The 72,089-nt window shown below is 32.4% G+C and overlaps 1 protein-coding gene across 7 annotated transcripts; it reads right to left on the reverse strand.

The window, feature by feature from the left end:
* Positions 1-16,884: 16,884 nt before the first annotated feature.
* Positions 16,885-48,805, reverse strand: LOC123541184 (uncharacterized). Of its 7 annotated transcripts, none has more exons than XR_008367902.1 (7): positions 36,811-36,825; positions 30,712-30,868; positions 23,627-23,726; positions 22,730-22,930; positions 18,870-18,941; positions 17,643-17,690; positions 16,885-17,469 (listed from the first exon to the last, which is right to left on the reverse strand). XR_008367902.1 is itself a non-coding variant. In XM_053527177.1 (7 exons), the coding sequence occupies exons 3-7, from the start codon at positions 23,622-23,624 to the stop codon at positions 17,377-17,379; spliced, it is 462 nt and encodes a 153-aa protein (XP_053383152.1). In that variant the 5' UTR covers positions 23,625-23,726; positions 30,712-30,868; positions 48,657-48,775; the 3' UTR covers positions 16,885-17,376. The 7 variants fall into 7 exon arrangements, 6 of the variants coding, with proteins under 6 accessions (XP_053383152.1, XP_053383153.1, XP_053383154.1 ...); XM_053527177.1 differs by lacking the exon at positions 36,811-36,825 and adding an exon at positions 48,657-48,775 and having other exon boundaries at positions 23,577-23,726; XM_053527178.1 differs by lacking the exon at positions 36,811-36,825 and adding an exon at positions 48,657-48,767.
* Positions 48,806-72,089: the final 23,284 nt, after the last annotated feature.

The following is a 72,089-nucleotide window of genomic DNA, read 5'->3' on the forward strand; positions in this document are numbered from 1 at the left end:
TTTTATGGTAAGACTGACTTAAATAAATAACACAACAGTTTTTGTGACGTCCTTGAATAAAGTATTTTGTTATTTCATTTTGAACTTTTTTATCTTCACATACAGAATCATCAAATATTACTACTTTTTGTTTTTCTGATTCAAGATTCTCACAAGGTTCAATTTGGTTGGAATCAGCTGAATATTCAAGTATTTCATTTGGATCTACTTTAATTTTTTTTGCAATTTGACTTAATTGGTTAATTAAATCTTGATAGTTAGATTGTTCTAGGTTTTTAGCATATAAGTATAATTTATCATAATATATAAGAGGTTTTCGAAGTATATGCATTAATGTATTTGTTTTTCCAGATCCAGAAGATCCACATATTAACATTCTAAAACATGAATCCGGCATAAAAGGATAACGTTGTTTAAAGTTATTGGATTTATCACTTTTTGTATCATAATTTGGAATTTCCATTTATATATAATAATACATTATCTTACATTATCTTACATTATTTTACATTATCTTACATTATCTTACGTTATTATATCAATGCAATCAAAACTTAATGAAATAAGAATAAGAAAAAACTTAGTCGGGCAAAAGATGAGAGCTCTTAGAGAAGAAATAATGAGAGAGAAAATTAAGAAAGCTACAAATCGAGATATGTACACTGAAATTTATAAGCCAATTACTGAAAAAATAGAAAGTCAAAAAGAACAATTATCAAGTCAGTTAAAAGCATTACCTGGAATTAAGGAGCAATTAGCGCTACTTCCAAAAAGTATATCAGAAGATCTGACACAAGGTATTGCTGAATTAACTAAAGGAATGCAAGAAGAATCTAAAAAACAACAAGCTTTAAAACCGGCTTCATCGATAGATTGGGGAGATGAATCTGTTGGATGGGTTCCTCAAGATGAATTTAAAAGATTAGAAGATTATGGAAGAGAAAAGATGGGAATAACTGAAGAATTAGAAGAATTGGGAGCAAGACCAAAAGAAAAGAAAATACCTACATTAGATTTAGATGCTTTTCTGGATGTTAATGTTATAGAAAAAATATCAATATTACAAACCGTCTGAAACGTTTGACCTTTTAAATGCAAATATACTTGATCCTAATAAAATAGATAAAAAAGATCTTGAAGGTATAATAAATTGTGTTACTGAAGATATTAAAAAATTAAATGGTCCAATAACAAACAAATCAAGATCAAAAGATTCAGATAAACAAAAAGAAGCAAAAGAATTAAAATATGAACAAGGCGAATTATTAAAGTACAAACAACGGTTAAATCATATTCTTGGTATGTCTTCTACATATGGACAAGGAATAAGATATCATAATCCGTATAAAGTTTCACCAAATGGACATTATGGTAATTTAATTATTAACTTAAATAAACTTTATAGTCAAAACAAATTAATTGCTAAGGATCAAAGAACTGGAAAAGAACTAATTAACACTAAAGTAGATAATGATTTGATTGATTTGATTAATAAAAGATATAATAATAATAATAAACATTCAATTCATTCTAGAAAAATATTCAAAGAATTAACAGAAAAGTCAGGATTACCTATCAATAAAAGATCTATGAAATTTAAAAAAGTAATTAGAGGACAAGGTTATGACGTTTGTCCATGAAAATCCAGAAGAATTGGTTAATGAGTTGGAGTTAATTTGTGGTTCAATTAATGCTGGAAATAATAATGAAGAACTAAAAAATGAAGGTATTAGGGTAGTAGATCAATTATTAAAAATGAATTCACTTTTAAACCAGAACAACATGAAATTTTATATAAAAAATATTTTTCTTGAATATATAAATGGAACAAATAAGTATTAAGTTCTGAAACAGTTAAAGATGATAATAAAAATACTCCGATGATTTTACAATCAGATTTAGTCGTTCTTTAATTTTAGATAAAAATAAAACTTATGTTGTTGGTTTGGATAGTATTAACACTATGACCTACTCTTGGCATAATATTAGTGATGAATATGATAATAAAAGAATTCGTTATAATAATGGTAAGGATTGGAAAGATATCATATTTACAAATGGTTCTTACAGTTACACAGATATTAATAATTATATTAGGGAAACATTAATAAGTAATGGTGATTATGAATTTGATAAATCAGACATTGCTCCAATAAGTTTGGAATTTGATTTAAGTAGTTTTAAGATTTTGATTTCAATTCATGATAATTTTATGTTGGATTTAAGAATGTCAAATTTTCATACATTGCTTGGATTTAAGAAAAAAAATAGACAATACTGAATGGGGAACTACAACACCAAATATAACTAACTCTGTGGATACAATTTACATTCATTGTGATCTTATTGATAATTCACTTGTAGATGGTAATTTCAGTGATATTATTTATGCTTTAAGTACTGCAGATTTAACAAGAGCTTATCCATTTACAAAAGAACCACAAGAGTTGGATATCTGAAATTAATAAATATATTATAAATTCAATTAGAATATATATTACAGATGTATTTGGTAGAATAAATTAATTTTAATGGGGTTGAAACAAGTTTTACAACAAATTTTTAAAGAAATTAATTAAAACTAAAGTTTTAAAACTTTTATTAAAATTTAGTTTTATATAATTTTACAAAAAATTTTATGACAAAAATAAAGGAATATTTATTTATGTTGATGCTCAGACCGAAGAAGAAATCATACACGGAACAGGTATCTTTGACACTTTAAAAAAAATTGCTTTCAAGTGGAGTTGCATCTTCAATTTGCACAGCTGGAAAGAAAGCTTTGAAACAGCAGGAAAAGCAGCACTAGAAAGTGGAACAAAAAAGGTTGGAACAGAAGTTGGAAATTTGGCTGCTGATAAAATTGTTGAAAAATTTAAAAAGGAACCTGCTCCAGCAGTTGGTAATTTAATTGCTAAGGAATTACAAGAAAAGAATAACAGTAAAAATAATAATAAAAATAGTAAGGAGGAGGAGGATATTCATATGAGAATAAATAGAATATTGTCAGGATCTGGAACTTCAACTCAACGTAAACGTATTAACAGATTAATTTATAAAAACTAAAGTTTTAAACTATAATAAAAACTAAAGTTTTAACTTTAATAAAAAATAAAATGAAAAATAAAATACTATATAATATATACATGTTTAGAACAAAACAATATTGTGAAAGATATGAATTAACTCCTATTCAATTAGATACAGCTTTAATATCTGTCTTGGGAAATAATGTTAAGCAACAAAAAAACGGATATCACTTTACAATTAATGATAGAAGTTCATATTTTGATTGGTTAATGGTTATTTTGAAGTAAGTTTAAAGTAAATAAGCTTGCTAATGGTAATAATTATGCTGATGGAGACCAAATTGCTCTAATTAATAATGCAGCTTCATTAATTGATCAGTTAGTGGTTAAACAAAATGGAAAAATTGTATATGATTGTAATAATTTATACAAAGTAATAAATGTAAAAAATTTAGTTGAATTATCTAATGATTATGCAGAATCAACTGGAACAAATGAATTTATCTCTTTAGATACTACTGCTGTTGCTGAAAGTAGGGATGACCAAGCTGAATAAAATAAAGGTTTTGCTACTAGGAAGTTATTAATCCAAGGTGGTAATGAGGTAAATGCTAAAATTCCATTAAATAATTATTCATTTTTTCAGGGTTTAGAAAATAATATTTTACCTCCAAGTCAAATTCAAATAACACTGCAGCTGACAGATGATGATGAATTAATTTTTAGAGCTAATGCTGCTGATCCAGGTAGGGTAATTGTAACAAAATTAATTCTATGGGTTCCACGTTTGGTTTTTAATGAATTTGGACTTAATTTAACTTCTGAAAGATTTACAAAAACAAGATGGTCATACCTTAGGGAAATGCTGACGCAATCAACTGATACACAACAAAATAATATAACCTTTAGAATAACTGCTGGTGTAACAAAACCACAACATGTATTTGTTTATTTACAACGACCTGACAAAAGTAATTCACAACAACATATCCCACACCTGTTGGATACATTTAAGGTAAATGCTAATAATTATAATTGTACATTGGAATCTTGTCGTCTTGAAGTTGGTAATGGTGTTTTTATCCAAAACAGAATACACAAGTATATCAAGAATATATGATGAATGTAATTAATTATTATTATAAACAAAATAATAAGACTACTGGAAGCCTGCTAAATAGATCAAATTTTCTAGATTATTTGGGTTTATTCATTTTAACTTGGAATATAAAAAGGAAGTAATAACAGAAGATCCTAAGCAAATTACATTAACAGCTAAATTAAATATTCCACCAGCAGCTAATATTCGTGTTTACGCAATTGTATTGTATGAAGAAACAGTTGAAATAAATACTATTGGAAATGAACTTGTTATTGTTTAAATAAATAAATTTTAAATATATAATGTCATCAAATTATATTGAATATAAAATTAACCTTACAGATGGACAAAAGAAAAAATTAGCACAAGCTTATAATAATAAAATTCCACATACTTTTAGATTAAAACATGAACAATTACATGGAAACTTCCCTTTACTTTTAACAAAAACACAAATTAATCAAATTAAAAAAGCTGTTGCAAATAAGAAGGGATTAGAAATTAAAATTTCAAAAAAACAAATGTCCAGTCAAGGTCAAAATGGTGGATTTTTTAGGAGCTTTGGCTGGTTTGTTAGGAAAAACAATTCTTCCAATGGCAGCAAAAATAGCTCCAAAAATATTAGCCCCTCTAGGCATTGGATCCCTTTCTGGACTGGCCAGTACAGGTGTCAGTAAGTTACTTGGGAATGGTAAAGATCGGACCCAAGGGTCCTCTCTTCTCCCAGGAGGAAGAATTTCAGTAGCTAATGATAAGAGAAATATGATATCACCATATCTTACACCTAATCAAAGAAAGCAACTAGTAGGATCTGGAGTGATTAAATTAACACAAAAACAAAAACAAAATGGCGGCTTTTTAGGTATGTTGGCTGCTAGTCTAGGGATACCTTTGATTACATCTTTGTTAAGTGGTAAGGGACATGGTCGGGGTGGAATTATAAATTCCCCAGGAACCAAAGGTTTTGGTCTACAGATTGATTCTCAACGGAGACCTTACAGACGAATTCCTATTGTAAAAAAAAATAAAATTTATAAACAAACCAATATCTAACTTTGAAATTGAACAATGGGTAAACCAATTAAAAATTAAAAACTTTAGGGGAGTGTTTAGTAGAAATAATTTATTAAAATTAAAAGTAAAGGACGAGTGTGGAATTATAAATTTGGACGACTCTATTGGTCCTGGAACACATTGGGTCTGTTACTTAAATAATATGTATTTCGATCCATTTGGACTTCCTCCGCCGAAAGAAGTAATTAAGTATATACCAAATGTAAAATACAACAATGTTCAATATCAAGACAAAACAAGTACACTTTGTGGTTATTATTGTTTATTTTTCATTAAAATGTTACAAGATAAAGTACCGTTGTATGATTTATTGTATAAAATACTAAAAGTTAACAATCAAAGAGTAAATGAACAAACTATTATAAATTATTTTAATAAAAAAGGTTAAAACAATAGTTTTAATTAAAACTTATTAAAACTGTGTTTTTATTTAACTGGAATAATTAATATAATGGGAATATTCAATAATATAAATGAAAAAGTAAATAAAATAGAAAGACAATTAATAAGAAAACCTCCATTGTTTTTAACATGTTATACCCAAGATACTGATAGTGGATTATTTCAATGGAAAACTGTAAATGCTAGTCCTGGTTTAGTTCAAAATGGCAATAATGTAAGAATTAGTTTTAATTGCATTTTAATTATTCTTGTTGATGCAATTAAATTAGATAAAGGAGAAGCTAAATTACAACTAAAAAATAAAGAAAATGTAATTCTTCAAAGTTACAATGTAAAAAATAACAGAAAAAATGAATCTATTTCTATTAATTATGCTAATAAGTTTAAAATAAATGATGTTATTTCTATTAATTCTTTAAATGTTAAGAATATTCAGTTAACAATTTATGGTTCTGTAATTTAAGAGGTAATTTAAGAATAAGCTAATGTATTAATACCCTTATCAAGAATATATCTTTTATCGTCATAACATGATAAAGATGTTTATTTATAACATAACTGGAAAGATTGTGTTTATCAGAACGAATAACTTTAAAGGTGTGATACTTTGGTTGAATTAAACAAAGTATCTTTGTAATTTTTATGAACTATTGTTTTCTTAACAACAAGTTTTTTAATTCCTTTACATTTTTTAACATTTACTTCATTTTCTAATAAATATGAATACATTTTACTTCTTAATCCAACAATTCAACAATGGGAATGCCGGCAGCTTCATCTTTAAATTTTCCAATTACTTTTTTATTATTGTCGAAAAAAATTTTGAGTTGTTATCGTAATCACTATTATCAAATAAATCTTTGTCCTTATAAAAATCCTCATATGCATCTTTGGTTTTTATTTCATAACATAATGAATCAAATGTCAGTGAATAGTAATTTACAATTACCCTCGTACTTTTCCATAATATAATTATAATGAAAATCATACATTAAATATTTTGATAAATCTAGAATGCACATTCCAACATAACAAGGTCTGTTTAATAACAAACTTTCTTTTATTCTATGAATACCAAACAAATTCTTGTTAAACATCGTTGAACTAACAAATGAAGGTTTGGCTATATATTTTAATAAAATGTTTTTCATCATGAGTTAATTTAATATTAACCCTCTTCCGTAATTCTCCATCGTCTTACCGAATACAGAGTTGTTCATTAACTTAAAAAAGTCCTTTTCAAATGAATTTTTTGCTTTAGATCTTTTTTGAGTATTAAAATCAATATATTTTTTTAACCAAGGACTTTCGTCAAAAGTTAATATTTGTGTATTTTTGTACTTTTAACCCTAATTGTGTATATAGTTCAAGATTTTTATAATGAACTTTCATAATTTTGTTTTTTCATTAAAGTTGGAACTAATTTTTTTACAATACTTTTTCCTATTTCAAATTCTTCTTTAATATTTTTACTATAATTGGAAAGCCATTCGTCTGGTATTTTAATTTTTTCAGGAGCTAAAGGATAATCGTTGTGGGTTTTAAAGTAATTCTTTGGATATTCAAGATCACATCAACTAAAAGTTAGTTTTACCTTTTGCAATTAATTTCTTGAATTGTTTTTCAGATATAAATTAAAGTTTCCAGAGGGTAAAGGTTGACACATAGCCCAACCGTAAAGGGTTTTTGGCAAACGAGGTACAAAAATGTATTTGCTGTCAATTTAGGATCATAATCTTTCATATATTTTGTTTGCTTTACTGTATCTGTTTGAAATATAACTTATTCCTCCTCTCAGTCTTTTTTCAATAAAAAGATACATATCAATATCAGTTATTAAATCTAATTTAATTCCAGTCATTTTTAACATTGCATCCCAAGCTAAACCAGGGCTACTAAAATAATGACAAGGATCTAATTTGTAGTACTCCAAACATAATTTTCTAAAATTTTCGAATACATCAGCTAAAAGTAATACGTCAGTTTTTAAATATAGATCATGATATTCTCCCATTGTTTTAATTTTAAATTTATTCCAAACGTTTTTAGCATGTTCATATTCGTTGTCAGATATGTGTGTTTCATTTAAAATTAAATAAAAATCTTATTTGGAAGGTAATTTTGTTTCTTTGAATTTTTTAAATGAATCCATGTAATCATATGGATAAGCACCTTTTGTTTTTAATAATTCTATATTTTTATCAAATTCAGTTGAAGTGTATTCAAATTCTGGAATATTTTTTACTAAGTTATCCAATGATTGAGACATAAACTGGAATGAATCAATAAAGACCAAGTTGGAAATCATAAATGCCATATATCTTTCCATATTGTTAGGAATAACATTAATCTCTTTTTTAAATTTTCCTATTTGTTGCATAATAAAATGACCGTCATAACCTCTTAGATTATGAAAAATAACAGGAATTTTGTGTGTTAGTCTAAAATTAATATTACATTCTGAGTGAGCACTTCCTCTGAATTTTCCTGTTATATGACAATGATCCCGGACCTTTGGTCCGTTTGGAAAACTGTTTTTCATCACGTACTGGCACTTCACCTTCTATAAATTCGTTTTCACAGATATGACAAAACTTTTGTTTTTTAAATCACTTTCATCTTTTTTAGACATTCTTAGTTCTTTGTTAAAATGTTCTTTAAATATTTCTTTACAATATTCCTCTTCCTCAAGCATTTTTTCAATTATTTTATAAACTGCATTAGGACCTCTATAAATCTGGGTTGGTTTAGTATAACTGTTATCATAACAACAAACAACTTTATAACCGTAACCACAATCTATATAACATTTTGATATGGTTCAGTAAATGAAGATTCAGTTGATGGTAAAGCAGTTAAAACTTTTTTAGTTATTGATTCAAAATCAGCATAAATTACAAAAGGTACTGCTAAAAACCCTTTTTGATAATTTTTAAATTGTACTTTACTTCCCTCTTTTGGCATTTTTAAAACCTTGGGGACCATTAATAGCTAAACAATTTGGAATATGTTCATTTAAATTCTTTCTTGAGTAAAATGTTGCAGACAGCTTTTACAGAAGTGTTTTTTATGTTGATATTTTGTTTTTTGAAACATTAATCTATTAAAGTCTTTTATCCAAACATAATGTTGGACTACAGTGGCTTTAGCCCTCTTACAGTCATCATCAGTTATTTTATTATTAGTAATTAGCAACATGTCACAGTGTTCTTCGTATTGATATTTTGATATGTACAATGGATAAATACTATTTTCTTCATAACCAAATATATTAAATGATATTTCATTTAAAACTTCTATTTAGGTATTTGATTTAATCTAACAGGAAATTTAATTCCAGTATAATCAAGATCGTTTATATGTTTTTTATATTTTGAAATTTTTTGAGGATTTTTTTCAACAGGAAATTTGTAAGCTAAATGACACCATCTGAAACATTCATTATCATCATTCTTTATATTTATTAATCCTTTCATTGGATGTTGTAATGGTTTTGGTAATTCTAAATAACTTGAAGCAGCCAATGAATTATACTTATATCTATTTATATAATGAGCATCAACTGACTCTATTCTCCAGCCACTTCCTTCAGAAATCCAATTACCAATTCTTTTTATATTTCATCAAAAGCTTGATGTAAAGTTTTTTTTATTTCATTTGTGTTAATAATTCTAAAGCCTTTGATTGAAAATAAGCTGATTATATATTGTATCAGTTTTATATCCATTTTTGCAAAAGTTATTTTTAAAACCAACGTTTATTTTATACCTTTTAAAGTTTTAAGTTCAGATTAAGTATTTCATAAGAGTCGTTAATAGTTAAATATAATTGATTTTTTGGATCTTGTCTATATGTAATTTAATTTCAAATTTCTTATAATATTGATTTGTAGATCTCTCGATTTCCATCTATATATTATATTAGAAAATAAAATTCGTTAAGCAAAAAAGGATTAAAAAAATAATTTAAAAAATAATTAAAAAAAATAATAAAATAAATAAAGTTTTAAATTATCTTTAAGAAGAATTAAAATATTTAAACTTATATCTTTTTCCATTAGTTTTTGATATTCCACATTTTACTCGGTTTTCTTCTTTGCAGCACATTGTTATTAACCCAGAATTAATACCAAGGTCTTTAGACGCTGCATAATTGTTTTTTATATGTTTTTTCTTCATTAGTATCACAGTCGGTTTACAATAACATTTTTTAGGGTTGTTCCTAATATTATTTGGTTTGGGACAATCACATATCTTTCAGCATTTTCTTCTTCAGTTAATAGACAACCACAGTTCCATTCAAATAAATTTTTTTAAAAGATAAGATCATAACATTTTGTAATTTATAAATGACATGGTTTTTATATTCAACGCTAACTTTTTTGATCGGTTTTGATTTAATAACATTTTTTCTTTAAGAACTTCTTATTTGATTTTTGTCTGGATTCATTATTTCTCCTAAAGTGCTAGTTTAATTTTGGCATAATCATTCTATCTACCTTTCTATTAACCATCTATATATAATATACTTATAGAAAAAAAATCTTTAATAATCTTTAATAATCTTTAATACAACTCTTCTTCTTTTTTGCTTTTATATCCGTTAAGTTTAAATCCCTTCATATGCATTTCAAGAGGTGTTGAATAATTTTTTTCTTTCTGCATTTCTAAAAATTTTGTAAAAATATCCTGAAAACTTTATTTGGATCTCTTTATTTACTTTCCAATCCGTGCTTTTGTTATAAGTTTTTTTTATTTTGTGATGATGTATTTTTAAAATAAATTTCTTGTCCCTCAAGTTTAGTCTGTTAGTAATATGGTAATTACTGATGGAACAGCACCAGCAACGCTACAAATACAGGAATAGCTGGAACAAGTGCTAATGCAGCTGAGCAACCAAAAAAACCTGCTGTAATATATAATCCAGTACTTACTCTTCCGCAAAAATTATAACTTTTTTCTGAAGCAGCAGCTAGTTTAGTTAAGTGAATAATTAATTGATCTATTGTTTCTATTCCATTATTAGAAATTAGATTTTTATTGCTCATTTATATAATTAAACTTTTTATTTTCTAAATTAAATTTGTTCAAGATCGCTAAATGGAACCCAACTATTAAATCTTTCATTGTAACCTTTCCATTTTACTAAAGCTTGTTTTTTCTTAAAGTCTCGTCTGATAACTTTTTCTATTCTAAAAACCTCTTGTGTAGTAGGTAAAAGTTCTTGTCCGTAAAATGAACCTTGAACTATTTGATCATTTAAATCTTTATTAGTGTATGTTCTGGGATTTGTATTATTAATTTTATAAATTATAAATATTTCCTCTGTCCAGTTTGGTGTATATCCTTTTTCAAAATGTCTTTTAAGTTTGCTTAAGCGAACTCGATCACCAATTTTAAATTTTGCTTTACTCTTTGGTATCTTTAAATTACCATATAAATTAAAGTAAACAGTACATTTATTTAAGTTTTTCCTAGCTTCGGTTGGTGTCATTTTTATACTAGAATGTTTTGTTTTGTTATATTTATCAACCATATCCTGCAAAGTATCTAAATAAGTATAAGTATTATTTGCTGTAAAATATTTCCACATTATTCTTTTTAAAGTTCTATTGAATCTTTCAATTACTACAGCTTTGCCTTCATTAAATGTATGATACATATTAATCTTATTTTTATTCAAAAATGATTCAAACTTTTTATTATAAAATTCTTTTCCTTCATCCACCCATAAATTTACTGGTAATCGTCCTTCTAAAATTATTTTTTCAAATGCTTCAGTAACAGATTCTCCAGTTTTATTCTTTAATGGAATAACCCAAGCATATTTACTAAATATATCAATAATTGTTAACAAGTACTTTACTCCTTTATTATATTTTGAAAAGGTTTGCATATCAACTAAATCAGCTGACCAAGTATCATCAATATCATTAACTATCACTCTTCGTTTCTTAAATTTCCTTTTAATTGGTTTGTGTAATTCTTCTGCTAATTCATCACTCCATGTGATTCCGGGGGTATACTCTACCCCCTTTTCCCGTTTTTTGACTTTCGTTTTTGTCTGGGCGTTAAGCCCATAGGGAACTGTTGTTCCTGTCCCCACCCAAGTTTGTATTTCGTTTTGATAGTTGGTTTTACAACTAAATGTTTTGCAATCTTTTCTCCAAATGTTTTTGATTTAGTGTTATTTATATTGGAAAGCATTTGCTTATCACATGTACTCTTTTTTACACCACTGTCATAGCAAAAGTCATGGTCCATACATACTGCATCCAGTTCGTTGACAGGAGGTCCGTTATCTAAAGGATTTCCTGGTCCACAATAGTTATATCCTGGAAGTGTTAAACCTTTTTTAGGTAATAAAGGTAACCTTGCTTTATGAATATCTAAATTACCTGCTTTGATAGTACTTTTAACAAATTTTGCTTTCATTTTCCCACAAGACGAACAGGTAGCTTTTATCATTTTTCTCCCATTTTTTGTTATAACATAATGGGGGTTTATATTATCAGTAAATCTTCTTTCTTTCAAACAATATATTTTATTTTGTAAACTCATTATATTATATGTGTTTAAAACTTTTTAGTATGTTTGAAATCTGTGGTTTTTAAAGTATTTTAATTTGTCCGACATTAGTCGGTTTTTTAGAAGTGGTCAAAAGGTCAAATGGGGTTAAAATGCCAAAAACGCTATATTTAATACTACTGGGCTTCGATAATATTGAAGTGCAGAGCATTTTATGTGACCTTTAAGAAACATAGTAAAACGTGATATTATCAAATTATGGAATTAATGTAATGTTTGGAGATATATTTCAGTGGAATTTTATTTAGTATACTATAATAGTGATTAAAATATATATGGAATTCAACCTTGAGTTCGTTGTTTGAATCTTACGTCTCCCTTGTCTACAAAATTAAAAGGTGTTAAAAATTAATATGACTTTCTGATGTAGTGAAAAGTACGCTCTTCCATCACTACATTACAGGATGGGTTGGGCTATAGAAATCTTTTTAGCTCGTCTGATTTTTGAAACATATCTACGAGGTATCGTTGTCACTTGATCGTCGGCGTCGGCTTTGGTTGAAATTTTTGTTTAGGTCCACCTTTTCTCAAAAACCATAAAAGATACAGCTTTGAAACTTTGCACTTGTTTGTCAGCATTAGTTGATTTAGTAGGTCAAGAACCATAACTCTGATATGAATTTTGTCAAAATAATGGCCCTTTTTATACTTAAAAATTGAGTTTATTGGTTAAATTGTTTGTTAAGGTCCATCTTTTCTCAAAAACTAAACGAGCTACAGCTTTGAAACTTTGCACACTTGTTTATCATCATTACCTTACTAAGCAGGTAAAGAACCATAACTCTAATCTGCATTTTTTCAGAATTATGGCCCGTTTTGTACTTAGAAATTCTGAACTATAACACTTTTCTTCCATACTGACCAACACTTGCAGACGAGCGGTGGCACCCGTAGGTGGTGCTCTTGTTTATTTCCTGTTGTGGCTGATTTGTGCCATTGTCCTCTATCTATCTTTATGGCATGAAAAAAAAAATCTTGTAATTTAAAAGTTACTCATCGTATCACTGATAGGGAGGGGTGGGGGACAGCTTCTGATAACACTTCATTAGGGACTTACAAATATTTCTCAAAACTATTAAAATATTACTCCCTCTTATCACAAATTTATACTATCTTGTCATTTCGGAAGGCAGGAGACGACGTTTGGCGGAGTTTCGTTCGGCGGGGCGACGCTGGACCTGGCGACATTCGGCGCGGTGACGTTTGGCAAGGGTGACATTACGACGTGTGTCGTTCAGTTTCTGCACCATTATGACCTTTGTAACCTAAAAAACTACCCTAGATACCGGATCCTAGTCTTAAACTGTAGCCAGGACATCAACAAAAAGTAACGTGCGCACCAAACTATCAATATTCAACCTCTTTCCTATTGCGGATTTGATATCTGGGCGGATTGTTCTTCGTGGCAAAATTTGACAGAGAGAGAAAATAAACCCGCATGAAACAAACAATCAAGCAAAAGGAACGTCTATTGATCGTATTTATGCAATGTTCTCTTGGACTACCCAAGGTATCTTGGACTCAAACTTTAGCCGTCACTAGACTCCCCCACACTATAGAAATAAATTTCACGACTGCTACGGGCCACCATTTTGAAAACAAAATAAATAAATATACAAAAATCATATCTACTAAGATAATGCCGAAAGCATCTTTTTTTGTTTTGCAGAGCGAAATAGCACTACGTAATTAACGTAAAAAGAAAATGAACAAATACAGAACATGATTAAATGCACATTTTTTCAATATTTTTTTTCCAGTACCACGGGTTCTAGAGAAAATATTATATATAGATCTAGATCTCATGTTAATAAAAACTTCATAATACTCATTTGGGAAGCCAGTGCTATCTATAACAAAATGTGACAAGGAAATTACAGGTATGCGTAGAGAGTTATGCGTCTTGGTCAGAAACTCTTGAGTTCCGGAAAGAGGTTCTGTGTAACAGTCTAGTAGTGTATTCTCAAAATCTTACTATGAGGAGCGTCCTCTGTATAAAAAAACTCGTAAATAAAATTCATCGTAGAATATTTGAGAAGCGTATTTTCGCCTATTGTTCTTTGAATGTGGCCTTTGTCTTTTTTTTCTGCGACTTAAAGATATTAACACGTAGTCAGATTTAGATTCAAGGGATCGTCCTATAACAAGCGTCCATTAGATCAAGAGTATCCTCAATTATTTTCGGGTATATGTATCTATTCTGACTAGGAGTATAAACCAGTTCGCCGCAAGTAATTGGCAACTTCCGCACATGAACACAGAGGTGGAGGACAAATGGTATCAGACACAATGTCTTTTATCAAAGTGTCACGGAGAACATACGCCCAACCCGGTGATCGAACTCACGGCCCCGTGATCCGTAGATCTGCGCTCTCCCTATTGAGCTAAGCGGGCGGACTAGAGAATACAAACTAGAGTTATGGAATCTATGCATCTGTACAATACAGAACTGTGTTAACTTTCAATTCATTCAAACAAGCGGTAATAGAGATACCAGCTTGCACGTAACGAACATTATTCAGTTGAGCAAGGGGCATAACTTTGTGAAAATGCAAAATATAGTTATGTAATATGTGCGATGCATGTCAGATCGTCGCTGTAAAAATGTGCATAAGGTTTCAATTTATTCCAAGCTGGGATACTAAGACAACAGTTTTTTATGCATTAACTTAACCAAAGAATGGTAAGTTGAAGAGGGGGCATAACTTTGTGAATAAGCATAACAATGTTATTTAATTTGTGCATTGCATATCAGTATATCACAGTAACAAATGTGTGAAATACAATATATTCCAACAAGTGGCTACTGAGATACAATGTACCAGCCTACATGCAAATATTTGACAAATCGGGAAGCGGACGAGGACGCCGACGAACGGATGAGTGCTATAGATTAACCTTTATTTCGAATAGTCGAGCTAATAATCTATTTCTTTAGTGCAAGTTTTTTTGTCTGGCTCGTTTGTGTTAAAAAAAGGTTAGACGAGAAGATATTGCGTCTCCATACAAAATATTGCTTTTGTATGGTGGCTGATTTCTGCCAGTGGGGCGCCAGAACGAAGGAACAACGTTTTCAAATTTGGCGTTGTCTCGTTCTGTCGCTCTGGCGCCCCTGTCAGAACGACGTTTACCTCTTTTGGCGTTATTTCGTTCCCTCGTTCTGGCGCCTCCGCCAAAACGATATAACGAAGAATGCAATGCGACAGAACGAAAGAACGACACTTAAAAACGGCGCCCCGAAAAAACGTCGTATTGGCGTTCTGGCGCTCCCGTCAGAACGACGGAATGAAACAACGTCAATAGTGAAAATATCGTTCTGGCGCGTTCTGATAGAGCATGCGCAGCGTTGTCATGTTTCATAGGTTATATAGCAGTAATTCTGTCAAAAATGTGCTTCCGTGATATAGTCGAAAGAAGTCCCTAATAAATAGATCCTACATTTACGCGTAAACCGGGGGCCAAATGGGCATTATTTCTCTCGTGGAATGAATTTTACAAAAATAAGACACTTTTCATGCTAATATTCGCATGTTTTCGAGTTGTATACTTGAAAACGAAAACGAAAACATAAATTTACCCTCAGAATCCATACTTCTTTCATTCAGATTTGTTTACTAACACTGTGCATGCTCTTCCGGAAAGCGCCAGAACTCAAGAGCGATATTTTCACATTTGGCGGGGGCGCCAGAACGACTGAATGCCAAGACAACGTTTTTTGGGGCGCCGTTTATAAGTGTCGTTCTTTCGTTCTGTCGCGTTGCATTCTTCGTTATGTCGTTTTGGCTGGGGCGCCAGAACGAGGGAACAAAACAAGGCCAAAAGAGGAAAACATCGTTCTGGTGGGGACGACAGAACGAGACAACGCCAAATGTGAAAACGTCCTTCTTTCGTTCTGGCGGGGGCACCAGAACGAAACAACGACACCGGCAGAAATCAGCCACCATACTTACGTGACTATTAGACAAAAGGGTTGGGCTGCATTACTTGTCATTGTGACGACAATTTTCAGAAATATTTTATTAAAACTTAAAGTTTCAAAAGGTTTTAATTTTATTGTAAAAAAAACCCAGATAAAGCAGTTATCCAAATAGATTTTATACATATCAACTGTATCCCTTATTTCCCACATATATAACTTGACTCTAAAGTGCGTTCTGTACATATCAAGTGTATCCCTTATTTCCCATAGATATAACCTGACTCTAATATGCGTTCTGTATATATCAAGTGTATTTCTTATTCCCCACATATATACAAGATATAAGCTATTTTAAACATTCTGTTACCATGGTTACTTTAAACTTTAAGAAAAATAGGGTACCATGTGCTTGGTATTTTGATAATAATATTACCCAAATATTCCATGTTGGTCATTAACAAAATGGCAGTGAAGCCGTTGAAAACCCCTTTTTCATACATAGTTGTTTAAAAATGAGAGAAAATGCGTTACCGTGGAAACACGAGCCCCGCGACATACATGTATACATTTTAAGCTTATATTAGAAAACTAACGCACATACTAGTAAAATTATCAATTATGCAGACTTCTACGGATAACAATGAAACCAAAATAAACTGAAAAGTGTTAAATATCCGTATTTTCCTTCATCTTTCAATATAAAATACCTTGGGGTCATGAACTTCAAACCTGGATAAAATTGTAATCAAAATATAACTAAAACACTAGATGTGAATTGCATTAATTAATACAATCACTATTACACTCTATATTTGCGCACTTACATACATACAAAAAAGCCCGTAACAATCCTTGTACATTAATCAATTTAAATATGTTTACTGTCAGATTCTGTAAAATATAAGCTAAGATTATAATACAAAATGTATCTTAATAGGTTAAAAATCGTAACTAGATGTGTTATATTATTTATAAGAAATCAGTTCTTGTTTTAAAATATCAAAGCAGGTTTTGACAGACAACCGTAAAATACTCCTATTTGTAAAAGATACTTTAAATTTGTCTTTCTTTGTTAAGGCTGTGAAATGTTCAAGATTATTCGAAGCATATGTAAATAGACTTTCACACAAGCCATCCTATAAAATAGTCCATCAAACCGCGGAACTCATTTACCACCTGATTAGTGCAAAAAGGGCAAATCGTTTAATCAACATGTAACCGTTACTGTTAAGATAAAGTATGTGTTGTAAATCATAATGCTTTCTAATCTTGTTTTCGTTGCTCTTGTTTTTGTTGCTCTTGGTTTTGTTGCCCGTTCTTGTACAGGTTCCAGTGTACCGATATTTGCCAAAGTATCTAAAACAGAAAAAAATATCAATTTGTAAATGTATTTCATTTTTATCCTTATTTGACATAAATAAAAGGTAAGAAATTTTTAATAAAATTCAAAAATATTTAAACTTTATTACACTTATTTTTAATATTTTTATGGATATCAGATCCATAGAATGATTACACCACATACTAACCAGAAAAGTAACCAAACATGTCAGTCTAGCTGACCACACTGACCACATCTGAAATACAGATGCATTAAGATATCAACTATATAGCGAATCATATCATTTTAGGAAGAAACGGCATATAATACACGCTGCCTCGACTTACTTGCGAAAATATACATAGCATATACATGTAGCATGTCAACATAATGTCTATCGCTGGAATTATACAGTATTATGACATAGAACAAAATTGTGTTTTAACAGTTGTTCTTAATTAGTAATTGAGGAATGTATCATTTCATATATAAAACACTTCATTTCATAACAATGATACCGCCAGCTGAAGACTTATTATAAACAGGCTCCGCTATACAAATATATCCATGTACAAGCTCTTAAAATGAATTTCATGAACAGTAGTTCTAAAATTGTTAAATGTCATTCTTATTTTAATATGTCCTCATCTTACGTCAATGACTTACTGACATTAAACAAATTATCTCTTGGACTGAGCTAACTGTCCTGGACTGAGTTAACTGTCCAGTGGATTACTTAGTTAATCATTTAAACTATACAAACGGACGAAAGATCTGACAAAGCTCTGACTGAAGAAAATAAACGTTTTGACTTAACCCTTATCATGCTGGACACGATTGATTCTGTCTTGCGACCAGTGTAGATCATGATCAGCCTGCACATCCGTGCGGTCCGATCATGATCTACACTGTTCGCTATTCAGTCAGTATCTTTTTGGTAAGCACCTCTTTTCACGTTTAATGGTCCAACTTGAAAGATGGACTAGTTCAATTTAGAAATTTAGCAGGGTAAGGGTTAAGAGAAATATTCTTCCGACGTTTTCTTATGTAAGCAGTTTTATCGAAATTTTTTTTTAAATATAAATAGAGGACAGTTGACCTGAAGATAAAGTTTTGAGCTATTCATTTCGAATGTATGTCAGTATATTACAAATGTAAATAGATTAAATGAATGAAACATCCTGATTTAAATGTAAAGTATATATTTATGTTGATATATGAAAACAACATCCAAATTCGTTTATATTCTGAAACATATTGCATTGCATATTAAGTATCAACAACTGTAGACATAATGTAAGGCAGTATTTCAGAAAGTTGAAATAAAACGCATCAAAATTTTTCTGTTGTTGCATAAATAACGCTTTTTTAAAGTTTTTTTTTTATTGCAGGTGTTACTAAAAATACCGTTCTCGGTGTATACTTTGAACTATACCTCATTTCTTTGAAGAATGATACTGTTAGTATGCCAAACCAGACAGATAAGTAACCAAGAATTCCAGCAGATCTGAAATAGAAATGATAGAATTATGCAACTTATTAACTTATATAAAAGTAACAAGATTCATATACTCAGTGAAACCGATAACATAATTCATATAAAAGCCAAAGCGGCCCTTTAAATAGAAACAATAGCTTTATTTAATGCTTAATGTTGCAGTTTCTATCTCATGAAAACTATTGTGTCTAATGAACTACGAAGAATTGTTATTATTATCAAAAAGAGAGCACATTTGCATGACACATGGAAATAAACGTGTCAATTATGCAATAACCAATATATCTTGCTATCCATAACAAGATTTTAAACTGAAAAAACATGGACATTTGTCAATACGATGTGATTAGCTTCTGCCTTCAACGTTTTACATTACGTCAACGTCACCTACTTTGGCGTGTTGCAACGTAAAAATCAACCCTTTGATCATTGGACAAAATGGTCAATTTGTTTATCTTTTAACAATGTAAAGACAAACATGTATTTGCTATTTCTATCCAGCGACGGCAACCGATATCCGTACAAAACTTATCCGAATATGAGCTTCATGAACAGTAGTCACGCTTCGTTTGGAACAGACAAATTTCCAACATTATACCTTAATCTGTTATGCATCTGCATTGCGATTATCTTCTTGAATCAAATTTTACAAATGCTTAGATGGGGCGTTTTAAAGTCCCTTTGTGTATCTTTACTTTTATTTGTAGCAACATGATCACAAATCATACCACGTTATTATATATGTTTGGTGTTCAAAATGTAATGCTTTGGAATAAGAACATCCATTTTATAAAATTACTGTAGGAAAAAAAATGTTGTAAACATTTCTAATTATTAGAAGTACCCATATACGGTAGGAAAACCTGCACATTTAAAGTGTCTAATGCAAAATATAGGGATTTTCCGTTTTGGCGGCTATTTTGACCGCCATTTTGGATCTTTCAAATGATTTTCATCTTTGTTATACATTGTATACATTTAATGTTAATCTAGTTACCCCTAGTAACAAAAATAATATATACAATAATAATCCAGTCCAAATCTTGTATAATTTAGGAGATAAGTCAATTTTCAATTTTTGCCGGTCATCTTGAATATTTCAAAATGCTCAATGATGACAAAGTTGCATCATCCAGTTTTTATGAAGGTACATGTTGTAGAACCTTTTTATGTAAAATATTTTGTGCATACTGTACTTTGAGGTTAGGTAGCTAATTGGCATTTGGTATACTGACTACTTAGTTTGAATGACCTAGCTTTTAGTAATAATCATTATATATAAAAATGCAGACAGAACTGTTTAAACACTTAAAATACCTATAATTACTTTACTTTAATGTATATCACTATTACACTATGTAAATATCTGGGCATAAAATAATTAAACTGATTTGGCTAGAACTCAGGCAATAGGAAAGTTCTCAATGATACTCAGACTAACTGTGATTGATCCAAATTGCAACCGGCAAAAGTTCTGACATGTTTTAAATTATTCTTAATCTACATTTTCAGTTCTTGAGACTTTGTAATTTCTGTGTAAATATCTGAGTCTGTCGTACATTTTATATGTTACAGAAAAACAGTACACTGACTTTATGATAATTCAGATATCTAAATAGTTTTTGTAATAAATTTGAACTGAACAAGCCCTGCTCGCTATTTTCCAAAAAACCTCACACATCGCGTTCTTGATGGCATATCTTTTAACAGAAAATCGCTGTATAAATTTCATGACTTTTTAAAATCAAATTATTTACATTGGTATACTGTTTCAGTGCTCGCTTTGATATCTGGAAAATCATTTCGTGATATTACATCTGCTGGAGTCTAAATTTCAGTTTCCAAAACTCTCGGGATTCACAAAGTAAATACTAGGATTGTTCAAATATGAATGCATCTAAGCACATAAAAATGTATCCTTGATAGATTTCAATGAAAATTTTATTTGGTCCCCTCGAAGTATTTACCTCAAACAGATATGCAAAGTTTCAGTCTTCTAATCCAATCCTTGAAGGCATTTTCATAGTCTTTTCTAGGTATACTATGAAGACACTGGAATATTGCAGAACCGAGGTGTTTGCGCTGCACAAATTTTCGACCAGAAAGGTATTTTTTGAGCTTTGAGAACAAAAAGAAGTCACACGGACAAGGTCAGGCGAATAAGGAGGGTGAGGGAGCACAACAACCTTTTCCTGCTTCAGAAAGTCTTGTACAATAGACGCCTTGTGCGATGACGCATTGTCATGTAGCAATCTGACATTGGCAAAACCAGTTGCTGGTCTTCGATTTTTGAAATATTTCTTCAGTTTTCGAAGAACATTAGTCTTGTAAAATTTCGCATTTACGGATTTGCCTTTAGGTACAGCAACCTGAATGTCAGGACCCTGAGTTGTGAAGAATATGGCATACATTACCTTCTTGACACCCATAGTCCGCTTTGCAATGCATGGTCTTTGCCAGACTTTGTTGCCCATATTTTGTTCTCAATCTTTCGTTAGGGCTCAAAAAAGTGAACCCATGTCTCGTCACCAGTGACGACATTTGCGAAAGACCGTGCATTGTAATTTTGAAACTGTTTAAGCAACAATTGTGTGCATTGCACGCGTGCCCTTTTCTGCTCATCTGTTAACAGATGGGGAATCCATCTAGCACAGATCTTTCTCATTCAATTTTTCAAATTACGTTTCAGAATTGTATGAGCTGCTCCTAATGAGATGCCAACCATACTAGCTATTTGCCTAGCGGTGTATCTTGCATCAGTAGCAACTATTTCTTTCACTCTAGCAACCATCTTGGCAGACGTTGCTGTTTTCGGCCGACGGCCATGTGGTGCATCTTCTGTTGAAACTAACACACATTTAAATTTCTTAAACCAACGGATAACTGTCGAAAAAGACATTTCATTATGCCCATAAACAGAACATATTTCATCAAAAATGTCTTTACACCCTATGCCAAGAATACAACGATTCTAATATAGGACCGTATTTCAACGGCGTACGCTGACCTTCTTCCAACCATTTTTGTATTAGTATTATAAGTATACACGAGTAGGCAATGTTTAGCGAGCGATAGACAGAGCTAAAGTGAACGGAATTTAATGGGTGTGGTATCAATGTAAAGCTAACATGTTTATCTACCCAATAATCTTGATTTCCTCGTGATTTTCGCATTATTGAGCGAGATAACGTTCTAGATGCATTCATATTTGAACAATCCTCGTATTCCAACAGTGGATATTTGATAATTTAAATGATTTATATATCTTTTGTAAGTGTTTGAGAATCAAGTTAAATATTGGTTAGAAAACCAAGTATTCAACGGGAAAAAGTTGTTTCAAGATATATGAATAAAACATTTACATGTTTTTAATTATATTGTTTCTATAAATCAGATAAATGTTTCTAAATAAAGAACATGGCTGCTAACTTTGAAGAGATGCCATACACGTAACTATGTCACTGTGTTTACGTAAATTTTTCATTTTATTACGACTAATGTTGTTAACTGTGATACTTATTGCAAGGGAAGCAACCCATGCTCACCGAAAGGTAATATATTCTTCTTTCAACCTGTATAAATCGACAAGAGGTTCTATACCATCATGTTTATATTCAGTGACACCATTCATTCATTCATTCATGCAGTTTGTAATTTTCATCCAAACTTGACATAAGTGATAAACTTTTCATCCGCGACTACTGTTTTGGTTTTATATAGTGCCAGTACTTGCATACAATTCTTCTCAACAGAGCTACTTAGAGCTTCAAACAGGTTCAGTCAAAACCGATACTTACACATGCCGCCAGAGGCTTGTATATGCAGTAGTCAATGTTCCATTTAAGACTTAACCATCCACCGAGGAAATGGAAAATGACCAAAATGAATAAGAGTATTCCTTGGTTTGTAAGTCGTGCATATTCTGCGTTCTCGTGTTTCACAGGAAAGTATAGGTACATGCTCACCACACTGATGAGCAAAACGGGAAGGCCTGTTATCTGTAAATGTACAAAATTTACTAAAACATTGACAGAAATGACAGTAAAATTGTCTTTCAAGGATTTATAACGAAGTAAATTAAGTAAGTTGCTATAAACCTTAGCATGCCATTAAACGAAATTAATAATAAAACGAGACGTTTGGATGAGTCTTGGAATGTGTTAGGTATAAGTTTATAAATGGGAGAGCGGTGCCTTTGAGTGATAATGACCCTGGAAGTAGATAATAGCCCTCATATAGAACATTTACACTTTTCTCTTGACCGACACGTAACAGATATTTAGGACTGTTCATTTGCATCGAAATTAGAAATGCATAAATTTCATACAAGAAGTTTTACGACTGAAAAGGACCGTTACTACAAATGTTTAAATGTTTATGTGTTTTTTTTTCAGCAGTATCGGCCTCCCTTGCTAGGCACCCAGAACAAAGGCCAGGTAAGTATCTGTTATTTGTAATACAGAAGGTTTTTTTTATTCTGTTTCAGATATTGGTAGATATTCATTTTTAAACATTAAATTGTCTGCTTTTATAAGGAGAAAAAGAAAATATATAACTATTTAGTTATTTGGTGAACTAAGCTATCATTTCATAGTGTAAATATAATGAAAAGTCAAAATTAAAACTATTAGCATTATCACTTACCAACGGTCTAAATAGAAACGAAAATGCAGGTATTAACATGTAGTACATACAATAAAAAGGATCCTGGGTTTCTTGTTGTATGCTTCCATCCTAGTACTTCAAATATGTTCCCTATATTTTAGCCAAGTACCGTCCAGTCTTTTGACGACACTTGAAATAGATTAGATATAATATACATGTATTTACATTCGCTCTATTCTTTTCCATTGAAAATTGTGACGTTCATTTTGTATGAACAGCAAAAAGGGAAAGGCGCCAAAGATACTACTTAGTGATAACGGGCCGCTGTTTTGACGGCGTTCGCATATAGTCAGGGAGAACGTGCCTTAGATGACGTCGGAGTTGTTCTGTCTGGTGAACAGAATGACCGAGAAGCTGATTTTAAATGCAAGAAAATGTGTGCAGTATATAATATAATCTTGTTTACAAATGGAAATGAAATATAATGTACATATAAGACATTAATTAATTTTTCGGAGTTCATGCGATAGGAATTTGCAGATCCTATTCTGTCGTTCGTTTCGCATACAATTCTTCCATATAGGGAAACCATTAAGCTTGCTTCCGGAAGGATGGTGGTTACACACATGTGCCCCCACATGCCTGAAATACTTATCACAGCGGCACCTGGTGTCTTCCTGCACCATCAAAAGATGGAAAGTCGCCATTAGACAATTAGTTTTGTCAGTGTGACGTTATACGAAACTATTTCAGCATTGATACTCATTCGCTTCATTTGGCAGAACTGTTAGTGGGTTTGAATTAAGGTATTAAAATCACGTTCCCTATCATTTAACAGTTTCAAAATCAATAATATCATCTATAAGAAGATGTTTTGGAATCATTGAATGTACGAATGAAGCAAAACAAGTGCATATTTGGTTTGATCCTATGTATTCAAAAATGACAATGTGGAGTACTACCAATCACGACCCCCACCACTCTCACACACACCGGTTTAAGCGGAATTCTATAGCACAGATATTGAATGGACACCAAAACCTGCTTTGATATTTCGTCCGATTCCTAATAATGCCAAATATTTCCTTGCTTCATTTATTAAGAAAGAACATTTGGCTATGTAGTTGCCATCTTAACGGAACAGTCTTTTTCTTTCATACTGCACTTTAAAATATTTGATTTATTTGAAGTATAAATTTCCTTTAGAACAAATAAACATATGTGATTGTTTCGTATTTATTTCCAAACTCTGCAAAAGGTTTAACAATGTGCTAAAAGAATTTCAAATGTGCCTATGCAGATTAACATAGTGCGATTTAAATTTGATAGTGTACATATATATCGCCAAAAGATGTGTATCTTATAAGTATATAGTTGAATGTTGATCAGATAAAATACATTGCATTGTTTATTATAATTTATAGTTTTATAATTTATGGTGAAAAAAAACAGTAAAACCATTTTACTTCGCATTAGATTTAAATTATATCGAGTGTTTGAAAAGCAAAATAAAGTTCTTGATGCTTTTGCTTTCACTAAGTGAACACATTTTATTTCAAAGAGAATGATTAGTAATGTTTCTGTCGATGGAAGTTACACAGTTTAAAGGCATGTATAGATTCTGATGCAGACAGAGAGATATACTAAATTTACAAAAAGTGCGAGATTTTGAGCCTACAGCAGTAAGAAGGGAAAGTGACTCACCAAGAGGTGTGGTTTAGGGTGTTGGGGTGGGGTGGTGCTGGAAATTATCACTTTATTAGATTTTAATACAATATTTAAAAACAATTTCTAGTAGTATGTTCATAAGCTATTTTATCATTTTATTTACAATGATTCCGGCATGTATTTCTAAGATATAGCGTACCCGATGTCAACATTTCAAGTCTCAAAGATTAACAGTTTATTATTTCAATGACAATGGTACGACCTCATAATATTTCTTTTATGTTCAAATATCACCATCTGTTAATCTGAAAAATAACTGAATTACTCTAATTAAATATAAGTAAAATAATGAAAAAAAAGCATTACTGGTAAATACAGCCCATAGTTTTAATCAGTTTAGATATTGTTAAATTCCGTGAAAAATCATACAGTCGTATCGATTCAATTTTGATCTTTGCCTTTTGAAAGTTAGTTAAAGGTATATTTGAAATTTTTACGTTCAATTCGAATTAGTCCCGCCCGCTGAGCTCAGTAGGGAGAACGTTGGTCTACGGATCGCGGGGCCGTGAGTTCGATCCCCGGGCGGGGCGTGTGTTCTCCGTGGCGATTTGATAAAGGACATTGTGTCTGCAATCATTAGTCCTCCAACTCTGTTCCATGTGGGGGAAATGGCAGTTACTTGCGGAGAACAGGTTTGTACTGGTACAGAACCCAGGAACACTGGTTAGGTTAACTGCCCGCCGTTACATGACTGAAATACTGTTGAAAAACGGCGTTAAACCCAAAACAAACAAACAAACAAACAAATCAATTCGAATTAAGCCATTTTGTTCATTTTTTTTTGTAAATATGATGTCAGACTACGCGTACAATCTGGCGGAAAGGGCCATCCTTGCTATTATTACACCAACGTTGTTTATACGAGAATAAACGTTTTATTTCATCCCATTTAAAAGATATATTGCCTGTAGATATTATATTCAATCTTTAAATACTAAACATAGCAAAGAATATGCAAAAAAAACCTACCCTGTTTACTTTGTCAGCGATGAAATAATATATGTAAGTAAGTAAGTAGTAAAAACTTTATTTTTAGAGACAACGCACTTAGGTAATCCCAATCTTCCAAGAATGTCTCTCTAAATATACCTGACGTATCACTGACATGACGACATTATTAAAAATAAACAGATAAATATCACACATGCATATAAATAAGATATGTAAAAATAGCTTGTTTTTAACAAATATCATAAATTTTACCATGCACTGATTTATTATCGATTATACTTCAATACCGAGAAATGGTAACATATTTTAGAATTCTTATCTTAATCACTGAAGAATAAGCAACTTGTAATTATGCAAAATATATTCTCTGTCATTATGAGGGGCTTTAGAATAACGACAAAAATAACGGAAGAGAAGCAAGGTTAAAATACAACCAACAGAATAACTGAAGAATAACAACCTGTTGACGAAAAGATTAATTAGTTTTATGGAATTCTTTTTTATCGTTAGAAAAGCACGTGCAAATAACATGAGATATCGAAAACAAAAAAAAAAACAAAAAAACATTTTTTTGTTATTTAAAGACTAAAGATACTTTTAATGACCTATACGTAAACTTTGAACATGAATATGAGAAAACCTGTTACAGATTTCTTACTTTCCTTTCAATTTTTACTGAGATTGATCTTAACCGCGCCTTTAAGCCGAAAACAAAATATGAAATATTTGAAATACAAAAATCTTGTTTTAAAAATAAGCTTTTTTCCGATATTGCTTATAAAAATGTAACATATCAGTTTCACACATCGTTTTGAACAGAGTTTCCTTAAAATATTAAATTGACCTTTAACGTTATGACTTTATGTAACTATCTACTTTCGAAATTTTCAAAATTTTCTAAACTGAGATCAAATCGATTTTAAAAACGGGAAATACTCTAAAGTGGATGTCTCTCTTTAAAAAAAAAAACATGATATTACATCAAAACATGATTGCGTACGTGAAAAAAAACCTTCGACACACCATCGACTTATGTCCTGGGTTTCCCGTATTTTATCTTATCTTATCTTCATGCAAAAACATAATTAAGATTTAAATTATTGACTATGGAACCCAAAATATGTACGGTTTAGAGATATCAAAAAAAAACTCTAACATCTACTTCGAAATGAATTTATAATAATTTTATCAAGTAATTATTTGTTGAAGTTTAATACAGTATAATCAAATTATTTCTCTCTGAAAACTGTAAAATGTCATTGATATATCGTACAAAATCGAACTAATTATTAATTTTCAAATTTCGTCATAATCTATTCAAGAAAATGTAATAGTTAGCCTGCTGGTGGCAAGTGATTCTGCCTTTGCAACCAGTGCAGACCAAGATCAGCCTGCAAACCCGTGCAGTCTGATCATGGTCTGCACTGTTCGCTATTCAGTCAGTAAATTTCAGTGAGCACGTTTTCAAATAATAAATGGTATTGCTCAAATTGAATTATTGACAAATCCATTTTAACAACAGGGTCGTGATGATCATGGATCGCTCACCCGAGTAATATGAGCTACATGTTTCAAATGTCAAACTGATTCTAAAATATTAAGAAAGTAGGTCAGTAGGTCACATTCATGGTCACTGAAAGTCAGTTTTAAGATTGGCATGCAAAAATGTATTTGTAATCCAAATTTCAGGGCTCTATCTTAAAAAAAAAAGTAGGTCAAAGTCAAGTGACCCCTAATTACTTGGGGTCATCAGGTAATTATAATAAAACAGTATAGGAAATATGATCAGAAAATATTAAAAGTATATGTTCCTATATAACTCATATAACAAGTGATCCCCGGGACAGGGCCTCTTTTCACCCCAGGGGCATAACTTGAACAATCTTGTTAGAGAACCACTAGGCAATGCTACATATCAAGTATCAAAAGCCTAGGCTTTGAACTTTTAGACAAGAAGATTTTTTTTAAAAAATCTTATATAAGTCTGTGTAAAACTTGGGACCCCCCGGGGTGGGGCCACTTTTCATCCCAGGGTAATAATTTGAACAATCTTGGTAGAGGACTATAAAATCTTCTTTTCAAAAACCACAGGGCCTAGGGCTTTGATATTTGGTATGTTATATCATCTAGTGGACCTCTACCAAGATTATTCAAATAATGCCCCTGGGATGAAAAGAGGCCCCGCACCAGGGGTCCCAAGTTTTACATAGACTTGTATAAGAAAAAACTTCTTGTCTTCAACCACAAGACCTAGGCTTTTGATATTTGGTATGTAGCATTGCCTGGTAGTCCTCTACCAAGATTGTTCAAATTACTACCCTGGGATGGAAAGAGACCCTGCCCAGGGGGTCCAAATTTTATAAAGACTTACATAGGTAAAAAACTTTAAAAATCTTCTTGTCTGAAACCGCAAGACCTAGGCCTTTGATATTTAATATGTTGCATTGTCTTGAAAGTTTTCCCTATATAAGTCTATGTAAACCATGTGACCCTCCAGGGCAGGGCCATATTTGACCCTAGGGGGATAATTTGAAAAATCTTGGCGGAGGACCACTAGATAATGTTACACACTAAATATCAAAGCCCTAGGCCCTGTGGTTTGGGACAAGAAGATTTTCAAAGTTTTCCCTATATAAGTCTATGTAAACCATATGACCCGCAGGGCGGGGCCATATTTGGCCCTAGGGAGATAATTTGTACAATCTTGGTAGAGGACCACTAGATGATACTACATACCAAATATAAAAGCCTTATGAACTGTGGTTTTGAACAAGAAGATTTTTAAAGTTTTTCTTTCGGTTGCCATGACAACTAGAGTTCTGCGTGGAATTCAATTCTTTGAAAAATTTTGAAAGGGGACCACCCAAGGATCATTTCTGTGAAGTTTAGTGTAATTCTGCCCAGTGGTTTTCAAGAAGAAGATTTTTTTAGAAATTGTTGAAGGACGCACGACGGACGACGGACATTGAACGGTCACAAAAGCTCATCATGAGCCTTTAGGACCGAAGCGAGGATATTATCGCAAATATCCTGGCAATGGGTTCTATAAAGAGTTTTCCTGCGAAGATTTAAATCGAGGTCTTTGACTGTATTGTCTTCGCAAGAAAGCCCGAGGTTTCACACAACGCTATGATATTTGCGATAATGCACGAGTATCTGTTTTATCGCGTGAAAACAATAATTTTTGGTCCAAAATGATATAGAATTTTCAAAAACAAGAGTTCCCCACTGGTAGCCCTAAATGTCATATGAGGTATTGTTTGCAATACTTTTACTATACAGCGGAATGGGAAAGACTTTTACTAATATATAATTATAATCACAGTTATTTCAAAACTATAATTATATCATGTATTATATCATAATATTATATAATCCTCTGCGGATTCCTCCTCCTATACTATTATATATATATTATAATGTATTACACATTACAAAGAATTGTGCATGTGCAGATCTGACATTGTACACCTCTTGGATACATACAACACAAAGTTCCAATATTCTGTTTCACCAAAACACTTACCGGTGGTATCTTAGATTGAATATTCAGGTGCAGTTATTCTTTCCTAACATGTTTTTTTTTTACATTTTAAAGTTTTTTATTACATTAGGGTATATTTTTCAAGAGTTCTAAGGTGACCAGTTTATATGTAATTATTTCTGTACAATTATGGTAACATTAACTTCTGTTTCGACTGAACAATGTCGTATGAAAGGCTGTTGAAAATACACATTAGGGCAATACTATCCTGTTTTTCTTAACTAAGTGAACTGCTTCAATATCTGATACTGTTAACTTCTTAGATAATAGAAATCGTCCCAACCGCAGAGGAATGTCATATTTTTAACAAGTTTCCTTTTGTATTGTGTTTAAAGGACAAGGAAAGCCTGACAATAAGTTACTCAAGCCTTTCATAACGCTAAAAGAATTTTTAAAATCGGACCACCATTGAAAAAGTTATGGCAGTTTGAAATTTAAGAAAATTACTGATCATGGAGGCAGCCATTTTGTGTGTTGACTTCATCAATAAAGGTAAACTTTACAACTATGCTGAATACAATACACTCGTTTTCCTTTTCAGATTATGACAATATGTTAGTGTTCTGCAATAAGAAAGCCTGGTGTTAATTAATTGGTTTCATTTCAACTGCATGCAGGCAAACCCATTAGAAATAAATTAGGTAAATTAAATAGGCTTACTAATTTTCACTGTTTTGTTCTATCTGATTTCAGTTTTTGTCAACTATCATAGCATTTCTGTTCAGAAGGTAATACAAGAAAAACTGAGAAAATTCAGGAAAGAGCACTTAAGATTTGTTTATGAAGATAACTCGTCATCCTATACAGAACTCTTCATGAAAGCCAAATTACATTCTCTACATATAAAGCGTATGAGAACAATGGCACTGGAAACTTCACCAGTCCTGAACAATCTTATTCAAAAACATTACAGTCGATATAGTTTTCGTTATTCTAATTTGTTACAGATACCTCAAGTGAAATCTACTAAAGCTGGTAAGAACTCTTTTAGGTATGCAGCCCCGTTACTCTGGAACTCTCTCCCTGAATCCTTCCGCCTGTCCTGTACTTTTGGTCAGTTTAAATCAATGATGTGAAATTGGAATGGTAAAGATTGCATATGCTCAGCCTGTCACAAATAAACAAATTCAAACCAACATTGAGTCATGGACTGCATGCTTAAAATGTCTGTTCTGTGTTGTTACTGTTCCGATATATGTGCTGTATGTTCTTCTGTGTTTTTATACCAGTCCGTATTCTCTCAATATAATATGTACTAGTGACTGTTACATTTGGTGTTGCTTATATGCTAGCATTATTTTTCTTGTCTTGATAAAACGTTCTATTGTAATATACATGTATATATGTTTGAATGTCTGGCATATGTTTGTCCATTCCTGCATGTATTGTGCCTTCTGTTGCTTTTGTTCAGTTCAACGTTTTGATACACTTGCTTTTTGTGTTACCTGTAATGCTTTTTATGTTGCTTTTAAGTTATTGCTCATCTCCTATCACTGGTGCCTTTTGTGCTTTCTCTATTTACCATAGGAAAGCCTATCTGTTTTCAACTGGACGAATACACAGGTTGGAAGATTAGAATTACAAACGTCAGTAAGAGCCCTGTGATATGATTGCTTGATCACTAATTTTGTTTCGGTTTTAAGACATATATAAGTACTTAAAAAGTGATTTATACTGTGACCTATTTGCACTTAAAAATTTATGTATTGTGCATTTTGTTATAAATGGCTAAGTTCTTGTGGCGGTACCGCTAACTATACACAGTATTTTAGTTGATAATACGTTTACATTTTATAGGCTCTCATGTGATACTTGCTTCTTAGAACCATCCTTTTATTTTGACTTGTCCCTTAGACTTTCGTTTATTTAAGTGGTGTAATCTTAACAAAGTTATATTTTAATTGTTTAAACTCCTGGTATTAAATAACCTTAGTATTTATGAATTTATGCAGATTATTATGTGGTTATTTGTTTTAAGGTATTGGACCCGTAATAGAGTATCTCCTTTTTGAAGAGTATTCAATTCCTGCCATAAACCAACTTTGACTGTAATTTTCAGGGGGCGTAGGTTCACACCCCACTGGGACCAAATTTCTTTTCCATGTTTTCCTTTTTTCTCGTAAGTTTTTACTTCTTTCAAGACTAATTATGGATGGATTGTACAAAAGTGGAAAATCTTCATTTTATAAGCGAGTGTGTGCTGTTTAATGTGAATTTACCTCTGAATCAGGAGGGGTAGAGTTAGACATCTTTAAAAATACTGAGTTACGTGCGGTAAAAGTTCTCTATTTTGCCTTCATTCGTTAGATTACATGTTGCGGAAGAAATGCAGGTAGGTTTTACTATTACCCCAAGGTTATTTTTGAATGAAGTGAGCAAAATTCAAAACAGACCCACCGGATTCGACCTTAATTTTTCAATGTTGGAGTTAGAATTCTGTCTCATTAAATCTGTTAACTTGAGGCACCCTAGACAAAAATAATTTTTAAAGTTTTATTTTGTGTTTTATAATTGTTTAACAATAGTTTGGTGCTTCTTTTATTAAAAATAATGTTGTAATGAATTCTCTGCAAGCGTTTTAGATAGTGGCCATCACATTGAATTTTTGTCTCTTCTTGAGCGTGAGGAAATACCATATATTATACAAAATTTACAAAAAACGGCACGGTGAAAGTTGTTTAAAATTTGCAACACTGTGAAACATGGTCAGCTTTAACACGTTGAAAAAAAAATGCTCGGCAGAGCTTCGCATTTTATTATTTTATTCAACTCGTTTAATAAATTCAAAATGAAATGTTACTAATGTAATACCCTCTATTTATCTGTTTAAAATCAATATTAATCTCTATAAGAAGATATTTTGGAGGAACCGTTGAATGTAATCAGGCAAAAAAGTGCATATTTGGTTTGATCAAATGTATTCATAAATGCCAACCCACCCCTCACACACACAGATTTAAGGTTTAGGAGTATATCATCAAAACACAGAAATATATGATAAACGAAAACCATCTTTACCAATATTTTACCTGACTATTACATGTCCTGTCGCACCGTACCGTACGACGGATACTTAAAATATTCTGAAAATGTTGTCCTCTTTTGAAAATGAATGCCATTTGTAAAGAATTAAAAAAACAAACGATTGCTGAAAACCATTTTCCACCTAGTTATGTAAAATTTCAACACTCGTGCGCTATTGCAAATGCATCAAAACGAACACATGTAACAGTTCTTTGAAAATGGTGAGTTTTTAAAGGCGTTTAACTGTCCTGAAGTGGGACCCCTTTAGGCAGTCCTTTTCCGAAATTCAATGTTTATATCAGTATACTGACACTTGTTTCGTAGAGTAATTTACATGTTTTACATGCTGTTCAATTTTCATGTGAAACAACTCTTTCTTTTTATGATTTGGTGTTGTTTGATTTTTATCTCAAAACATAAGGCTAAGCGTTAAGCGGAATTCTATTGCAACTTGAAAATTCCGCCCTATTTCATATGCTGCTATACATTCCTTTGCTTCATTTCTTAAGGAAGAAAGTTTGGCTATGCAGTTACCTTCTCTAGGTGACAGTTTTTTCCTTCACATTGATTTATTCTATTCAGTGTTGTATACTTTTAAAGAAATATATCTCTTAAACAAAATTGTTGACTAACGGCGGCTGTTGGGAAAAAATGTTATATAGACACCACTAGGATATAAAATATACATTTGACTGTTCAAGTACGTTAAAGATGTATTTTCAGTTGGCGAAACTGCAATACGTTTTATGGGTTCACAGCAGTTTATGATAAACAATTGTTTAACTATTTCAGAAGATGTCAAGCTTGTTTCACTTATTAAACTTGTTTTAATCTTTACGTAAGATAGTGATTACAATTATGGCCATAAAGTTTGATTAGTCATTTTCAGCTAACAAATTTCATTAAGCAAGCAGTAGCACATATAATGACAAATAGAAACACGCACTTTATGTAATCTGTCTGTATCTGTATATACATTTAGCATTATATGAGAGCACGCATAAGGAATGTAATTTAAACGCAAATAAAAATTATTTACTGGAGAAATGTGTTGAAATAGTGCACAAAATAAACACTCGACATGAGCATACGAATAATATAAATACATATATATACATCAGGTGTAAAACTAAACGTTCACACTAAGTACATCGAATTAACACCAAGCCCTTAAACAGCAAAACATTAATTTGTGAAATAAAAAGTAAGTCAACCTTTAATTATTTATATTATATTATTTACATTACCTGAAGCAAAATGTCATGCCCATTAAAATAATTGATTTATATGTTGTATAATTTCCCTTAGAACAAATAAACACTTGTGAGTGCTTCGTATTTATTTCCAAAATCTACGAAAATAGTATCAATGTGCTATAAAAATTTCAAATTTGCCTAGGCCTAAAAAGGAGTGTTCTGGTAACATGCTAAAAAATAGGGTAGATAGGACGGTAATTTTTTTATTAAGTGTTACTGTTCGGAAATTATTTTTTTGTCAAAAATGGATACAAATAAGAGTGTTATGCCTTAAGAGCATCAGTAAGTTTATCGCTAACATCATGGATCATGTTTAAGCATTAAAAATCAGTTTTGCAACTTTTGGTTAAAAAGTTGGAACAAAAATTCTCCAAGGCCATAAAAACATTTAAGGTCGGGCCAAAAATTTAGGGTAGGTCGGGATACCGGAAACAAAGAATTTTTGTTAGGCCCTATGCAGATTAATATGGAGCGATTTTAATTTGATATTGTACATATATTGTGCCAAATGACGTGTATCTTATAAGTTAGTATATTTGAATGTTGATAAGATAAAATACAACGCAAAAGTAAATGTAATTTATGGTGAAGAAAAAAAACCACAAAACCAATATACTTAGTAGCATAAGATTTAAATTATACCGAGTGTTTGAAAACTTCATATCAAGTTCATGGCGCTTTTGCTTTCACTAAGTGAACATTATTATTTTACTCCACAGAGAATGATTATTAATTTATACTTGCTTTCAAAATATGTAACGTAACTTCCTTCGGTAGAAAGAGAGATGTCCTTAGGACGATAGGGAAATTTTTATACAACGTATGTATTTGACAACACAGAAAATGACGTCAGACGACCTTCAGCTTTTTTCCGGAAGTAAAGAAAATGAAAGTAAACAGGCTAAACTTGAAAACGAAAGTCGCATTTGCATTGGTATGTAGTAAGGGGCCACGAGCAGGGGTCACCCCACCCCGTCTAAATGATTGCGCGTGGACTTTTGTTTTTCTAACGGGGAGTCAGTTTTCAGCACTTTCTAACGATTTGACGGTCTGCGAAAAAATATTTGAACTCGGAATAAACACAAATCCCACAGGGGTCCGAAACGGAGCAAGGGTATATAGAGTTTTTTTGGAACTTCGTCAAAATCGTTCAAGAGGGCCTTTTTGATGTTGTCTAAAAGTGTCAGTATATCTCTCGGATGTAAGATATTTCTCTCCGTAACTGAGAGCTGCATAACTAGACATTTCAGAAATAGTTTCAAAATGAATTTTGAAGCGCGGAAGGGCCATCAGACGCTAATTTAGGGAGTCAGTGGCGCACAGGTAACAGGTTGGCCTACAATGCCAACGGTACGGGTTCGATTCCCAGTCGCGGCTGATATCCCGACTAATGTTCAGTGCTGGGTGATTTACTTACATTGGTAGTGTTTCCAGCAGTATCGGCCTAGACTGGATGTTGGGGAGGTAAATATGATGCCTGCCGTTGGCTCGGCTGGAAATAAGTTGTTCCATCCATTCCAGGTGGGGACTTTCGCCGACTACCGACGTTAAACAAGAAACTTAACCTTAACCTTAATACGTTTTATTACTTTACAGGCGCGGAAAGATTATAGGAGAAATATATTTAACGAATAATATGTCCAAGAATTTTACCTAAATCTCCAAACTAGATGCAGATATATTGGACTAGATGCAGATTTGGACTAGATGCAGATATATTGGACTAGATGAAGATATTTATAGGTTATTAGCATGAGTTCTGCAGCGGAAATATTGCGCGACTTTTAGAGCGCAATATTCTTCTGCTAATGAACGAGCGCATATTTCCCGATGCAAACATAATACTTTTTATTACATACATATCTACACGTATAGATGGAATGTTAATATCATGAATTTGTTCAATTACCTAAATAAGAATGACAATAAAGAACTAAATAAAAGAATTAATACAACGACACACATTAAATTAGCCTACGTCACGCGCCCGATATAAAGTTCAGGCGTGTGTGTATGGAAAAATTTTGACGTTTCCGGTTCCATTGCAACTTAAAGGGGAACAGAAACGAGTATGTAATCAATTAGTTTACCGTATCATCTTGCGTTTACTGAATATAATGATTATAAAATGAAACTTGTTTAATGCGAGATACACATTCTTTTCTCTTTTTCTTTTAAGGTTAAACTTCTTTTTTTTTACTATATGTAGAAATTAAACGCATATTAAACGCATGTCGGTTATTTTTTTAATATACCCCTAGTAAGAAAATTTAGGGTCTGGTTTGAAAACTGAGTCCGTCAATAGATTTACTTTTGATTAACCTTTGGAGAAGTCATTTTTAAGATGTCATTATCGCATAAAGACTACCATCTGTAGATCATAAAGCGCTTTTCCAGATTTTGATGGTGGAAGGAGACCCTCTAGTTGTATGTTCATTTATTTCAGTTATTTTATCATTTTATTTAAAGTGATTCCGGCATGTATTTCTAAGATATAGCGTACCTGATGTCAATAAATATTTCGTCTGTAGTTAGTTAAAGCTATAATTAAGTGTTCTTTTTGAAATTTTGAAAGAAGCCATTTTGTTCATGTTTTGTTTTTTTGTGAATGACAGACTACGCGTACAATCTCGCGGAAAGGGCTGTCCTTGATATTATTACACCAATGTTGTTAATACAATAAAAAAAATGTATCCAATTAAAAAATATAGGGCATTTAGATATAAAATATAATCTTTAAATACTAAACATAGCAAAGAACATAGCCTACCTTGTTTACTTTATGCCAGCGATTCAAGATTTTAACTACCCCAAATGAAATAAATTTTATTTTAAGAAGCAACGCATTCAAGGAATCCCAATCTTCCAAGAAAGCCTTTCTAAATATACCTGACAAATCACTGACATGACGGCATTATTAAAAATAAACAGGTAAATGTCACACATGTATATAAATAAATTATGTATGCGAAGCTTGATAACGCTATTTAAAGAAAGGTTATAAATTTTACAATGCACTGATTGATTATCGATTATACTTTACTACCGAGAAATGGTAACATATTTTTAGAATTCGTATTTCAATCACTGAAGAATAAGCAACTTGCAATTATGCAAATATATTCTCTGTCATTATGAGGGGCATATGCGGGGCTTAAAGATAACGATAGGAATAACGGGAGAGAATCAAGGTTAGAAATACAACCAACACAATAACTGAAGAATAATAGCATGTTGACGAAAAGATTATAATAATTTTTTTATTGAATTCATTTTTATCGTTTCAGGTAAAAATGACAAGACATACAAAAAACAATAATATAATAACTCTAAAGAGTGTTTGCGTTCTAAGGTGACAAATGTATCTATTCAAAGTGATTTTTTTTAAATTATGATAACATTTAGTACTGTTTCTCTTGAACAATGTGCTATGAAAGGAGTATAAATAAGGATAATATTACCCTGTTCTTTTCATGTCTAATTGAACTGCATCAAAATCTGATACTTTAAACTTCTGAGAGAAGATAAATAGTTCAAACCTCGAGAGGAAAGCTATATTGTTAACAGATTTGCTTATATATAGTTAACACATTGTGTTTAAATTCCATTTACTGATCATTTTGCTGAAGTGAGTGAATTTGTGAATTTTATTCGTCTTCTCAAAAAGTTTTGATGAGATTGTTGCAAAGAACAGCAAGTAATCTAACAACGTTAACAAATTGGACGACAAAACAAAATGTATAAAAATGTAGTGTTAAGCAAAGTAACAATAACAATAACAACAGTAGGTAATTAATTTGCGACCATTCAAAGGCAATGCCTACCCAGTATTTTTTATGATGCGTCTTGTCTTAGATAACATGTTCTGAACTAGTCAATATGTGTATATTGTGTTTGTTGGGGTTTTGGATATGATAATATGCTTTGGATGGTCAAATATATTGTATTTTGGCGTTTAAATGGAACCCGTTTGTTTTCTTTCTGTGCATCACTTTTAGAAAAAAATAAGATGTATGAAAAGTATGAACCTCTCCGTACGTCGTTGGTAGAATTACGAATATAGCATCACAGATCGCATGAGCTTTCCCTCAATTTTCCATCAAACCGAGTCAGCTGTTATTTTGCTCGGTTACGTAAATACTTTGAAAGGATCATTTACTAACACAACAGTAAGTACACCTGTATCACTGTCGTTAAAATTTTCCAGTGTTGTAATATATTATTACCTGGTTTTAAAGAGTGCTAAAACTTTTATTACTTCTCATGAATAAATTGGATCAATAATAAAATGTAAAAGAAGATCCTTTGGAAGCAGCAAAATGAAACAAGACTCGTTTTGACTGAGTCTGTTCATGGTGACCGAGTCTCGAGTCTCCTATCATTTTGCTTGGTTTCGATTTTTCTTTTTTTTCCCAATGATCATCTTAAAGCTTTTATTTCTAACGCATCAGTAGATAGAGGGCTACATTTATAACTTTATGAAATGCCCAATTCATGATTTACGCTGTACTTAACATATTTCGTATATAAACCCTTTTTTATTGTGTCACATTATTGTGTTTAAAGTGTATATCTGTCGTTACTTGAAAAGAGTAGCGGATGATGTATAATTTTTCAAAGTGCCATTTTCCTGGAATCATAACTTAAATGTTTGAAGTCTTAATAACATAGCTAGAATGAATTTTGTCAGTTTTGAAATACATGTGTTGATAGTATGTACGTGTTGGATTTGTGAAGCAACCCGTCTATTTTTCAGTTAAAGCTTCTTTTAGTTGTGGGTCAGCTTCTCAAATTCGTGCTCTGTGGCTGTGTTATTGTGCTCTGTGCTTCTGAGAAATCTACCCTTACCTTTTATCTTTTGTTGGATACCTTGCCGGTCAGTAGTCAAATTATTAACCCTCGGTCCATCGGACACCGGGCATTCGGGCATTGACAGATAAGACATTCAAGATGGTTTTAGTGTTATCATTTAATAGCGGGTTGTTATCCCGTTTATGACTCTAAAGTATTAAAATATATTTGCTGTCATAATGGTTAATAGCAAGTTATTTCTTTTTACACTGTTGTTTAGTTACAAGTGTTCAGCAGTTGTTGTTTAGATTAACCGATGGTGTTATTCGAACATAAAGGAAGTGCCCTAAACTTGTATTATTGTTTATGAAATAAGCTGCTTTTCTTTGGAAAAAATATATACGGATACTTGGAACAGGACTCAAATATGCTTTATGCTGCAATCATGTCCTTCAATACCTGTTCTTTTTTTTTGCATAATATTTTGTTTTAATATATATTGTATTACTTGTTGATATAAAGTTATTACAATATGAATTTCTAAGTGAAAGGTTCGGACAACGACTTTCGATAACATTACTGAGACTGTCATTCCTTAAAGTAGTAGACAGAAAAACGAACACCGATTTTTAATAAGATGAGTTCGAGGAATAATAAAGGATAAATAACGGGTGTTCAAGGTAAATAGCCCACTCATTTTCATCATTAAAAGAAAGGGCGTATATTGGCATGGGCCTGTATGTCTGCTTTTGATCTGTTACTAAATAATAAGTGTGTGTATATGAATTTGAAATAAATTGCAAGAAATATTTACCTACTATTTGAAACTATATTATATCAAATGATAATGCGTTTGTACTTATGGAATAATAAGGTTGGATTGTTATAAGTGGCTAACGCTTCCCTTTCATAAAATCAGCAACTAATAAGTAATGTTATGTCTTATATATATAGATTCTTATGATATAGCTCTAAATTAATTACACATATAGCATTGTTGAACACACATTACCTTTGTGATAGTTACGTGTACCGTATTTACAATATATCAATGATCTTATTACAAAATCATGTCATAAGGTTTAAAAGCTATTATCCACGTCAAAGAATTTACTTCAATTGACGCTTCTACGAAGTATGGTTAAATTTAGAGGTTAGATCATTGAACGGAAATCAATAAATAAATGTGAAACTAATGATCGATCATTACGTGGTACACTGTGCAGTTTCATATATACCGACATATTGTTCAACAGAATTCTTACATGAAAGCAGTGATAAAATGACACACATTTTCTGATATGCAGACAAGTGTCCATAGGTCTTACGAAAAAAGCTTATTCCTCCGAGCATACCATGATGAAATCAATTTGTTTATGTTTCATTTTGTGTAGCCGTACATGTATCCCTCTTAAACACTGGCGGTAAATAATTATTCAAAATGACAATAATTAATAAAAAAAGAAATGTGTGTATGTCTTTTTTATATGACATCATGCATTTTAATATGTAATAAGGTTCATCCAAAAAATGATTCTCTGCGTAATATAAATTTTATGCAAAATATTGAAAAAAATGGGAGGAGAGGGTAGGGATAGAAAAGGTGTGTGTGTGTGGGAGGGGTTGGGGGGGGGGGGGGGGGGGGTGAAGGGGAAAGTGGAACAAGGATAAATATTCAAATGGGAATGCTACATTTCTTAAAAACAGTTACCCTACAACGTAAACCACAGCAGCACAGACACTCAGGTATAAAAGACGCACGCACGCACGCACACACACACACAAACACACACACACACACGGGTATCAAGTCAATTCGTCCCCGGTCAACTCGTCCCGCAGTGAACACGTCCCCGATTTGGTATTTTTGTCCTCAAAAATTGGTCATTCGTCCCCCTTATGATCAAATTTGGTCAAGTCGTCCCCCTTTTGGTAATTTTATGCCCCTAAATATATGAGAATTTTTTTATTTTTTTTGTAATATCTTTGACTTTGAAAATTGGTAAAGTTTAAAATCGTGAGTTTTGACGGAGTTATACTGGAAATGGTAAATTTTAAATAATTAGGTTAGTTAAAATAATGAAAGAAATATACTGAAAAATATAAGACAATCAACTGAAATAAAAAATGAATACGTACCTTTAGTAACAAAAAGATAATATAATAATTAACTATTTAAGAATCATAACTAGTAAGAAAATAAACAGCAATAAATCCTTGTTCCTGGTTATCACAAAAGATAATTTTTAATTAGAAATATAATAAAAAATAAACCCCTGATATTTTGTCACATATGTATTACTAAAGGTAACCGACATGCTTTATATTATTATTTTTTTTTCATTAAAATAAATTTAAAAAAAAGAACTTCAAAAGTCGGAGGACAGGAGTTTTGAAAAAGTAGAATGAGCCTATACCTATATATACGAAAGGTGTCAAAGGTTATTGATCACATTTAAAGTCGTTGATTGGGTTGATTGGAAGGTGTTAATGGTATTTAATTGCATGAGAAGGTGTTGACTGACTGAATAAAATGTGTTAATAATGGATTTGATTGAGGAAATAATTTGTTTTAAAAAAGTTTAATCTTATTCAAGTGTTTGAAATAAGCAGCATCAAATACGAACATAAAAACAACCATGTTGTAGCAGATTTACAAAAAAAAATCAAAAAAAATGAAATGAAATCAAATAAAAATAAAAACAGAATCTTCGATCTTTTCGAAGCAAAAAAAAAAGAAAAAAAAAGTTCTTGAAACAAACGACACCTTATGTATATCTTTAGCATTAAATATACTTATTTGAAAAAGATACGATTTCATTTATCATTTTTTGAAAATTCTTTAAGAAAAACATTTTTAAAAAAGGGCGGGGGCGAAAAATGGGGACGAAATGACCAACTTGAAATCGCCGAGGGGGACGAAATGACCAAATCGGGGACGAGTTGACTAGGGGACGAGTTGACTGTAAATCCACACACGCTGCACGCAAACACACATAATTAACTTACATAGATAAACAAACAGACAAATAAGATATAACAACACTGTAGGTCACCGCTCAAGGTACACAGACGCACAGGCACACACACGCACACATAAAAGCAGAAAAATAACAAGCGGGCACCGCCTAAGGATTCCGGCAGTCAAAATTAAGGTGGACACGATAACTTAGTCATAGTAAAAGGAGAGAAATCAATAGCAAGGGAGCGCAAATTCTAGGGGAAAGGATGGGAGGGGCGATATGGGGAGTAACGGAAAGAGGAAAGAAACGCTAACAACATACAAGACAACATATGCAAGATGAAAATAGGGAGAAAGCCTTGGAACGGTCAGCAACCTATGTACAGAGAAGTTGAAATTTAAATGTGTTTAGGGCATTGAATACTATTTAATTACATAACCTCAAAAATAAAAACAAAATCACAGTTATTTTTTTTACTATTTTTACTAATTACTAAAAATATTAATACTGTTATCATTATACCAGATTTATGTAGGGCTCTTTTCATAATAAACGCGTTCAAAGGCGCTTCACATAGTACCTTTCATTTTCTTAAATCAATTCCTATGCGATAAGTTTCCATTTATTTTTAGACGGAGAGCAAATTCATCAAAAGAAAAATATTATGCGCACAGAAAACCAAACTAGCGTTGTTGTGCATGTGATATTAATAATAATATACTGTAGAATCTGATATAGCGCATATTCGAATATAAGCGCATATCAAAAAAAAATACGGCCTTACCGTTATTCCGTATGGGATAATAAGCGCATGTCAGGCCCTTACCATAATTTTGTCTCGAAAGTAGGCGCATATCCGATTACTGATATAACAGCAAATATCGACAGGTCACATTGTTTTGAGCTCTTAAAAAATTACGTTTTCGGTGCTTAAATTTTGTTAGTTTTCGTGGATTTTATATGGAATTGTAGAGAATGAGTTGTGCTGTAACGTAAGCGTAAAATAAAACGAATAATACAAAGGATATTAACGTTATTACAAATTTTGTGTGAAACAATGGATTTTATCGGATTATGTGATCTTCGCTCACTAGGTATATGACATTTTTTCGTCAGTGTAAGAAACATTATTTGCCTTGGGGCCTTACTATTTGTAGACTAATGTAGACTTTTGTGTCAAAAAGTTCGAATGGGATCAAAGAACAAAGGAGCAAAGAAACGGAAAAAATCACAATCTTCTCCAAATCTTCTCCAAATACGGTGTGCGATACTCCCGCTAAACGTCTAGTTCAGAGCGATAATAGTTATTTGTCAGCTATGGCGTCTCCACAGAATGTGATGCCAAATGGTGTACCTTACCCTTACTACACTCCTCCCCAGTTTGCAAATCAAATGAATCCTTCATCGCCACTGACACAGTCACTGGCCCAGCCATTCCCCTCCCAACCTGTGGCTCAACAGCCTTCTTCACCTACTGCTGAGTTTCAACGGTTAGTGATTAATAAACTTGAAAAACTTAAAAACCGATTAGTGAAACATGACTCTATTGAGAAACAATTGACAAATATGTCACAGAAAATGGCATTAGTAGAAAGTAGGGTCACTTCGCTTGAGTCGTCTGTTCGCGAAAACAATAGTAAATTGGTGGAACTAGAAACCAGTCGATCAGTGGATTGGCAAATATGCGATGAAAATAAAATGAAACAGAATAACATTGATACTGTCCTGAAGGAGGAACGAGATCGCATTAAGAAACTTACAAGTGACTGTGAACACCTGAAGAAAAATAAATCTTCCTTCACAGATGAGCTCGTTGATTTACAATCTCGGTCCATGAGGGACAACATATTGTTCTTCGGGATCTCTGAGGCCACCTCGTCCGAGGAACGTAAAAACGAGAACTGTGCCACAAAAATATTGGATTATCTCACGACAAACTTGAAAATCACTGAGGCAAGGGAGAGAATTAAAATTGACCAAGCCCATCGTATTGGAAGCTTCATTCATGGGAAAACCCGGCCTATTGTCGTAAAATTTAATTACCATCAAGATAAACTGCTAGTTAAACAGTGTGTCTTTGATGCTAACAAATATGTAACTGATCCATCCGTCCGCGTCGAGGATCAGTTTCCCAAGGCCATCCAAGAGAAACGTAAGAAACTTATCCCCACCCTTGTTGCTACAAAAAAAAGACGGCAAAACGGCTAAATTGTCGTACGATAATTATATAAACTGTTCATTGGTGACAAAATGTTCACTGTTGATACAGTAGCACGTGCTGGATATGAAACATCTAGTTAGGATAACTCACAGAAACAGTTATCTTTTCTTTTATGGAACGTCCAGGGTATTAAGTCTAAATTGGATGATTGTGACTTTTTGAATTTTGTTTCTGATTATGATATACTTCTTTTTACTGAATCTTGGAATTCAAATCTATCCAATGTACAAATTGATGGGTATGACTATTTTGATTGTCCTAGACCGAAAACAAACAATAGGGCAAAACGCTTTAGTGGTGGAGTTTTATTCTATTATAAAGAAATTTACCGTAATGCCTTACAACTTGTAGATGTTAATAATAAGGGTATTATATGGATTAAACTTAAAAAAGAATTTTTAAATTCCGATAATGATGTATATTTGTGTACATGTTACATTCCGCCTGAAGATTCAGCTCTGTACAGAAATGTTAACTCTATTTTGTTTGAATTTGATTTTTTTGAATACCTTAATGCTGAAATTAGGAAATATAGTGACCGTGGTGATGTGTACTGGCTTGGTGATCTCAACGCACGGACGGGTGAACAGTCAGACTATAATTTACCGGAAAATATGGGTCACTCTATTCTGTTACACGTTAGGACCAATCCTGACAAACAGGTTAATCCTTTTGGATTAAAACTGTTAACGGTTTGTAAAGAAAATAATCTATCAATATTGAATGGGCGGCGTGAACCTGGCTATTGCACTTTTCATTCTGTATTGAGGAACAAACCTGTGTCCAGTACAGTTGATTATTTAATTACGAATTGTGTAAATTTTAAATATGTCTCTAACAGGTGTATAATGGATATTATGGAATTTTCGGATCATTGTCCAATATCATTTTCTCTGAATTATAATATTTCATTAAGAAATATCAATAATTTTGAATCTCATGAAAAAATTGCATGGAACACAGCTGAGAAGGATAAAGTTTTTAATATTCTTCAAAGCAAATCTCATCTGTTTACTGATATTACAGACTGGATTTAGGTGAAATTGATACTGATAGCCGTATGTATACCTTTTCCAATTTAGTGCAAGATATTTCCTGTCAAAGTTTTGGGAGATGATTTACTAATAAACCGATTGTAAAAAAGAAGTCACCTTGGTTTGATTTAAATTGTCGTACAGAGAAGAGGACGTTTATGCAGGCAAAGCGTGTACTAAATTTAGATAACTGTGCCGAGAATAAAAATGCATTTTTAAAATGTAGAAATCAATATGCTAAAATAAAACGTCATGCAAAAGCTAAATTTTTTGATAAGGAAAAATTGAAATTGTCTGATCTTAGCAAAAATTCTCCTCGTAAATTTTGGAAATATATTAAGAAATTTAATAAAAATGGTCCCAAATCAAGTGAAGTGAAGTTAGACGATTTTGAACAATATTTTTCAACAATTTATAACACACCGAATTATGATGATAATGTAGGGTTCGATTTTATTTCGCCAGAAACTGATATAAATGTTGAAACACTTGATGCTCCTATTACGGTTGATGAAATTAAAAAAGCTATAACTTTACTGAATCGAAATAAAAGTTCTGACATTGAAAATAATGTAGCTGACTTTTTTTATAGATGCCAAAGATTTCATTTCACCTCACTTATGTTTAATATTTAATAAAATTTATGAATCTGGAATATACCCAGAATCTTGGTCTAAGGGTATAATTGTACCTGTATATAAGAAAGGTGATGTAAATATTCCTTCGAATTACAGGGGTATAAACATAGTAAATGTTACTGCTAAAATTGTCTCACTGTTGTTAAGAAATAGGATCAATAAGTGGTGTGAAAACTATAATGTTTATATAGATTCACAGTATGGGTTTCGTGATAATCGATCTACAGCTGACGCTGTTTTTTTATTGCATTCAATAATCCAAAATATATTATCTAAACAGGCTAAATTATGGTGTATATTCATTGACTACCAAAGGGCATTTGACACTGTTATAAGGGGCGCATTCTGGGTGAAATTAGTTAATTCTGGAATAAGCTGTAAAATGTTAAATATGATTAAGAGTATATATAGTGTTGTAAAATGTTGTGTTAAATTGTCTTCAAGTATGTCTATGTCAGAGTTTTTTGATGATACATTGGGTCTAAAGCAAGGAGAACCATTGTCCCCCCTGTTATTTATATTGTTCATCAATGATATTGTAGACACCTTAGACCTCAATGCTATGACAGATAAAGATCTTGAGTTATTATCAATGTATCTAATTTTGTTTGCTGTTTACAACTGATCCAATAGTCTTCAAGCACAAATCAATAAAATGTACTAGTACTCTTTAAAATGGGGACTTAAAATTAATGTAAATAAAACGAAAGTTTGTATATTTCAGAAGAGGAAGACTCAACATGATATCGATTTCTTCATTAACGACGAAAAGGTTGAAATTGTTGATCATTTTATTTATTTAGGTGTGAAATTTTCTTATACTGGCAATTTGTTAGGAGCTGTTAAAACTTTGTCCGACCAAGCCTTGAGGGCTTATCACAATCTTCTTTCATTAGTTGATCGTGTAAATATGACTGTTAAATTAAAGCTGCAGGTTTTGATACAATGGTTGTACCTATTCTTTTATATGGTTCTGAAATTTGGGATGTATACAATTATACTGAAGTAGATAGAATTCACCTGAGATTTTGTAAATATATACTAGGTGTACGTACACAAACACCAAATTATGCTGTCTATGGTGAACTGGGGAGATTCCCACTATCTATTATAGCAAAGGAGAGGTCTATTAAATTTTGGTTAAGGATAATGAAATCTGACAATTCATCATTATATAATATGTATACTTACCAGTGTAATAATATTGTTGGAACTTGCTGGACAAGTCGTATTAATTCTATTATTGACTATTTGGGGTTTTCACATCTTTTGAATAATTTCAACAAAGATTTTAATTATTTTCCTATGATAAAAAGAAGATTAAGAGATCAATATATTCAGGACTGGAATGGTTCACTTAATAATTGCTCTAAATTAGACTATTATAAGAAATTGAAAAGTTCATTCGTTTACGAACATTACCTAGATAAAATTGAAAATGATTCACTTCGGATTGAGTTGTCTCGCTTAAGATTAAGCTCACATAGATTAGAAATTGAAATGGGTAGACTTTGAGGGATTGATAGAACTGACAGATTATGTAAAATGTGTAATGCGAATGTCACAGAAACTGAAGATCAATTTTTATTACGCTGTACAAAAAACTTGCAAATCCGTAGAAAATACATGACTCACATATCATGGCCAACGATTAATAAATTTAATACTTTAATGTCGTCTACAAATAAAAAAAAACATTGTATAATTGGTGTCGTTTTATTAAAGAAGCTTTTGAAATTCGTAATAGCACTCTGGAAGTTATAACTGTTTCTTAAACTGAACTGTATATTTTCTATTTGTAATATGTTGCTGTGCTTATTGTCTTTGCCATATTTCTTGTTTATTATTTGTAAATGGCCAAAGGCAAATTGTGTTTTGCTGATTATGCCAACAAACTTGAAACTTGAAACTTAACACTGATAAACAAATAACAGAAGCAGCACAAAAACCTAATTAACGGTATTATACCGTGATAATTGTTTATCATAAATACAGACGACAAGTGTTTTTACCTGTTGAATAGCCGATAGGTGTTAAAAGATTTTAACGTCTATTGTAAAACGGTAATTGTTTACGATAATGATGCTTTTTGAATAGAAAATTGTTTCAGTAAATGAAGTTTGAATAACAGATAAGTTGTTTGTTTGCCGTTCTTTTGTAAATCTGTGAAAAGAATATAGATAAAATGCTACAATCTTAGTGTTGAACAATTATTGAATGGTCCGAGAGATTGAACATTATTTGCAAATTATGTATTCATTATGACTTCATTGTGTCTTAATAATGTGTGCAATAAAAGGAGGTAGTTCACTGCGCATGTCCATGACCATGTTGATACACTTAAAACAATACTACATAATGTAACGTAGATTATTATATATGTTTTCTTTGTTTAGATGTTTCCTAACATTCTTTTTTCTTCTGTAATTTATACGTTTGTTTATTGTATGCATACACATTTACTTTTTTTAACTCTATATGTATAAATGTATTTGTATCAATTGTTAATATGCCATGTTCCTATTATATTTGTTAATGGCCAAAGGCATGTGTAATGCCGAATTTGCCGAATAAACCTTGAAACTTGAACATTGACCATGTTTTACTTTCGTTTTCTCAACCAAGGTAAGCACTGTCAATAGTCTTAATATATCAAAAATAGGCGCACATGGCTTGTCTATAAACGCATATCAAATATAAGCGCATAGTTTTGGCTTAAGTATAAGTGCATATCAAAAATAGGCGCATAAAAGTGTCACTAAAATTATTATAAGCGTATACGCTTATTTACCAGATTTTACAGTAACATGCGCAAAAATATATCAAATAACTGAGGTATATGATATAATATTCAAACTAAACTAATTGAACATGTGCGTTGGGCATTTAATAATAATAATATATATCACATTTAAACTTGTTACATAGGAACATTAAAAAAAAGCACGGTGTATGTACTAAAAGCTTACCTTGTTTAATTTACGTATCTATTCCAAATGAAATGAATATGCCTGACAGTCCACTAATATGACGGAGATACGAAAATAAACGGTTCAATGTCATATATAGATAGTATACGAATGTAAAGCTTGAACAAATATACCCTAAACGCAGTTTAAAAGTTTAAAATAACTTATCGATTACATTTTTTCCACGAAGTGGTATTGTATATTTAAAATTCTTATTGTAATCACACACAAATAAACAATTATGACCACCAAAAAGACACCTTTTTAAAAGCGCAAGTACTAATATATTAATGGAAAAAAATAAAGTTGTATAAATTCCGAAAATTAAATGTGATTGAAATTCTAATTATGATTTTAAGCTCTTTTTATTTCAAACTCTTTATATATTCTGTCATTATGAGGGTCTATACAATATCATGAAGTATAGTCAACACAATAACTGTAGGAAAATAGCAATTTGGGATGCTGAAGCCAGATGTCGCAAAAAATGCAATAGGTTACGTAAATTGTTTCGGATCATTATAGGCATTCATGTAAATAATCAGAGAAATGAAAATTTATAACATTGGAAAAGATAATTTAAGGACTAAAAATTACTCTTTAATGTCCTTTGTGCAGCGTTTGGACAATAATCGTAGAAACACTGAATAACTTGTCAGAGTGCTTGGCTCTATAAAATATAGGAGAATATAAAATTAGATTACCAGAGGTAAAAAATTAGGTAACTAGGTCAAAGCATACATTCTAGAGGTCACATTTTCTATTTCATAAAATAATTGTCAGATTGTTTGTCTCTGTGAAATCTGGGTCACTTTAATAAAATCTGTAAAAAGATCTTTGGAAGCAAAGAATGCAACCAAGAAGAATAATAGCAGACTCGGTTTGACTGAGTCTGTTCATTAGAGGTAATATAATGTGCAACACCTCCCACGCCCCCTAGCACTGGATTAAGCGGAACTCTATTACACATATGTTGAATGGATTCAATAATCCCAAAGGACCAGAAAATATAACAACACTGAAACTTGTTTCCCCTGATGTCTTAAACTAGATCACAGGGTCAGTTCATAGAGTAAATATAAAAGCGCTACAGAAGCCACACTTTCTATCTTATTATCGCAAATCTTTGTCAGTATATTTGTCTTTTGTAACGTAACTAATGTATAACTCTGGGTAATCTGAGATCTAAAACTAGGTCACTAGGTCAAAGTATAGAATATCTCGTTTTTACACTACAAATGCCACACTTTCTACTTGATCATCATAAATCTTTGTCGGAAAATTCATCTCTATAAAATCAATGTCTTGTTGAAAAATAAGGTGCCTGAAGTAAAAAAACTAGGCTAGGCTTTAGGTTAATTCACTAAAAAACCTATTAACACCCCAGAGGCCACATTGTCTACTTCATCTTTGTGAAACTTGGTCAGAATGTTTAGATAGTTAGACAGATTTATTTCGGCAAAAGATAACATTTATATGATTAGCAGACACAAAAAAGAATAAAACAATAATCATCATGAAATACTATAGTATGCAAAAGAAAACCACGGCATGCTCCCTTCACCAAGAATGCGAGCGCTTATTTCCATGGTGGTCCTTATTAGTGGCATGACATAGAGAGTCAATTATTTAAGAAATAGAATATCTCATCGGTGATTTGTCGCTGAATAAATCACTGCTTGGAGTTCAGATGCGAAGGAATTATATCACGAGGGCGTAGCCCGAGTGATATAATGCTACGCATCTGAACGACAAACAGTGATTTATTCAAGAGCAAATCACTAATTGAGATATATTATTTCGATTCTATCACGTTATCAACAAGACTTAAAAGTACACCTTGTCGGATTGCATTAAATATTTGTCCGTTTTCAATCGGGTTCTTTTCCAGCCGCTTGACGCTATGACGTAATTGTTGTAACGTCAGAACAGTGAATTGTTGTTTAATAAATCACTGTCTCCAGCCTTCTTTGTTTAATAGGAAAATGAATCGGATCGTGTTAGAATAAAACATATTAATTAAATGAAAAACTACATCTATATCACATATTGAAATTATCAAATTGAAATCATCATAGTCATACTATCACAAATTTCATCACATTGTTACTAATAGTGTAAAAATACCTGATCTACGTATATATTTGATAATCCATCAAACGACACGAAACTGTTAAAGCGGTTCTGATGAATGTGTAAAAGAAAGAGCATGTCATGGCAAAATAATTGACTATATAAGATAAAACAGGAGAAAATTCCTGAGCCGAAACTTATACATTAATATAAAAATGCATTAAAACGCGTAAAAAAGAAAACATTCGATAATCGGTGAATACTAAAACGGTGTATTAAATGACTAATAGCTACCTTAAATGACTGATATTTGTTAATTTTAGTGATATCCACTTGAAGACTGTCCCAAAGTCTTGAACCAATGAAACTAAAAGACTTTGAACCTGGGCCTTGGACTTTGGAAGACAGTAGCCACTTTTTCTACTAAGTGTATGTGTAGAATGTTGAGGAACAAAATATTCATCCAAATAATCTGGAGCTAGTTTGTTTTTAACCTTGAAAATATGACAGAACATGATTTTTCCAACTCTCTTGCTAACTGGAAACCCATATATGATTTATAATGTTCAAGATCTAGGTGGGCTCTGGAATCAAGATTAAGCACATATCTCAATAACTTATTTTGAGTTTTTTATAACTTGGTTTTTAAAACTTGAGAAAAATCATTATACCATAGAGCCAGAGTTATCAAAATGACACTGTATTAAGGACATAACAAGCAGTTGTTTGGTATGTTGAGTTAGAAAATCTTTCTTAAGGTATACTATAGAATTTTTAATCTAGCATTGCCTATTTTAATAACCAAGTCGGCCATGGCACAAAAGGACAATAATCCTAAGATACTTCACAGCTGTGGTTGCTTCAATAGCTGTACCATTACACTTTACAATTAACTTTGATTTAGACCTTAGTTTGTGCTCTGAACCAAACAATAGACTCAGTTTTTCTCTAAATGCAATGATAATCTATTGTCAATAAGCCATTGACTCACTAAAAATAAATCTTCAGATACAGCACTTTCTACATAAGATAAATCTTTGCCAGATACCAGTATTGAAGAATAGTCAGCATATAGCATAAGTTTATTTTTCACTAAATGACATGTCATTAACATATAGTAAAAAGAGGAGGGGCCCTACTATCGAGCCCTGGGGAACACCAAGTGATACTTAACTGGATGAAAAGACACCTAAAACATCAACAAGTTGCTGTCTCCCAGAAAGATATGACTTAAAATGTCATTACAATAACCAGAAGCTTGAAGCTTCATCAAAAGGATGGAATAATCAACAGTGTCAAATGCTTTCTGTAAGTCTAACAAAACCATAGCTTCAACATTACTCTGATCATTTTCATGCCAGATGAAGTCTGTTAAGTAGATCAGTAGAAAACCCAGTTCTAAAGCCAGACTGAAATTTACATAACAAGTCTTTATCCTTGAAATAAGATTCAACTTGGTCATAAACCACTTGTTCAAGAATTTTAGAAATTATATCTAAAATTGACACTGGTTTGTAATTATCAACAGACAGTTTATCATTTTTTCTTTAAACGAGGAACAACTCTAACAGACTTAAGATCATCAGGTGTAACACCTTGTATAAGGGACAAGTTAACTACATGGGTAAAGAGACTTACAATGATAGTTGTTAATGTTTGCCTGTAAATTTGTAACTTGGTCACTTGGCTTAAAAAGTAGGTAATATTAAGGTTAAGTCATTTCTTCAGAGACCATGTATCAGTCTTATTCAAATTATTTGAGTTTGTTCAAAACAAAGCCATCAGAGATGGTATTCACTTTTTCATATTTGTATACTGTATTTACTACATGCATACAGCGGATACTTAAAAAAAAACCAGTAAATGATGGTCCAATTTCAAAATAATTGTGTCCCCCATGAGTGGTGGGGGCATATAGATTTGCTCTTGTCCGTCCGTCCGTGCGTCCGTCCGAAGTTCGTGACACGCCTAGCTCAAAAAGTATTTGATATAAATTAATGAAACCTTGCATGAGTCTTTATCATGATATGAACTTGCGCACCTTCTATTTTACGTCTGGCTCCGCCCCCTTATTTTAGAGTTATGGCCCCTGAAATAGTCAAAAATGCACATTTTCACCTTGTGACACGCCTAGCTCAAAAAGTATTTGATATAGGTTCTTGAAACCTTACATGAGTCTTTATCATGATATGAACTTGCGCACCTCATATTTTTCATCTGGGTCCGCCCCTATTTCCAGAGTTATGGCCCCTGAAGTAGTCAAAAATGCACATTTGCACCTAATTATGTGCCTCACTCAAAAAGTTTTTAATGTAAATTCATGAATCCTTGCTTGAGTCTTTATCTTAATGCGACCTTGCACACTTGGCATTCTTCTTGAGAATTTTCGCGTTTATTACAGAGTTATGGCCCTTGAAATAGCCAAAATAGTGGATTTTTTGGTTTGTGATGCTCATAGCTCAAAAAGTATATGGTATAGAATAACGAATCCATTTCATAATTTTTTTTGAGGCTATACCCCATTAAGACTGCAAACATTTGAATGATTCCCCCTTATTTGTGACAAATGTACCAATGGGAGGCACACCGTGTCCTATAGACACATTCTAGTTTCATATATGTCTTCCATGCATGACCCTCTACAAAAACTGTTTAGTCAGGTTCATACATCATTGTCCATCATGGCCTTCTTATCTGAATTGGGAACGAACATGTGATTTGACATATTCACAGCAAATCTGTATCTAGTTGTCTTAAATGTTGTATGACCCTCTCGATTATCAGACATTGAAAATAACAAAGATGAGCCTTTGACTTAATTGTTAAGCTCTTTTATCAACAAACATAAATGTAAAGTCTGCGGACTCTGTTTTAGTCGTGTGTGTGAAGCAATATCAGTCTCTAAATAAAAAACCAAAATTCATATTCAAAAAACTGAAATAGAGGATATTTTAATTGAATTTATTAAATTAGTTGAATAAGTGATAACATGCGAGGCACTGACGAAAGAAATGTGTTAAGAAATGAGTATCTTTAGATGAAACAGAATATTTTGATTTCATCCCATTATATTATATTTCAATAACAGTGGCTGCACGCTAGTTTACAATTTTGGTAAGTATTAATTTGATACAAATATAAATATAAGGTCATTTTCAATTGTTTGGCCCATTTCATTAAACCGATACCGGTGGTTATTGATTGTCAAAAGAAAACTATTGAGTTTTTTACAATAGCTTTAGACAACAGGTCGTTTCATCTGTGTACTCTCCAGGTGTTTCATTTCAATTTTGTTTTTATGGCAATTTGCAATTTGTGTAGTGTTTTTTGGTTTGGTGATTAGCTTTAGAATTCACTGTATTAGGCGATTAATGGGAATCCGCTGTTTCTGTTTTTTCTGTCTATCAATCACTTCAGAGCAAGCACAACTAGGAAAGATTGAAAAAAAATAACCATTTACATTAATTATTGTTATGTGAAAGATTGGACGTATAGCAGCACGGAGTCTTACACCTGACTACCAAACTTCCAGTCAATCCGTTTGAGCCTGGTATTATGCTTGGTTTCTTCCAAAGAATATCTTTATAGATCTAGCTATCACAACAACAGCCTTTAAGTGATGTATGACCGCCGCAAATATCTGCCTGTACTTGGACTAAGTGTTGTAATATTTTATGGGTCTTTGTTGGTGTTTTTATTGTATGTGTACAATAGATTTGTGATTAAGTCGGTGTTGGGGATATGAGGGATGGGGCATATTCATAACCTCTCATGAACAGACTCGATCAAATAAAATCTGCCAATTCTTTGCTTGATTTGTCATGTTTTCCAAGGGATCATCTTATACTTTGTTTTCCAAAGGCATCATTAGTTTCAATACTATTATATCTAGTTTCATAATTAATAGCGTAATAGACAAAAAGGTTCAAGCTCCAATGGAAACCTTTCTTTCGTTAGACTTGTGTCCTTATTGTGTTTCTTGTGTATATCTGTTGTTACCTGAAATCTAGCAGAACTTAGGATTGTCCAATTGCCACTTCCCTTCCTCAGTGGACCAAAAACATTAGTCGTTGTTACTAAACTACATTTTATGGATAAACATGTAAGACTTATAATATAATATCAAACTTTAACAGTTTTAAAGATTTGATATTGTTGGTGGCAAGGGACATTTTTGGATGACACTTATTTCATTAAAATATATGACGTCATTTTAAAACGATTTTCAGATTTCAATGTTACTTTACTTGCGCTAATTATTTGGACAGGTGGATGAACGGAGGTATAACAAGTGTCTTTCGTTCAAAGGGCTTATATAACCACAAATATTAAAATGTGTGCGTAACAAGTATTATGCTACAGCCCAGCATAAAATAAGATAAATACAGTGAACAAAAATGTTATTGTCTGAATAAGCAAAAGAACGAAGATGCAACTAGTTCGCATATTATCTCATATCATTGTTTAATTAGCTTTCTAAAAATGATAAATAATGCCTTGCAATTCATAATATTCATAACATACAAAAACCCAAAGATTACAGTCAAATAAGGAAAAAAAACGTTGATGAAAAATAAGAACATAAAGCAAACTGGTAGCTTAAACTGAGAGCATCAATTTCATTTTAAAGTTCTTGAATATGAGATGGGCGAACTTTTTCCCAATAATAGAATTTATTCAAACTTCGGATATTGAAGGAAAATCATCTAAGAAACAAAATATCAAATAAAAATCAAAGGTCACCGGTATTAAAAAAGAGTTATCTGCCCTTGAAAATGTTATTTTTTGGGGAAATGCTGTTTTCAAGGGCAAATACCTCTTTTTCAATATCGGTGACCTTTGATTTTAATAACATATTTTTGTTTCATAGTTGATTGTCTTTAAATATCCAAAGTTTTAGCCCCAAATTCTAGCATACGTCCTTACAAGCCTGACTTGCAAACTTATAATGGTATACGTATACATTTTAAATAAATCAAGTTTCATTAATTACGGTGTGCTAAACAAAACATTTATCCATTAAACTTTTCTTGTAATGTCTACATACCATACTGTCTACTGAAACATGTTACATGCGTCTACATACCATAACATACTAAAACATGTAAAATGGTGTATATAACTATTACTAAAACATGTAACATGGGTTACATACTACAATACATTTACTAAAACATGTAACATGGGTGCCTACATACCATACCATCTCTAAAACATGTAGCATGGTGTTCATACCATCTACTAAAACATGTAACATGGGTCTACATACCACACCATCTACTAAAACATGTAACATGGGTGCACATACCATACCATCTAATAATAATGTAAAATGAGTGTGCATACCATACTATCTACTAAAACATGTAACATGGGTTTAAATACCATACCATCTACTAAAACATGTAACATGGGTCTAGATACCATACCATTTACTAAAAAATATATAATGAGTGTACATACCATACTATCAACTAAAACATGTAACATGGGTTTACATACCATACCATCTACTAAAACATGTAACATGGGTGTACATACCATACCATCTACTAAAACATGTAAAATGAGTGTACATACCATACTATCTACTAAAACATGTAACATGAGTTTCATACCATACTCTATAATAGTAACAGTCACATCATACTATACTAAAACATGTAAACATGGGTTACATACTACATCCAAACATAAATGACACCAATCTACTAAAACATGTAACATGAGTTTACAACCATACCATCTACTAAAACATGTAACATGGGTCTACATACCATACTATTTACTAAAACATGTAACATGGTTGTATATACCATAACATCCCCTAAAACATGTAAAATGAGTGTACAAACTAAACTTTTTACTAAAACATGCAACATGGGTCTACATACCATACCATCTACTAAAACATGTAACATGGGTGTACATACCATACCATCTCCTAAAACATGTAGCATGGGTGTACATACCATCTACTAAAACATGTAAAATGAGTGTACATACCATACTATCTACTAAAACATGTAACATGGGTCTACATACCACTAACTAAAACATGTAACATGTGTCATACCATACATTACTAAAAAATGTAAAATGAGTGTACATACCATACTATCAACTAACATGTACATGGGTTACATACAACATTATTAAAACGTGAGATGGTAACATACCATACATCTACTAAAACAGTAAATGAGTGTACATACCATACTAAAACACGTAAAATGAGTGTACATACCATACAATACCATCTACTAAAACATGTAACATGGGTCTACATACCATACTATTTACTAAAACATGTAACATGGTTGTATATACCATACCATCACCTAAAACATGTAAAATGAGTGTACATACCATACTATTTACTAAAACATGTAACATGGGTCTACATACCATACCATCTACTAAAACATGTAACATGGGTGTACATACCATACCATCTCCTAAAACATGTAGCATGGGTGTACATACCATACCATCTACTAAAACATGTAACATGGGTCTACATACCATACCATCTACTAAAACATGTAACATGGGTGCACATACCATACCATCTACTTAAACATGTAAAATGAGTGTACATACCATACTATCTACTAAAACATGTAGCATGGGTTTACATACCATACTATCTACTAAAACATGAAACATGGGTCTACATACCATACCATCTCCTAAACATGTAGCATGGGTTTACATACCATACTATCTACTAAAACATGAAACATGGGTCTACATACCATACCATCTCCTAAACATGTAACATGGGTGTACATGCCATACTATTTACTAAATAAACGTGTAACATGAGTCTAAATACCATACCATCTACTAAAACATGAAATATGGATGTATATACCATACCATTTACTAAAACATGTAACATGGGTAGACATACCATACCATCTACTAAACATGTAACATGGGCGCACATACCATGCTATCTACTAAAACATGTTTGTTTATTTGTTTCTTTTGGGTTTAACGCCGTTTTTCAACAGTATTTCAGTTATGTAACGGCGGGCAGTTAACCTAACCAGTGTTCCTGGATTCTGTACCAGTACAAACCTGTTCTCTGCAAGTAACTGCCAACTTCCCCACATGAATCAGAGGTGGAGGACTAATGATTTCAGACACAATGTCGTTTATCAAATAGTCACGGAGAACACACGCCCCGCCCGAGGATCGAACTCGCGACCCCGCGATCCGTAGACCGACGCTCTACCTACTGAGCTGAGCGGGTGGGTTACTAAAACATGTAACATGGGTGTACATACCATATCATCTACAAGTTACATGGGTGTAGTGGTTGATGTTTAATATTTCAACTTGTCATTGGCACATATGCTCTGTAGTTAAGATGGTCAGACATGGTATACTTAAATGATTTTTGTAATCCATGTTGTCCTATTCTGTTCTCCAATTATGAGAGATTGGCGTAATGTCAAACCTTGATAACCATAGAGTTAAGGTAAATTTTCAGTTACAAATCAGTGATAAATAAAATTGTTATAGTGGAACATTTGATGTTGAATCTTATTACATACCATATCAAATAAATAGTAATTTAATGGATAGACTGATACATAATGTCGATGAAAAATCTAAACGTTTAAGTAAATATAACATATAAATCATTATCAAATAAAAACATTTGATCATTAAAAATACGATATAGCATGACAAAAATATTAAGTTAACTTGCTTTATTACTGGTTTTGTGCCATAGCCCATAAACATATTTAAATAAACACCCACGAATACAGCAAGCCAGTAGAAAATTTAACCACGCACTTAAATATTTATACCGCAACATATTCTTCTGAGCTATATACATATCATGTTTTTGAAATAATTCGTTTCATCTATATACCTAGCTTAATATTATGCATTGTAATGATAATGAGTATATCTTCAAAGATGTGTATCGTTTTACAATATTTAAAACATATCGAGGGCTGACCTGGAAACTATTGTATCTGACATTCTGACCAAAAATGGCTTAATTGCATTTTCGTATGCCTTTTATTGTCATGCATCTACTGCAAAAGTATTATAAAAACTTTCCAACAATTTCATGTTCTTTTTTTAATTATGTGAAAATATTGTATCTACAACCATCAGCTTTTTTGACCGGGAAACTATTGTACCTGCTTCCTGGAAAATACAATAATTTCCCGGTAACATTTCCTATTACAGACTCAATTTGAAATAAAATATTTGTGGCATAATGGTCTGTAATTTAAACACCAAACAAGGAGGAAACTTGTTATTGTTGTTCAGGTTTTATATGAATATTAAAGAACTAAAATAATAAAATAAACTAGAGATGCTTTTGAGAAAAGCGCATGTCTCCCACAACTGCCCAATGAAAAATGACTAGTTTCTCTGGATGGTCTAGACGAATGGATCCAATAAGTAATTAAAAAGTGCCTTAGCGGATTTGGCTAGTTATCGAACTTGGCCGAGGTCGTATGGTTAAACACATTTTGTTCAAGTTTGGTGAAGATCCGATGAGAGATGTTCGACTTAGAGTGCGGACAAACTTTGTGACAGTGCTGCCCAATGAAAAATGACTAGTTTCTCTGAATGATCCAGACGAATGGATATAAAAAGTAATTCAAGGGCCATAATTCAAAAGTGCCTAAGCGGATTTGGCTAGTTATCAAACTTAGCCGAGGTCTTATGGTCAAACATATTTTGTTTAAGTTTGGTGAAGATCTGATGAGAAATGTTCGACTTAGAGTGCGGACGATCTTTGTGGCACACACACACACACACACACACACAGACTGGAGTAAATCAATATGTCTCCCACACCACTGTGTGATGAAAGACATAATAATAGTGTATATCAACATTTTCACATAATGTGATACAGATACAATAGTTTCACGGTAACTGTAAGAACACTGGTTAAAAAATAAAATGTTTGTTTACAAACTTTTATAGAGGTGTCATGTCTTGATTTACTTAGAACTACAAGTGATAACTCAAAAGAAAGCCCTTTTCTCAGTGACGAAAAAAGGGTTTTATTAATGCCTATGAACATATACTATTGTTTAATAAATTCAAAGAACGTTCAGGACTGCATGTATATCAGATCTTACAATATTGTAAAAATGGGTTATTTCCATGATAAACTATGATTTAAAGGCTGATTTCTAAGGTTACGTAAACATGTTGTGTTCGTAGGTTTCACTTGTTAGTCCTTTTTCTAGACTTCCGGACAATGTTAATAATTTTTTTTAGTTTGCCCGGTCTTTTCTGGTACCACCGCTGCTTTCGATTTCAGAACTGCACCTTTTGTGATGACAAAAACACCACCTGATATAACTGCAAATCCGGCGATAGCTTCTATTGTAGCAGCAACAAATACAGCCATACTGTCGTTTTGTGTTTCTGTAAATTAGATCATATGTGCATTTAACATATATATATACAATTCCCACTCAAATTTACATGAAATTCACTTCTTTCTATGAATGGTTGAGAAATGTTTCTTTGATCCTTTTATATACATTAATATAAATCACAAAGAAATAAACTAAAAATGAAATTGGGAACCCCGTGATTCTCCAACATTAGCATGCGATGCATCCGCAGTGTTATAAATATAATCGTAGCTTAGAGAAACGTTCTAAAATAAAACTAATGCCTGAAAGATATGATAACATTATTTCCGCTTTTTCAGTTTTTAAAACCATTTTACGATCTTAAAAGTTGACAATTATATCACCCTCAATCATCATCTATTCGTGAACTTATAATAATAAACAAAGACAAGTATCAAACAGGGAAAACCATGTACCAAAAACGCAGCCTCCCCAAAACGAAACCCACAGCACGCAGACGCGTGCACCACAAACACCACAAACACACACACACATACACGCGCACACACACAAAGCCAAAACATTAGGACAAAACGAACAAACAAAGGAACACAGTGGGGCACCGCCTTGGAACGGTCAGTGGCAAAAACACCACTGGAGAGCTTAAACCGGTTTATGGTGCGCACCCAACCTCACTCTTACCCTCACCATGTTCCAAAGACATGGGACAGTGTAACTAAAAGTAATCCCCTCCAGGTGAATCTCTTACACACGTAATGGAAACAAAAAGGCATGGCATGTAAAACACAAAAATGCTCGTGTATAAATATATAAAAAGCAAACCTTAAAAACCAAAAACGTATGTACTCAATGCCTTTTCAGAAGACAGAGCAACAAGAGAAACACCCTTAAGGGCCCGACGAAACAGGCCAGAAGACAGATATCAAAACAGTTCAGTCCTGGTAGGATTTAAAAACTGCTTATCATAGAGTCCTCCCCCTCTTCCGTCAGACACAATCAAAGAGGGAAGCGTAGTGTCCAACTGTAAGTCTTCATTGTTATGTAGATAAATAAAGTCAAGCATATTTTTATAATATTTATCAAAATAGTTAAAGTAAAACAATCAAGGTTTTCTTAACGATTATCGTCTAATTTACTACGGTTCATCGTTCAGATGGTTGGATATTTAACAACTCGGGCTAAAGCCTAGCTCGTTGTTCAATTCACGCATATCTGAATTCTGAACCGTGATAATTTAGGAAACTAAAGTAATGGCGTTGAGATTTGAATACAGCATTGACGGACAGACTGGAATACGTCTGATAGGAAACTGAAGTAATGACGATAAGATTCGAATGACGTTTAAAGGAAACTTAAGCATTGGCGGAAAGACAGGAATACAGCTGTAATGACGTTGAGATCTGAATACAGCTGAAAGGAAACTTAAGCATTGGCGGACAGACTGGAATAAGTCTGATAGGACACTGAAGTAATGACGTTGAGATTCGAATGAAGCTGAAAGGAAACTTAAGCATTTGCGGACAGACTGAATTACAGTAGTAATGACGTTGAGATTGGAATACAGCTGAAAGGAAACTTAAGCATTGACGGACAGACTGGAATACAGCAGTAATAACGTTGAGATCTAAATACAACTGAAAGGAACCTTAAGCATTGATGGACAGACTGAAATACAGCAGTAATGACATTGAGATTGAAATACAGCCAAAAGGAAACTTAAGCATTGGCGGACAGACTGGAATACAGCAGTAATGACGTTTAGATCTGAATACAGCTGAAAGGAACCTTAAGCATTGACGGACAGACTGAAATACAACAGTAATGACGTTTAGATTGGAATGCAGCCGAAAGGAAACTTAAGCATTGGCGGACAGACTTGATTACAGCAGTAATGACGTTGAGATCTGAATACAGCTGAAAGGAACCTTAAGCATTGACGGACAGACTGAAATACAGCAGTTATGACGTTGAGCTTGGAATACAGCTGAAAGGAAACTTAAGCATTGGCGGACAGACTGGAATAGGTATGCTAAATTCAACTGAAAGGTCACCTGTTGGAAATTCTGAAATTGATCGAAATACGCCCAACATGATATCCGTACTGACATGAAACGCGACTAGTGTCATTCAGTAAGTTGTTAATCTGGACGATCTATGAAAATTCCTCTCTGCAAACATTCGTACAAAATGCATAGTCGGATGAAGTTTAACATCTTTTTTATACCAACAAAAACCCGCCATACTTCGGTTTAAACAGTATTTTATTGATAAAATTACAATTGTTATAGTAAATTGTTAAATGTACCAACATAGAAGATTGAGTAGGAAGCTATAAACTTTTTTAGAAACTCTTTCGCAATACTTTGGATCAGGTGGCATTTCCGATTGCAGATCAAATCAGCTTAAATGATATTATTCCGCCAGACAGGGAACAGTTTTGGAGTTGGGTTCGGACAAAGAGTGATGACAATGTAGCTATATCTCTAGCAAAGAGACAAAAGCAGTGTTCAGTCACACATCCTTTATTTAGATATAACATTCAAGAAGTGCAATGGTAAAACATTCAGTTGTTCAGTTATTTGAAATGTAAGCTTGAAGTGTAACTGGAACGAAATATTGTATTCGAGTAGTTTAATAAGTGCACATCACTTTGTGTACTGCAAGAAGTTTTACCTGTCAAAGCTCACAGTTGAACAGCAATCAAGAAGTGATCTTTGTATAGAACTGGCTGAAACGATGTAGATCTGTAATCGAGGAGGTGGCACTGGCCGTTCCAAGGCGATGCCCCACTATGTTTCTTTATTTGTTCGTTTTGGAAATTTAGCATCAGCTAAATGAGTCGTCTGTCCCACCTCCCACCTGTATAATTAAAGAACATACTTTTTTACTTACTTACCTTTCTACATGCTTGTCTGTCTGCGTCTTTACCTACCTACATATATGCTTACCTTTTCTGTTAATTTCTCTGTTCACAACTTTTCCTGTCTTTTATTCACAACCATAAATGTTGACGTAACACTGGTCATTGTTATTCCAAAGCGTTGTTTTTAATATCACTACAGTGTGCCATGTTATTTGCTTATATTACATTGATGGTATTATTGTATTACTGTAAAGGGAAGAAAGCATGCCTTATGTTTTTGGAACACAGGTACTAGGCTGAAAAGTGTAGTTTTGAATTTGAGACTGACCTGATCCGTCAGTATCGAAGAAACTACAATATTACAGGCTAGAATAACAACAGAGTTGGAAACTTTAATGATCTGCCGCTCGTACCAGATATATCGCTACTTCAATTACGTTTAAATTCAAAGGAAATAAAGTTTTACTATCACACCCTACCGGTTGTTGACAACCAGGACTGTCACAGGAGTGACGAATAGCCCCACAATACGGTCTTGTCACAGAAGAATGGCAACCATAAGAAATACATGACCACAAGAAGGTGCAATTTAAATCAAACTTGACTTGTATTTTATGGTGTTACACCTGTGTACCAAAATTTATCTAAATCTGTCAAGCCTTTCGTGAATTATTGTCCAGCAACAATGAGTTTGACAAATTTTAAGTTTGAAAGGGGCCATAACTAAATATAAATTGGTGGTTTGTAGACAAAGTCGAATTTTACCCGTATTTTATGATGTAACATCTGTGTACCAAAACATTTAAATACTTCAAGAACTGTCACTGGAGTGTTTAATGACTCCAATGGTGAATAATATTGCACAATAGCTGAGTCTGTGTTAAAAATATCAAATAATAAGAGAGGTACAGATAATGTGTATCAAAACACTATACAATTATAATTCTAAGCAAAAAGGGTGCATAATTCAGGAAATATTGGTGCAAGAGTTATGCACCTTGTGGCATATGACGGGAGGTGATGATGTAAAACTGAAACTGAAACTGAAACTGTTTTATTTGATTAAACGCTTAATTTTACACATAGTATATTCACTGGCGTTGTACATTAAATTAAAAACGAAAAATCATGTGGAACAACTACTTTAAGTTTGAAACAAATGCATTTCGAAATGACTGAGATATAGTGAAAATACATCAGAATTAACCTTAAATTCTCAGTAAAAGGGGGCATAATTCAGGAACAATTGGTGTCAGAATTTTGCGGCTTGTGCCACATGATGTGGGTGATAAGGTGGAACATCTATTTTAAGTTTGAATTAAATTCATTTAGTAATAACTGAGATACATTGAAAATGCATCAAAATTAACCTTAAATTCTAAGTAAAAGGGGGCATAACTCATGAAAAAATTGGTGTCAGAGTTATGCACCTTGTGTCACATGATGTGGGTGATAAGGTGGAACATTTATTTTAAGTCTGAATCAAATCCAGTTCGTTATAACCGAAATATAAATTTTGGGACGCGACGGGACGCGACGCGACGCGACGGGACAAAACTGACTCGTATATAACCTTTCCCCCCCCCCTCCCCCCCCCCTCAAACATGTTTGGTGGGGGTATAAAAAGCTTGAAGATGTGTGTACAATTAACATTTACCGTGACCTTGGTGTAGCAGCCGTAAAAATGTGGCGATGACTATGGATTCGATGGATCAATTTTTTTTACGAACACTATATTCAGTTTAGTAATATCTTTCATATGAATTTAAGCTATTTTAAGCACTTAACAGGTATAACAGCGATTATTAGCTAAATATTAAATTTATGTAGTTATCGGATTTTTTACATCAAACTTCGCAGTCTTTGATCAGAAGGGAAACGTTAACATGAAACCTTTCTTTACGGCGGATTTGAAAACTTGTGACCATTGTTAAGTACATGCAAACAACTGTCTATTAATGCATGTCCCATTAATACTCAAACATAACAAACTTTCATAAATAAAATATGCATAATTATTACAGTTGAATGTTTCGATGTGTAATATCTGACGGTTGTCCAAGTACAGACCAAACACAACCTAGTGACCTATGTTTTCTCCACAAAATCATTCTGATAATAACATGTATAATACAGCTGTACTGTAAGATGACAGGTGAACAATTTAGACCCTTCCAGAATACAATGCTTACAGAACTTCAATTGCAAACATGGTCGGGCAACCTTTCTATGCCTCCACATTTGGGGTGGTGGAGGATATAGCTTTTTCTGCTGTCCGTAAGTACCGAAATCTGGTGTGTCCAACTCATCCCATATATTATTAGCCTGATTTGAACACACTTTCACATATGAAGAGGCTTGAACACTATTGAAAGGATTTGCTTAAAACTTTCACAGATGAACAAGCTTGATGTGCAGATTACCATAAAATAGGGAACGTTTGCTGTGACAATTTTACCGTAGTCATGGCCCTTTTGATAGTTGTGATACAGAGAATGTAGAATCCGGGAACACTTATTAGGTTAACTTCCCGTTGTTAAAATTCTGTTGAAAAACGGCTTTAAACCCCAAACAAACAAACACACAAAAGTTCAACTCTTCAAACATTATTGAAAGAATATGATTGATGACCATAAATAAGAGACTTTTTTCTGTGGATATTTTTTTTCTAGAATTATGGCCCCTAATTTCAGCCCGCCCGCTTAGCTCAATAGAGAGAACGCAGATCTAAGGATCGTGAGGTTGATACCCGGGCAAGGCGCCTGTTCTTCGTGACAATTTGATAAAGACATCGTGTCTGAAATCAGTCGTCCTGCACCTCTGATTCATATGTGGAAGTTGTCAGTTACTTGCGGAGAACAGGACTGTACTGGTACAGAATCCAGGTTAGGTTTACTATGGTGACCTTTTACACGTCTTCAGACCACATCGGAACTTTATTATGTTTAATATCCCACTAAAGCGAATAATTATTTTCAATTTTCAAGTAGAGAGAATTCATGTGAACTTATCACCACCACAATACACCAGACTAATTAAGGCAAAGCGCCTGTAGCAGTACAAACGAGTGCGCTCATTCCACAGCAAGTCCACTAAAGTTTAGTTTCGACGCTGCTTTATATACACATCCGAACTGTACTGCACATTCGTACTGTTTCAACATTTGCATATATACTCAAATCTCTGTTACCATTACTCACTAATCAGAAGTGACAGTTTAGTCTTTTTAACTTTTTTCTCTGGACCAGAGAATACTTTGTTATATACGTTATCTCTCTGAAAGTCAACTTGTTTTCAATGATACACTGAATTCATACAGACAGTTTGCATTTGATTTAATAAGGAATATAATTAAATTTAGAACAGTTGATTTTTTTAGACGTAAGATCCTCGAGGATACAAGTTAGCATTACAATATATTATTTATATAGAGAGAATATATATATAGTTTATTAGAGACTCATCCATTTACAAACATCAGTAAAATATATATTCAATAGCATCAATATATGCAAATGGTCATTCTTTTACATACAGAACTACAAAATACTTAAAATTGATTCATATTATTGACAGTATACATTTCAGTTAAAAAACTATTTAAAATGGAAAGTTGACGTTTACTAATGAAATACATTAAAAAACTTTATCCAAACAATATTAAGACACATTTATCACCGTAGACTGATTACTGCACTCGTATAATATTTACAAGTATAACTACAGATAAAAAGAAGTGTCAGTAGTGTCCTACCAAAATTAAGAAACCCTTTTATGAAAATTTCTTGTTGTATGTTATCAAATTATAACTAACACATATATCGTCTAACACCAAATGTGAATTGCAATGCTACTATTATATAAATATTGCATTCCTGAGAGGGTGATATGAAAAATGTTCACCGCGAGATATATGAATACTGACCGAGGCGCCAGCCGAGGTCTATATTCATATTTCGAGGGGTGAACATTTTTCATATCACCCTCTCAGGAATGCAATATTTATTTTATTATACCGAAAGCTTATAAGGGTCAAAGCATTAGCTGGAAAATCAACATAATAATTTATTTAAAATTAAAAAGTAATTACTAAACAAATAATGAAGACAGAATTAACGAGTGTTTACACACACACACAAAAACTAAAAAGCCTTATACTTCGGCCAATTTAGATATGTTTACCGTCAGATTTACGTAAAATATAAGCTAAGATTATAATAAAAATGTACACTAAAATGTGCTATATATAAGAAATCAGTTCTTGTTGTTTCAAAATATCAAAGCAGGTTTTGGCAGACAACCTTAAGATACTCTCATTTGTAAAAATTACTTTACATTTGTCTTCCTCTGTTACAGTGAAATGTTCAAGATTATTTGAAGCATATGTAAATAACTTTTACCACCATCATATAAAAACAGTCCATCAGAACACGGAACTCATTTACCTCCTAACTGGTGCAAAAAGGGCAAATCCTTTCATCAACATGTAACCTTTTATATCGTCCAGTTACTATTAGGTTAGGGCAGTATCAATTCTTAAATTTGCAAATACAGCTATATGAGTGCGAGGGAGTATATTTAAGAAATAATGTATAGAAAAAACGTGTTTTAACGTTATTAGTACACAGAAAGAGGTTATACGTCCGCGGAATAATTTCACGAGGGCAAAGCCCGAGTAAATTTTTCTGGCGACGTAAAGCCGATTTTAAGTGTATTAATTTTAGTAAAACACGACTTTGCTATTCATTATTTCGATTCTAATATGTCCTTAATCTAAAACAGTAGATAAAATATAGTAGCGTTCTTTCTTGGTTGCAACAAAACATTGACGTCATCGTACGTTAACGTGAAGTCATTTTAGCGTAAGCGTGATTTAACAGAAACAAGCATATTTGAATTTACAATAATTCTCGACCAAATATTCCTTCTTAAACTTTTTATATGTACACAGTTTGTTCCCTCCATTTCTACAGGGTCCAATGGGATAATTTACTAAATATTTGTTAGATGTAACATAACTACTCGATCTTATAACTAAACAGAACATTGGAAAAAGCAATATCATTATCAATACCAGCACATTCTAACTTATCACATGACTTTAAAACTCTGTAATTCCAGTTTTTACAACGAGAACTGTTTTAGTCATATATTACATAAACGATCTATTACTGATTCTAGATGTAGGCATATTACAAACTCAAAACCAGTATGTAGTTACACATGACTGACGACAACATTGAGTCAAACAACCTTGTGAACACATTGTACGACATTCCACCAATGACCAATCAACCGTAATGAGTTAAAACCATTAAGTAGAAACATGCATTGCATTAAAAAAATGTATTGATTTCTATTATCACCACAGTATGCACCACCGAAATATATTCAGTAGTATATACAACGGCAGTATATACTCAGTTACACCGGCAGTATATATTCAGTAACTCGGAAATTGGCCACATTGAGTATTTCTTTAATTATCTAAAATAAGGGTGTATAGTTAAGCTAGCGCCTGACGCATTACACACAAAGGATTACTGTTAAAGAATATGGTGGTCTTCTGGTAAGCTCAACAGAAACATTTGTTGTGAAGTAAAGTGTTGTTCGATTAGCGATTGGATTAGCCCTGCCTACCGATTACTGTGAATAAAAAATACAGTACGGTCCTCAGTTAAGGACAAACACAGCATTCGTGAAGCAATACTATTCAGAAATAACATTTTCTTCAGTTAATAAAGGACGCATCGTCTGCCAGACTGTCATTTACCAAAGAACTAACAAAACACACATTAAACATTTCTTTTTATTATACAAGAGCATTCCATTGTTTAGTTATTGACAGATGTCATGTTTTTAATTGTATTAGTTTTTTTGTTCATGTTCTTCATTGTATTAAATTTGTTGTTCATGTTCTTAATCGTATTAAATTTGTTGTTCAAGCTTTTAATCGTATTAAATTTGTTGTTCATGCTTTTAATCGTATAAAATTTGTTGTTCATGTTTTTAATCGTATTAAATTTATTGTTCATGTTTTAATCGCATTAAATTTGTTGTTCATGCTTTAAATCGTATTAAATTTATTGTTCATGTTTTAATCGCATTAAATTTGTTTCATAGGTACGTTATAATTTTGAGTAAGTATGATCATATGGCAAACTCACAAATGGCTGCATAAGCATGATCATTCATTTTCTATGGTTTTGCAAGAGTTAATGGTTAAGATGATCTATATATCTGAAAATTCAGTTACAGTATATATGAGGGGGTAATCTGACCAAAAAGTACTAGTTAAAATAGAATAACTTGAGTAAAATTCGTGCAAGAAATACGGACGATATCAAATATGAAGTTAAGGATAATGTGGAAAGGTAATCTGTAATAGCAGAAACAAACGTTATAAAAACTGAAACTAGGATCATGGGTGTTATAGCAGAGAATAACAAAAAAAGCCTATCCATCATCCCCTATTCAGAGAAGAAATATGCAATATTAAAACAATTCTGTTTGTTTTTCTGTCACATGCATGCATAATTTCTTTCCTGGAAGAACCCCTGTTTGCCAGATGGACGCATCATTATAAGTGCTTTGTTCGGAATTTCAACAGTTTTCGCGTACTGGTATGTTTGCACAATGCAGAACAAACCATGTGTTGATAGGGACAGAAAAATTCTAAACATATTATAACACATTTGTCAATGAAAGTCCTAAGACTAAGTCCTCCTGCAATTTGATACGCAAATGATTTTTATTGCAGATTGATATAAAGTTTTACCTAAGATGGTCACATTGGCTCCTGCATAGAGAAATTTCAAGTGCCAAGTCCAACGAAACCGATCATATTGCAGGATGATTTCTTTCTCAAGCCAGCTATTAAAACTGATATACAATAGCCGTATTAAAATCAAGCAGCCCCAACAATTAAAATCTAGAATGAAAAAGCCTTTTTCTAGCTCGACCTAGTATCTAAATGTTATATTCACATGCCAGGCTGTCAGATTAGTGTCATTTTAAATGGCTGTCAAATTTCCACTAGTCACTGGGCTCTTGTTTTAATATGTGCCCCTTCGTCATTGAGTGTGTTAACAGCATTGTCGGTATTAGAGCATGTGGCTTGAAAACAGGGACTGCTGATTCCAGCCGAGGTCAATTCATCAAGCATTTTTGTGGGTTCTGTTCTCAGTTCTCATCAGAACTGACATTGAACAGACACATGGTTGGGTGACGAATATTAAACGTCCTTAATATTTATAAACGGGTTGGATCTATACTGAATTCCGCTTAAACCGATGCAAATTTCCTTACCTTTTAATGACAGACTTCTTAATGAAAACAGCTGGAAATTTTCTACAAGAATCTTACAAACTTTAAAAAAATATGCAGAAGGGTCTTGAGACTAAAAACCATATTAGAATTCTGGTTATAAAATTTAAATCTAGTCAGTAAAACATTCATTTCTGTATCATTTCACGAGATGTTGTCGCGAAGTGGCTAAATATCAGTTTTAGAATGATATTTATTATAAAAGTCCAGGGAAAGATCAAGAATAGTCATGTAAGTAGAACTGTTGTGTAGCGATTACAATAATTCCGAGAACAAGAATTGTGAAAGTGTGTGTTTTAATACATAGTCCCTTCTAATCTCTTTCTCTTTTTTGTTGCCCGTTCTTGTAAAGGTTCCAGTGTACGTTTATTTGCCAAAGTACCTAAACAAAAGAAAATATCAAGTTGTAATTCTATTTCATTTTTATCTTTAGCTGACATAATTCAAAAGTAAGAAATCTTGAATAAAATAAGAAAATGTTTAAACTTGATCACTTTTATTTCAATGTATGATTACGAATTTTAAGACACGCTCATATAGAACCATAGAATCATTACAACACAAACTTACCAGAACCAGAACAGTAACCAAACTTGTCAGATGAGCTGATATTATGATGGACGTCATCTTAAATGTATAAAAATATTAACTATATAGTAAATCATATCATTTTAAAATCTATCGCTGGAGTGATAAAGTATTTTGACATAGAACAGTATTGTGTTTTAACAGTTTAATTCTTAATCAGTAACTGAGGAATATAATCATTACATATATAAACTGCTTCATTTCACAACAATGATATCGTCAACTAAAAGTTCATAAACAGGCTCCGCAATATAGATGTTCATGAACAAGCTCTTCAAAAGAATTTCACGAACAGTTATTCTTAAATTGTTAAACATATTCGTATTTTGATATGTACTCCTCTGAGTACAATGACTTACTGACCTCTTGGACTGGGTTAACTGTCCTGGACTGAGTTAACTGTCCAGTAGATTACTTAGTTAATCATTTATACTATACAATTTATGAAAGATCTGACAGAGGAAAATAAACGTTTTGACTTTAGACAAATAGTCTTCCATCGTTTTCTTAGGTTAACAGTTTTATCGAGCGATGGTTTTTTTTTTCAAATTTAAACAGGGGACAGTTGACCAGTAGATAAAATTTTGAGTGATTCATTTCTGATGTATGTGAGTTTATTGCATAACTAAAATTAAATTATTGAAACATAATGATTTAAATGTTAAATATATATCTATGTTGATATATGTAAATTATATTCAAAATTCATAATAATCTGAAACATATTGCATTGTATATGAAAAATCGCTCAGTAGGTAGAGCGTTGGTCTACGGATCGCGGGGTCGTGAGTTCGATCCTCGGGCGGGGCGTATGTTCTCCGTGACTATTTGATAAACGACATTGTGTCTGAAATCATTAGTCCTCCACCTCTGATTCACGTGGGGAAGTTGGCAGTTACTTGCGGAGAACAGGTTTGTACTGGTACAGAATCCAGGAACACTGGTTAGGTTAACTGCCCGCCGTTACATGACTGAAATACTGTTGAAAAAACGGCGTTAAACCCAAAACAAACAAACAAACAAATATGAAAAATCAATGACCATACATATAATATTAAAGGGTTAGAAAGTTGAAATTCTTCTATCCTCTACACCAATGTCTTATTGCTTGAATTGCTCTTTTGGGAGTTTTTTGCGTTGTTATTAAAATGTTGTCCTCGTTTATATAAGAGATAACATACTTTAAACTTTACCTCATATTGAATTATA

Source organism: Mercenaria mercenaria, chromosome 16 (assembly GCF_021730395.1).
Source record: "Mercenaria mercenaria strain notata chromosome 16, MADL_Memer_1, whole genome shotgun sequence".
In the NCBI taxonomy this organism is placed as follows: domain Eukaryota; kingdom Metazoa; phylum Mollusca; class Bivalvia; order Venerida; family Veneridae; genus Mercenaria; species Mercenaria mercenaria.

What these genes read in the sequence shown, in the direction of transcription:
- LOC123541184 (XM_053527177.1), bottom strand. Translation starts at nt 23,624, where the DNA reads ATGTACTACATGTTAATACCTGCATTTTCGTTTCTATTTAGACCGTTG. An exon ending in TCATTCTTCAAAGAAATGAG is followed by an intron (nt 17,691 to 18,869) that starts GTATAGTTCAAA and finishes TCTGTATTTCAG; the next exon opens with ATGTGGTCAGTGTGGTCAGC. An exon ending in CATGTTTGGTTACTTTTCTG is followed by an intron (nt 17,470 to 17,642) that starts GTTAGTATGTGG and finishes TTTCTGTTTTAG; the next exon opens with ATACTTTGGCAAATATCGGT.